The 72089-nt window shown below is 37.6% G+C and overlaps 3 protein-coding genes across 4 annotated transcripts in view; 2 read left to right on the top strand and 1 right to left on the bottom strand.

Annotated features, from left to right (window-relative positions):
- The window catches only part of LOC149407093 (kinesin-like protein KIN-14P), a 7073-nt gene extending 1190 nt beyond the window's left edge, over positions 1-5883 (top strand). Inside the window, exons 4-18 of the mRNA XM_089618654.1 lie at positions 122-199; positions 306-398; positions 506-544; positions 637-987; positions 1400-1481; positions 1563-1658; positions 1746-1925; positions 2018-2124; positions 2224-2402; positions 2474-2638; positions 3151-3404; positions 3512-3675; positions 4261-4679; positions 5612-5718; positions 5813-5883. Of these exons, the coding sequence (XP_089474780.1) occupies positions 122-199; positions 306-398; positions 506-544; positions 637-987; positions 1400-1481; positions 1563-1658; positions 1746-1925; positions 2018-2124; positions 2224-2402; positions 2474-2638; positions 3151-3404; positions 3512-3675; positions 4261-4679; positions 5612-5718; positions 5813-5883 (2385 nt within the window). The remainder of the gene's footprint in view (positions 1-121; positions 200-305; positions 399-505; positions 545-636; positions 988-1399; positions 1482-1562; positions 1659-1745; positions 1926-2017; positions 2125-2223; positions 2403-2473; positions 2639-3150; positions 3405-3511; positions 3676-4260; positions 4680-5611; positions 5719-5812) is intronic.
- A 37314-nt stretch (positions 5884-43197) lies between these two features.
- LOC149407092 (uncharacterized) lies at positions 43198-57666 on the bottom strand. Its single transcript, XM_089618631.1, has 4 exons — positions 56620-57666; positions 45410-46573; positions 44468-45292; positions 43198-44136 (listed from the first exon to the last, which is right to left on the bottom strand). Exons 1-4 carry the CDS (start codon positions 57664-57666, stop codon positions 43198-43200), a joined length of 3975 nt encoding a protein of 1324 aa, XP_089474757.1.
- Positions 57667-59024: 1358 nt separating this feature from the next.
- LOC149407091 (trifunctional UDP-glucose 4,6-dehydratase/UDP-4-keto-6-deoxy-D-glucose 3,5-epimerase/UDP-4-keto-L-rhamnose-reductase RHM1-like) lies at positions 59025-62607 on the top strand. Of its 2 annotated transcripts, none has more exons than XM_089611017.1 (3): positions 59025-59164; positions 60261-61809; positions 61898-62607. In XM_089611017.1, the coding sequence occupies exons 2-3, from the start codon at positions 60283-60285 to the stop codon at positions 62345-62347; spliced, it is 1977 nt and encodes a 658-aa protein (XP_089467143.1). In that variant the 5' UTR covers positions 59025-59164; positions 60261-60282; the 3' UTR covers positions 62348-62607. The 2 variants fall into 2 exon arrangements, with proteins under 2 accessions (XP_089467143.1, XP_089467136.1); XM_089611010.1 differs by having other exon boundaries at positions 59025-59168; positions 60263-61809.
- The last annotated feature ends 9482 nt before the right edge of the window (positions 62608-72089 follow it).

Genomic DNA, 72089 nt, shown 5'->3' with positions numbered 1-72089 from the left:
TGCTAAGAAGAAAAAGTTTCAAACTAGCCCCTGATAAATCCCTCAGTCTGAGTCCCATCTGACTATGCACTAAATATTTAAATAAGACTTTGTATTCATGAATTTTTTAATTCTTCGACAGCGCGTGGCTTGTTTGTTGAGAAAAGTGGTTCAAGAGATCGAAAGGCGTATATCGACTCAAGCAGAGCACTTGAGAACTGTAAAATTGCTTCAACAAATTATTATTTTGCTCATGTTTGTGGTCATTGTCAATGTTGGTTTTGTTGGTTTTAATTTTGATATGTACATTTTTTTTTTTGGTGTAGCAAAATAATCTTTTCAAGGCTCGCGAAGAAAAATATCAATCTAGGCTTCTAGTTCTTGAAGAACTTGCGTCCGGGACCAGTGAAGAAAATGAGGTACAAGTAATAAAAAATTAGCTTGAAATAAGAAAGAATAAAATCTTATAATCAGAACATTTAAGCTATAATTTTTACTAAGAGAAAGATTTGTACGGTCTTTGCAGGTTATTCTTGCGAATCAGCTTAAGATCATGAGAATGAAGGTACACATTGGGAAACACAACATGTAGGTACTACTTCTTTTTTCAATAATTTATTTTTTGTATTATTTGTTTGTGTCACACAGAATGAGAAGAGTAATAATAATAGTGATAAAGAAAAGAAAGGAGGGACAATCGAGGAGGACGAAAGTTTCGAGAAGTTGATGAAGGAGAAGGAACAGGTTGATCTTGAAATATCGTCGGTCAAGCAAGAATTAGATGTGACCAAAAGGAATTATGAGCTTCGTTGCTCGGGATACGAAAAAGAGGCAAATGAAGCCAAGAGCGAATTCGAAGAAAATTTGCGAAAACTCGGGGGACTTTTAGACGATTCCAAGCATAAGATAAGGGAGTTAGAGGAAAATTCAGAGATTAAATGTCAGAATTGGATCAAGAAAGAAAATATTGTCGGTAGTTTCATGGACTCCCAATTGGACGCCCTTCGGGTACTAAACTCTAGCTAGATATATATATATATATATATATATATATATATATATATATATATATATATATATATAACGTGGAGGACCCATAATTTAAAAAAGGGGTTCAAGTAAAAGCTACATCTGAGTCTGCCACTATATATATATAATATACATATACACGCACGTTGGTGTCCAATTATTGCCCTTCTTAACTTTTAAATTATAATTTTAACCTCTAAATTTTTATCAATTGTTTATATTTTTTTCCCAAAATTATATGAGTTTTTCTAATTTGCCCCACTAGAATAATATCTTTTCCACTTTTCCCCCTAGAATAATATTTTTACAAATTTTCCCCCTCCGAATGTAAAATCTGGCGACTACATATACATAAATCTTATTCTTTGAATTCTTGATATTTTTCTTGTAGGAGTTGAGGTTATCTTCTGAGTCAGTCAAACAAGAAGTCGAAGAAGCAAAAACGAGCTATGCCACGGAATTAAACAGCTTAGGTATTGATTAGTAGTTGATATTTATTTGTTCTTTCAAATTTACATTAATTACATATATTGTAATACATTTGAGTGCTTCAGGGCCAAAACTAAAACCGCTAGTCGATGCGGCTCAAAACTACCATTTGCTTCTTCTTGAGAATCGGAAGATGTTCAACGAACTTCAAGATCTCAAGGGTGACACAACTTAAAATTATTTTGGTCGTTTTCACGTCTCCATCATCTTTACTTGTGACATATCATTTTTCATTTTCATTTTTCAAGGAAACATTAGAGTATATTGTCGAATAAGGCCGTTCATATCGGGACAAAAGGAAAAGAAGACGATTGTAGAGAGCATCAACGAGAATGGCGAGTTAGTCACCGCAAACCCCTCTAAGCCCGGAAAAGAAGGCCAAAAGTTATTCAAATTCAACAAAATATTCGGTCCACTTTCAACACAAGGTTTCTTCTCATACATTTTTGTTTGTGTCATTTCGCTTTGAGCTTTTCTTTTTTCAAGTGGCAAAGATAAAACCTATGAACTTTTTTGACAGCCGACGTATTCTCCGATGTACAACCATTCATACGATCCGCTCTCGACGGGTATAACGTCTGTATATTTGCGTATGGCCAAACTGGCTCAGGAAAAACCTACACAATGGTATATATACATAAAAATACCTTTTACATCTTTTGCATACTCTCAAGATGTTCTTATTACTAATAAATTCTCGATGAAATCTCGCTCGATATGTCTCAGACCGGTCCGGATTCATCCTCCAAGGAAAATTGGGGAGTGAACTACAGAGCCTTGAACGATCTCTTTAGAATATCTCAGGACAGAAGAAGCTCCATATCGTACGAGATCGGGGTTCAGATGGTCGAAATATACAACGAGCAAGTTAGAGACTTGCTGTCCAACGACAATTCTCAGAAGAAATATCCTTTTATATAATCTATTTTTTTATTAAACTCGGAAGAAAAGTTTGTTGCCTTGATTTTTTTAGCACCCTAGCGATTTTGACGAACTATCCACCCAACGGATTGGCCGTACCGGATGCTACAATGCACGCCGTTAGATCGACCAGAGATGTGATTGATTTGATGGACGTTGGGCTGAAGAACAGAGCCGTTGGAGCCACTGCCCTAAACGAACGAAGCAGTCGCTCTCACAGGTTCGCCTTGTTTACACAATAGCATGTGATTTAACAATGCAACTTTGATTAAGATAAAAAAAACATTAGAGCACAATTTGATATTCTTATAGATAAATCATTTTCCCTCCCTCTTTATTCATATAAAGAGTTGATTTCATAATTCCAATAAATGAGAAACACAAATATTAAAATTGATATAATTTCTGAAGACATTTGATGATTGTACTTCAATGACAAGCAAAATGTATTACAGCATAACTACAGTGTTTAATCAAGGGTCAACTAAATATCCGGACACTTTAGATCTCTTAATTAAAAAACAATTCTTAAGACATGGTGTGAGTTGGACTATGCATCCTTAATATTTGAATAATTGAGTTATGACATGCTCTTCCAGAATCATGTAAAATGACTAATATATATATATATATATATATATATATATATATATATATATATATATATATATATATATATATATCCCTCTCAAACAATATTATGAAAAATCTAACAGATTTCTGCTTGTGTAGTTGCGTCACGATTCATGTCCGGGGACAGGACCTGAAGAACGGTACGACATTGCACGGAAACCTTCACTTAGTGGATCTCGCGGGAAGCGAAAGAGTTGACCGCTCAGAAGTGGTTGGAGACCGTCTCAAAGAAGCGCAGCACATAAACAAATCACTGTCTTCTCTCGGAGATGTCATCTTTTCGCTGTCTCAAAAGAGCTCTCATGTGCCTTACAGAAACAGCAAGCTAACTCAAGTTCTCCAAAGCTCTCTAGGTAATTTCTTTTCCCCGGGTCACATTCCTCGAGCGGTATAATATTCTCGACCACACGAATATTACACACACACGACATCCTCTAAATTTCATACGCATGCTTTTTAGGAGGACAAGCAAAAACGTTAATGTTTGTGCAGCTCAATCCCGATGCAACCTCTTATTCCGAGAGTTTAAGTACATTGAAGTTCGCCGAAAGGGTCTCTGGTGTTGAACTTGGTGCCGCGCGTATGAATAAGGAGGGCCGGGATGTCAAAGAATTGGTTGAACAGGTTTTTTGTATGAGAAATTTTATTTTTGGTATAATAAATAGATTATACAAATATTTAGCGATATAAACCACAAAACATAAGCATTTACATTTTAGCCAATGTTTTGTAAATTTTTCGTAAATAGCCATAAATATTTCGTAAATAACAATAAATATGACGTAATCAAAGTTATTTACAAATATATACTAAAAATTTACTCTGCGTAAATAGATTTATGAGGTTGTTTACCAAAAATTAACGATACGTTGGCTATTTCGAATTTTCTAACATTTAATATAGCTAGATAGCCACTATACCCTAGATTATATATATGAATATTATTAGGGTTCATTAACTAAATAGTCACATTTATAGTTTGACATTGGTAAATAGCTAACGGTTTGTAAATTTTAAGTAAATAGTCACTTTCATATATTTAAATACGTAAATTTTAGGTAATAACCACTTTCATTTATAAGGCCACGTCATTTTATGGCTATTTACCTAAAATTTATGAAACGTTGGTTATATAGCAATTCTAAACGTTTTAAGTGGCTATTTACCTAAATTTTTGATAATATTAATAGATTTATATTGGTCCTTCAGGTAGCTACTCTTAGAAACACCATTGCCAAGAAGGATGAAGAGATTGAGAGGCTACAATTGCTCAAAGAACTAAAAAACGTGTATCCAAGTCCTAGCGGCGACAAGGGCGGTTCAGGCTCATCATCACCGATGTTTAGTTCTCCTTCTCCAAGTAGAGAATCTTTAGCAGAAGCTCCTCAGAAAACTCAAAACTATTCAACGGCGAAAGACAAGCCTCGCGCTAAAGAGAAAGAGATCAAAAACCCAAGCGAGTCAGACCAAAACACTCGGGCAGGTGATCATGAGATATTAGGGTTTGGAGAAAATAACAATGCAGATTATGAGGAGAGGTTGAGTGACATTTCTGATGGTGATCTTTCTGTCGGAACAGAGTCAACCGACCCTTCCATCGAAAAGTCAGGAGCTCCCAAGTCTAATAGGTAATGCTTCAACATTCAGTTATCCCATCCTGTTTTACACTATATCACAATATTATATTAATGTGTGCTATACATTATAATATAGTAATCAAACCTGTTGTGTTTTACTTGACACAAATCTCTCATGTGTTTTATATTCTACAACAAAAATCCTCAGGTTTTATGTTTGTGATTTATATTCACATTGAAGAAAAAAGATAAAAATAAAAAATAAAAGGAACAGCCATTTAAACCTAGTTTTTTTTGTTGATTTTTACACAAAATATTTGAAATAGCCTAGTGATAGTGAACATGATATTTTTAAGGGAAAATATCAAGAGTATCTCTCGTGTTTAATCGAAATGCGAGATTTATCCCTTCGATTTTTAGAAATATCAGACATATCACTTCTGTTTAATAAAAATGACATATACCTCCCCTAAAAAAATGTTATATTACAAATATCACCTTTTTTCGTTTATTTTTTACAAAAAAATAATTTGAACTCCCCAAAATACCCTTAATAGAATAAATATTTATTTACTACTTTATTAAAAAAAAATCAAAATCTTTCTTTATAAAAAAAATCTTTAACTTTTTATAAAAAAAAATTTAATTTAATTTTTTTTATACAGAATAGAAAATAAAAAAATTATTTCATTAAGGGTATTTTGGGAGTTTGAATTTTTTTTTTGTAAAAAATAAACGAAAATGGTGATATTTATAATATATCATATTTGTAAAGGAGATATATGTCTGATATTTCTGGAAACCGTGCATTTCGATTAAACACATGGAATACTGCTAAAATAATTGTTTTTTTCCTAAAAAAAAGGGTTAATATACGTAACTACTTTCTACACATAAGGAATATTAACATTTAACAAAACTCAATATTTACACTCATTTATGGAACCATGTGAATTTAACCCCATCATTAATCACACATACAGGATTGAAAGAGCATCTAGAGTTTCCTCATTTGCTGCTCGAAAAACCGAGAAAACCCCATCGACCTTGTCATCAACATCGAAAGGCTCTTTCAAGGTTTCATCATCAAGTACGTAGTAAAAAGACTTCAAATTATATCCATATATATTTCTGTTGATTCTTCTGATCTAATAATCCAACAATTTTTACCCAATGTTTTTCAGGCATTAAAAGAGCTGCTGCTATTAATAACTTTATTACGTCGGCAAAACCTATGAGCAAAAGATGGCAGTAATATTGAAGAGTATATATTTTCTTCAAAGAAAAAAGTTAAAATAGGCAACAGATATATACAATAGTTTTTTTTTTTTTTTTTTTATTCACTTTGGTTATTTCACCAATCTAATTGTTATTTCAATCACCTCCCACTTCATTTGCCCAATTTTTGTGTTAATTTCACGGGGGATATATTAGGGCTGGTCCGCCCCCTAAGCTTTATTTCATATTAGCTCTCCCTAATAAATGCTTCCAGATCCGCTCATGAATATATATATATATATATATATATATATATATATATATATATATATATATATATATATATATATATATATGCGCGCGCTATTGTTTGAATGAATTTTATTACAGCCTTTGACTTACAATATTAACAACTCATTAGCAAAATTCTTACTAACAACTTATGACAAGCTGGCATCTTATTGTTCTATAAATACGATAATGGTGGGTTTGTCTTTGAGCAACAAGAATCTGCTAATAACCAACAGACCCATATTTGTTTCATGTTGGGTTTTATGTCCACAAGTTGATGTGTGATAGTAATAATGAGTAATTAATATAGTATGAATGTTGATAAACTGTATGCTAATAAGTAAGAAAACTCAATTTGCTTATATAGATTATTCGTATGTCAATCCGTGATTGTTTCTTATATAGTTAAACTCAAATGTTGAGACTTCTCTATAGAAAAGAGTAGTAGATCGAACCGGTTAATGTGGACATCCTGGACATGACTCTGCTCTTGATCTTGATTATGTTGCAAACATATTGAACAAGACTATATGATAAGATAAGAATATACAAAGACTGTTTTATCAAGGTAAATGTGATTTATTTTGGTTGATGGGATTTTTTTGGCGTTAAAGCTAACTTGTCTCATTGACTTAGCTATTATGCCAAGCTTTTGAAATTGATAGAGATCTTGCACCCTTCAAGAAATTTTCTCATCTTGTTCTCACCAAATTGTTGAGAAAAAAAAATAGAATAACAAGCAACTAGAAATTTCTTCTTGATAAATCCGAGAAACACTATTGAGATACATAGTGTATACGTAGTTCGCTTGTGATTTTGTGTTAAGTCCTCCATCTCAATCTCAAGAGATTTTCGTGAGGATAGGTTTGAGATCTCATGGTCTATGGTTGGGGAAAACAGTTCCGAATAAATATAATAATGAAATGACTAAACGTGTACTTAGAAGGTCGTTCAAATATATCGGTTTTTCCTAAAAAAAACTATATCGGTTTGAACAACTATCTGCTGGTATAAAAAAAATTAAGTAAGCAATCAAATAACCAAAAAAAACATAAAGCAATAAAAGAAACACGAAATTAGTAATCTTGTTCGGTGATAAAACACCTACTCAGTGAGATTGATACGTCTGGTTATAAAAAGCGATTCAATATCTCAATAGTCAAAGGTACATGCATGACTTAGGTTTTCAGACTCCCTCTCAAACGTCTAGCTTCTTTGACTTCTCTAATGGATGACAATCTAAGCTCCCATTAGATCAGTGAACCGTTCTCTCTTTCATGCGACTCTTCATCCCAAAGATCGCATGATCCTCTCCTGAAGATCTTCTCAGCGTATCAACACAAAACACACACTCACAAAATTCCGTACAAATAAAGTACAGTAGCAACAAGTTCCTTGAACCAGTTGTCGATGAAGATCTCTTAGCAGAGAGACTGGTTTTAGGATAAGGTCGACGTGAATTTGACCAAACAATGTTAATCGACCTAATGAAACCCTAGGCGAGTTTTATTAGAGTCAATAAAACAAATTATGCAAATCAAAACGATCTGCAAACCAAATCCGATCTTATCTCCATGATTTTTGGAACTAAAAACAAAATATTTTTAGTTCAGTTCGCGCTGGAGAGAAGTGACTTTAAGTGACCCGGTTCTTGAACAACTTCTAGCAGCTTGTCTTGAACAAAAATGACAGAATTTGTTTTGCCAAACTAAATCATGCCATAGAGAAACAAACAATCACCCCTTGGCATTTTTGGCAAAGCAAACAGACACTACGCAAAGCGTGTCGGGCAAACAGACAGTATGCAGAGTGCTTCGAGCAAACAAAGTAAGCTATAACAGTTCTAACCAGTTCATGCATAAGTAAACTATCACAACCCCAAAAGAATAGCTAACAACCAAAATACTCTCCCTTTTTGCCAAAAAAAGACAAGGCAGAGAAATATAACATTCTAGGTTGACAGTAAAAATGCTGAAAATAGTGAAGAGAAAATAAAAAAGAAAAATTACATAATTCTTCACGCAACGGCTTGATCACAGTCTTTTTCTTCTTCTTCTTCTTCAGCTGGGACTTCTTCAACCGGGTATATTAAGTCACGTAGGAGTAATGATATATGCATTATGGAAGTAGTAATCATTTTGATCTCAGAAGCCTTGAAATTAATATCTGCTTCAAGCTGCCTAATGATCCTATCTTTCATGGCAGCAGCGAGAGAAGATGATGTACTTGCACGAAGGGAAAGATGGTGAAGCATCTTCCTGAACAACTGGAGCAGTCTGTTCCCCCTCAGTGTCATTCCTATATTTTCTTGTGAACAACTTCGGATCTGCAATGAAACGCAAAGACACTCCAAAAAATGCATCATGACCTATTTTTAAATTTGGACACTGCTTAAGACCAGCTCATAAATGAGGGAAGGAAACTCAATGAGGTCATCCACTTTCTCAGATGTGGCATGAGCAGTAATCTGATCAAAGATAATAAGCCCAACATCCACCTTGCTCTTATTGCCAACAACAAACCAGAGTTGACCCGTGCTTTTGCTAACTGTACCCCTGTGTAGAGTGGGGAACCATTTTTCGATGGCAATTTCATATAGCAGAGAGTACTTGGTTGTCAAGTCAGTAGATGACATGTACTAATCAATCCAACAAGTTCTCTCTCTTCCAATGAGGCACATGAAAACTTTGTTCAGATGAGGTTCTTTTGGAACAACATCTTGCACAACTGAACTGTGATTCTCATTAATCACATTAGGGGTAATTGACAAATCCTTCCCTCTGATTCTAAACACTCCAAAGTTTAGGCTTGATGGCTCCCCAAAATCCTCAGTCAATTTACTATGTGTTTATCGCACAATCTGAATATCAAATTTCTTTATCGAGGTAACAGTGGAGAAAAGGTTTACCTCATTAACAACCACAATATCAGGAACTATGTGTTTCTCTTCATCAAGTAGCTTCTCATGGATCACTAACTTTTCACCTCCACATCCCATTTCTTGGCCTGAGCCTGACAAACGTCCATACACCTTTCTTCTAAATTCCAAGTGTTGATGATGATAAAGAGTATTTATTATCTTGTGGGCTAGTGATTTTTTATAATAAAAAGTATTTATTATCTTGTGGGCCGGTGATTTTTGACAAACATTTGAGTGGGATCCACTCAATGGAATTGAGTAATTCTTGCGTATTACTATTCTTTGTGGAAAATATTATAATATTGGTTATACGTTTGCCAAATCAGATATATTATGAATTAGAAATTGATGCTCAAAGTATGCTTAAAGAAGCCCATTAATTATGTGTGAATAAAGTGAAATGCAAGAGTCCCACATGGAGTGGGAATGGACAGATGATTGTGCTTATATAGCTAATTTGTGCAAAAGGGTTTGGGTTCCCAAGGGTGACCCAGTTTTGTAGAGGAGCAATGGCAAATGACATGGAAAAGATTTTATCTTATTACGCTATCTTAAGCTAATCAATTTAATAGTTATTTAACAAGATCTAGTTTTGTTTAATTAATTTAACCATGAGAGGTATATGTAAAGCAACCAGTTTAAAGAGGCGAGTTATTGAAAACTTACGGGTTTCTCTTTAAGCTTTCTGAATCGGGATCTCCTCGAGCTCCTCGTCTTCTTCTCGTCTCATCTCAGCCTCCTAGCGTTGTCTTCTACGATCAGACCTCCGGGATATCTCTGAAACTCTCGAGATCTCCTTCGTTTCGCATTCGATGACACCTTAGTCTTCCGAAACGTAATCTTCGGACGAATAAAAATAATATGTGGGTTTATTTATCTCACTAGATCTGAAACTATAGTGTTTCAGATCTCACTCTTATTTTCTAATAATGGAATAACAAAATCCCGAGGGAGAGAAGAGAGAAAATAATTCGACCACACCAAGCTAGGTTGGACGAATTTTGCAACTCCAAAAACTTGATTTTCGCCTTCTCATGAACCCCAATTTATGGTAGTAGAATGAGATATTCCTGGAACCTTCCAGAATTTATTATTCTCCTTTATTGCGTTCACACTATGTGCTCACATTAATGGGTTAATCTCAGCCATATTGGATCTCATCTTATGAAACTTTTTTTCTCATCCATCAGATCAATATCTAGGATATTTTATTTTATGTTTAAGTAGAGAATATTTATTCATGAGAGAATAAAGGAGAATATAGTATTTTCTTTTAAATATCTTCTCTCTAAATATTCATGAGTGACAATAAATGACAATAACTTATTTCCTTTAATATAATTGTCTCTCCTTTTTTTAAACAACTAAAGAGAAAATATTGATAATTACCAATATATAAAAATCGTTCATGAAGGCACACGGCCAACATGAAAAAAATGCAAATCCTAGTGCATGGCACTAGGAAATTCGACTTTCATCAATTGCAAGGCTCAATCACTTAAAACCCAATTAATTATATATTTACTTGGTCCAACAATAAATAAATAACTAATTAATTGATTATTTACTTGATCTAACAATAAATAAACAATTCTACTATAAATAACTTATTAATTCAGCAAATACCTGTTTTCTGAATTTAATGTTGTCAATACCCATTATAGCTGTGAGATTGTAATAATTACATTCATTATTACTAGAGAGTAGTTATTTGTCTTTAGAGCATCTCCAATGCAAGCAACTAAAGTTGTTTTACACATCATAAAAAATAATATTATTTATTTATTTTTATCCACATAAACATTTGTGGTATCTTACATAAAAATACTCCAATGGTGGTAGCAACAAAAGTTGTTAAAAGTGGGTCCCACTCTATTCAAGACATTGGTGTGTTTAGCATTTTATTATTTTTTATATTAAAAAATAGTTGGCATTGGTGCCAGAATTGGCTACTTTGCCATAATCATTACAACTCATAATATTAATATGCAAAAATAAAAATGACATGGTATTGCCAAATAAGCAATAAAACAACTTTAGTTGCTTGCATTGGAGATGGTCTTATCAAAGCCGAATCGGTGACTATGGATCTAGTAATAGAAGCTTAACAAATCCGATGAAAAAGACGATAAAGTCATTTTTCTTTTTTTCCATCGATTCGTCTAATCTTGGTCAAATACTCCATCATGTAAGCCAAGATTGAACCCTCCTTTATACTAGAATTATATTTATTCATCATGACGAGTGTCCATTGATCTAGTCAGTTCGTGATCAAGATCCTCCAGGTTCAACCTGTATCGATAAAGATCAATTATTCTGTTATACCTTTCTCGATACATATATACCATAAGCACCGTTGTTTCTCCAGCCAAAGATTCTTCCAAATGTTACTTACTTCAAAAGTGCTAGCAATCTATCAGTTTTAGAATCAACCCTTAGGTGAGTGTATATTAACCTTCTTTCAGGAAGCCTGGATTTCGTATTTGTCAACCACTTTCTTCTCAGATCACATTCCGAATTCCCAAGACATAAGTTTCATCAACGTCTCAGTAGCCCTTAATGAATGAGTCAAAGAACTTGAAGGTATGAACTAGAAGTCCATGATCACTTCAGGATTTAGATCAAGTCTCATTGTGACCATCATAAGCGACCCCGGTTAGTGCGTCGTAACAGTACTTAAACGACACATCTATAACCAAAGTCTGTACGGATCATACACTTACCAAAAGTGTAGAATGCTCCCATGAAGTGAACAACCTTTGTTGTGATTTTTGCGCGCGCTAGTGCACGAGTCGCCCAAGTAATATAGTGAAATAAGTTCGAGTGTCGATCCCACAAGGAAAAAGCTTAATTAGCAAACAAATCAACTAGCATGAATTGAACTTAAAGAGGAGATGGAAAGAGGTCACAAATTATTGACAAGTTCTAACGCAAATAAATAGCAAAGCACTTAAGTAACAGTTGTAGGCAGAAAAAAAGGCTAAGGACCAAGGCTTCACGGGTTTATTCAACAGTTTGGATACATGAGTTTCACGCACAATCAATAATCAACTCACTATTCTTTGCTAATCGTACTCACAAAATAATATTGTTAAATATCTCTTGAGCATCTAACAACCTATGTCAAAATTAGGAAAATCTTCTCTCGATCTCAATCTCTAACAACAACTTGCATTAATATCAAGAGTATTCAAACAATTCTAAGGCAACCTAACTATCTCTAGCCTAGGCATGCATCATAGTAATTCAAACCAAAACACCAACAACCTAATCTTTCTCAAGCATCAAGTTGAAGTACAATATCATGAAGAAGGTAGCTAATCTCGATCAAACATTAAAACGGATTTGAATTAAGCAAAGTAGTAGAGAATGAAAATTGAACTTCAATATCGCAAATCATATCCATAACCGAATCCTAAACCCACTACGCCATAGTCCTTAATGGAATAAGTTCATGGTATAGCGAGAAAAAAAAAAGAGAATAAGAGAATATGGAGAATAAGAAACCATAATTAAAAACACAATTGTAAATTAAAATATGGGAGTTTAAGAGTAAAGGAGAAGAAGAAAACTGTAATTGGCCCGAATTGATGAAGAACGGCTCTCCTCTTTTTCTCTATCTCTCCCAAACACTAAGTGAAAACAATAAAAAAGAACTAAGATCCCTAAACAAGAGATTGAGAGGTGTATTTATAGGCCTAGGTCGAAATCCTTGGGTTTCTCTTAATTTTCGGAGCAGACTAGGTAATTAAAATTGATCCAACGACTCAGATCGACTCCAAATCTGCGTTTCCTCTTTTTTTGTCTCAGCGGACCTCGCAGCGCGTGGTACAAGGGTCGCACCGCTAGGCTGACATCTTCAGGACTTCGTGTTCCACGCCTCATGCTAGGAGATCGATTTCGGTGATTTTCGGAACCTCATGGCGTGAGGTCCTTGGGTCGCGCTGCGCACTTTTTCTTCCCGCACGCACCGTTTTTGTAACGACCATAACTCCTAGCTCCGATGTCTGATTCTTGTAAATAAATATGTGTTGGAAAGATAAGAGCGAGCTCTATCCAATCATGGAATTGGATTATCCAAAATCTTTAGCTCAAACTCTCAGAATTGTTCACAAGAGGACGCTGTATTTCTTCTTTGCTCTAACTTGTCGAAAAGTCTTCGAATCTTCTCAAAATTGCTCTGTTACTTCACGTGATGCTCTAATAACCTCATTTACACCTCATTGGCCTCTAAAACCTATAAGTCTATAAAAAACACACAAAAAACAAACCACAAATACTCGAGAACAAGCTCGGATTTAGTCGGGAAAATATGAATTTTTCGCGTGATTAAAGCACCTATCAACCTTCACTCGTGTTCCACATATATGATTTTAGATATAGCTTTCCAAGTGTGTATCAATCATCGACCATGTTTTAGCTCGCCGCCCGAACTTAGGTGCCCAACACGTTACTCAATTTAATACGGAGGCTATGGAAAATAGTTGTTATTGTTCTGATTTCAGTTTTCAACCCATTAATCATATGATGCAAATAAAGTAAACTTCTTATTGAATTCAGTAATTATTCATGTTTATTTATTATCTTCATGTGGACAATATTCATAACACCACTAAGCTCGACGGAGGCTTCCACTGGGAACAGACCTGCAGGTCTTGTTCACTCGATGGCGGCTATGGCCATGAATGGACCAGCGGGTCATGTTCCAAATGTGGGCGAGGCTCGATGGCCTCTCATAATGATGTCGGTCGAGAAGACGAGGAAGTTCAATGGCTTGAAATTCAAGAGATGGCAACAAAAGATGCTATTCTATTTAACCACCATTGGTCTTGCGCGGTTTTTGACCGACGATCTTCCAACTCTCCAAGAGGACGAGACCGATCCGAAAGTGAGAATGGTGTTTCTTGCTTGGAAAGATTCTGACTATTTGTGTCGAAATTATGTGATGAGTTGTCTAACAGACTTCTTATACAACGTGTATAGTTCCAATGCGTCTTCTAAATATCTTTGGGAATTACTGTTGGAATTGATCTAGGGTTTAAGAAAAAGTTTAACGCTTCGTTAAGCGGCGGAATTTTAAAAATTTTCTTTTTCAAGTAAAACGGTTTTTACTAACCTAGACAAAGAGCAAGCACATGTAAATAAAAACTATCATGAGCATAGAAGTTTACTAACCTTTCTTGAAGCTTGAACTTTGAGAAGCTTTTGGAAAGTTGCAACGCTCGTCTCCCTCGCAGCACGTCTCTCTTTCTTTCCTCGGCACCTCGAGCAACCACGATAGTTTCTATCACTAAATCATTCGAAATAAAAGGAATTAGTGAGTGGACACTTTTAAACACTACGACTTAAGAACGAGTCTTGAAGTCGCAGAGCTAAACTCTAGGTCAAATGAGGACCTAGGTGCCAAAACATCAAAACGAAATTGACTAGAGAGAGAGAGAAGATGGGCGGCCACAAGTTCTAGAGAGAGAGGCTCTCAATCTCTAACTTATGTGGAATGAATGAAATGAGAGGAATGAGGTGGGGTATTTATAGGAGTACGGTTGGCCTTGGAAAGAAGTAGTTTCCTCTTATTTTCCAAGCCTTTATGAGCAATCTTTTATTACCCATTCCCATCCAAATATGCGCCCATCTCATTCAAATCCCCAAGGGATTAGTTTCCTCTTTTGTTTCCCTTCTTGGTTGCCTTGGCCGATTCCCTTTGTTTCCTCATAGAGGAAATTTGTTTCCTCTTTTTCTTTTGGCAAGTATCTTGATACATTTATGCACAAAATATTCTCTTTCTCTTGGGTATTTGGGCGCCCATTTCTCATCTAGAAGGAGCTTCTAGAAGCTTCTTCATTTGTTCATGACAACATGAGAAAGGCCCATTAAGAATTTTCAATAAAATTCTTATGAAATGAAATTAATCCACAAGCCCAATAAGACTAATATTGGCCAAGTGAAACATGTCATTAAATGACCTTGTCAAAAAATTTATTGACATTCATTTCATCCTATGTCTCAAAAGACAAAAATACCCTTTTGACTATTTTCGTTCTTGTTTTGACTTAGCTTCCAGTTTAACTATTCCTAATCCATGTGATTCGTGACAGTGACCTCATGGATCCAAATGAACAAAGCTTGAGCTAAATACTTGGACTCAAAAGTTCACAAACCTTTTCCAAGTTTAGCTTAATGTCAACTGACTCCACTAAAGAGTTGACACTGAAAATCTCTCGGTTCAAATGAATTTATTTTCTACTCAAGAATTCAACCTAATTGTAATGAGTGGATCCACAGAATATTATCAGTGTCTACCCTTCATGAATATCATCAGCTAGTCGGGATTTACAAAATTACCATTTTACCCTTCTAGATGTTATTTCCTCAACTCTTTTGTCGCTTGTGAATAAGTTAGAAACAATGTATTGACGAGGAGCTAACAAGTCACATTGTTTCATCCAAAAGAGTCAAGACTCAATTTGGACACTGGCCAGTTCATTTATTCACACTCCAAGGAACAAAGCATGAGGTGATATACATTGCATTTCAGCAATCTTGTACATGAATTCCATATCTATGAGAACTTTACAAAGTTACTCATGACATTCTCACAACTTAGTACTTCACCAATAGGCCTTGTTCGGAATCACATAGTGAGTCCGAACTCTGACTTTCTCAAATGAGAATACGTAAGGTGTGAAATGGCATGTCTCATTTCAGGATTAAGGTAAGCACGATGCAATTCATACGTAGTGACTTCGAGACATAAGAGGTTAAATGGTTTGTTCTTATCTTGTCTCTAGAAGTGCACTGGTCAATTCAGTACCTTCGGAAGATACCTAGAAGAACTATAGAGTCTCCAACTCTCAATGTCTCATAACCAGACATCATAGATTCTCCTAACAATCATACTGAGGTCAATAGTCCTTTGACCCTTAGATTGCGAATATATCGTTTTAAGCAAACTACGAAGAGTTTTCATGCAAATCTACATTTGTCTCTTCTTAAGTTGTTTAGTTTGTTTATGGACTAAAGACTAATGTTTTATCATAAAGCTTCAAACATACACGGAAGAATGAATGAACGTTTCAACTTTTTATTAATGAATAAGCAATTACAAGCAAGAGTATTCATGAGACTTTATTACATCAAATGTACAATACAAGGATTACAACTCTTCTTGTGGGCACCATTGACAACAATTACATGATCGAAAATACAGTACCGAGGACGCGGGCTAAAAAAATTACATCGTTGGCCGCTTCTTCGAGTTCAAAATGGTGGACAATAACACGGTCGTGAGTCAAGTGCAAGAGTTGCATCCGTCATCGAGAAGCTACCTCCAGTTTTGAAGGATTTCAAGAAATACCATACGCATAAGCGTAAGAAGATGGGTCTTGAAGACTTTGTGGTTCGCCTTCGCATCGAGGAAGATAGCTGTGACTCCGATAAGGGGTTCAATACCACTTTCGAGAGAGCGAACTTCGTCGAGCATGGTAAAGGCTCAAAAGGAAAGACGCCAACAAACTTGGGCCGAAAGGGGCTGCCTTCAAGAAGAAGAACCAACAAAATTTTGTTGGTAAATGCTTCAACTGCGAAGATTTCCAAAAGCCGCAGAAGAAGAAGAAGAAAAAGGCCAATGTCATGGAGTTCAATTGAGGTGACCAATTCCTCGCCGTCGTGGTCTCCAAAGTGAACTTGGTAGTTTCAAACCCCAAGGAGTAGTGGTTAGACACTGGAGCTACCCACTACATTTGCTCCGAGAAGGATGCTCTTTACTCGCTCGACTTACGTCTGACTGGAACCTCCGATGTCAAGGGGATAGGCCATGTCCTCAAAATGACCTCGAGAAAAGATATAAAGCTCATGAATGTTCTCTATGTGCCCGACATTAGGAAGAATCTTATTTTTGGAACTCTACTTTGTAACCATGGGGTTAATATTCCCAAAAGATCATTCTTAGTAAGAATGGGATGTATGTGGGTAATGGGTATGTGAAAAATAATATGTGGAAGATGAATGTAATCGCCATTATTGGCAAATAAATTATCAATGAGAATGCTTCTTCTACTTATATGCTTAAGTCATATAATTTATGGCATGGTAGGCTTGGTCATGTGAATTATGACACTCTGCGTAAATTAATTAACTTGGATTGTATACCCAAATTTAATATTGACTCTAAACACAAATGTGAAATATGCATTGAAGCCAAATTAACGAGAACATCATTTCATAGTGTTGAAATAAAAAGTGAATCTCTTGAATTCATCCATACCAATTTATGCGATTTGAAATTCATGCCTAAGATATTTTGTGACATTCATTGATGATAGTACAAAATATTGTTATGTTTATTTTCTTAAGAGCTCGAAAAAATTTTCACGTACAAATTGGAAGTTGAGAATCAACTTGATAAAAAAGATTAAAATAGTGCGAAGTGATCGTGGAGATGAATATGTGGAGCAATTTGGTGCTTTTTGTGCACAACATTGAATTATTCACGAAGTCACTCCACCATATTCTCCTCAATCGAACGGCGTTTCCGAACAAAGAATTGCACTCTCAAAGAAATGATGAATGCGATGTGCTAATATGTTTTAAACAAGATACCTCGAAAGAAAGAGGAAAAATACATGTTATTTGTGTATGGCATAGTTTATTTGGCAAAACAAATTGTAACAAAGTTGTTCAAGCCGGCGCGTCTACAAGTTGTTCAAGCAAATTGTGGGGGAAGACCCCAGTCATATTCCTATGATAAAATGGTGACACCTGTACGAGGCTAAGCATTGTGCTTTTAATGATTCTTTGAAATTGGATCTTTGAGATTCCGAACGAGTAATGCGGGATTACTCTTTGGTGTAAGAATCACTTATGTGAGAGAGAAGTGGGGCATCTTCGAAAGAGAATTAATGAGGCTTAGTTCTTTAGAAACTCTTACACAACCAGACGCATGTTCAGGGCCGAAATGAACATAACCATGAGAACTAAACATGTGGCAGGAAGATATCAACGGGATCTATGTTTATCATTTATATAAAGTCAAAGACATCGCGTCTACTGAATAGTCGGTACATATTTCCATGAGAGAAAGTTCAAGGACTTTGTCTACCTATCCTATACTGGTATTGACCGTAGAACCGATCATCACATTGAGTCGTGTCGTATCTTTTTTGTTGTCGTCATGCAATTCCATTCATGTGGAGGATTGTTGGAATAATGTGGAGAATTTTGATAATAAAGAGTATTTATTATCTTGTAGGCCGGTGATTTTTGGAAAAGATTTGATTGGGATCCACTCAACGGAATTGAGTAATTCTTGCGTATTAATGTTCCTTGCAGAAGAGGTATAATATTGGTAAAGTTTGCCAAATCGGAGCTATTATGAATGAGAAATTGATGCTTAAAGTATGCTTCAAAAAACACATTAATTGTGTTTGAATGAAGTGAATGCAAGAGTCCCATATGGAGTGGAAATTGATAAATGATTGAGCTTATATAGCTATTTAGTGCAAAAGAGTTTGGGTTCCCAATGATGACCCAATTTTGTAGAGTGGCAAGGGCTTAGGGAAACCCAAGTCTACCACACGCGCGCGTCGTTGCCGTTGTTTGGTCAATCGTGTCGTGCTGTGCCGAGCCGCCGTCCAGTCGATCCTTATCTTTTTCTTGCAAAGTTCACTTCTTAAAATTTTAGCTTCTCAAATAACTCTTTTTTTATGTTGGGAATTAATTTATAACTGTGCATTAAAGACAACAGTTTGTAGCATATGAATTAAAACGTTACCAGGCCATAAAGGCTACGTTTTTATTTCCTGAGTCAATGTAAACGGAATTGTAACATTCCGTGATAAGAATAACGTTGGCATTAGTGAGCTTTAATGCGTCTAAAGCCATAATGGCTGGACGTTTTTGAGAGGCTGAAATGTTGTAACCATTCTGAGACCTTGACCAATAAATAGAGACCTCTAGCTCTCATTCAAAAACACTTCTCAAAAACTGAATTCTCTCTTCTTTCCCTTCATCTAGAAATTGTTTTGTTTTCTTTGAAGTCGGTGGTTGGTCCTGTTCAGATTTAGTTCGTCGGAGAATTTCTGTTGGTGTAAAGCTCTTCTCTTTTTGCCGTTGTATCCTGGGAGGTAAATAGATCGTCGTTTTTTGAGCACCCGTGAGAGAACAATATTATTTTAAGTAAACCGTCGAACGGTCCTCGGCGTTCTGTCTTTATTTCCATCATAGTCTTTTTACTACCTTCTTGTTGTTGTTGTTGTTGTTGTTGTTTATTTATTTTAATTTCCAGCCACATTAATTAGTATTTTATTTTATTATTTTTTTTTACAAAGTTTGTCTATTTTTTCCCGTAAAATATTATTTACGTAATATTTCTAACAAGGGTTTGGTAGATTGGGCTCCAGATTTTGATCATTTCTGTATTGTTTAATGATTCTGTGAAGTTGTTTTTGAGTTCTAAGTAATTTTTTCTTCGAGTTGTGTATTGTTAATAATCAGTATTAATTATTGATAAATTTCAAGATTTCTAGTTTTGTTTTCTAGATCATGTTCAGCTACTAACCGTAATAATTATTAATAAATTTTTAGGTTTCGAGGATTAAATATGCAGCAATTGTGTTTTCTAAATTGCATATAGTTAATAAGCGTTAATAATTATTAATATATTGTGTTTTCGAATTGATATCCAGTTGTTTTGATAGTTGAAAATTAGGATGTAGTTATTATTAATTTAACGTAATTATATCTTCAAAGCTGATTTGAAAATTTGAATGCTTCCTCCATTTCTCTCGTCATTCTATCATGTTTATTTTTGTTTATGTTATTTCAAAAATAATATGATGTTAGATCCTTTCCAAAACTTTTAGGGCTCGATGAGATTCAATGTGGGCTTTAATAAGACGACATATTTTGAAGTAACTAGAATACGAGGAAGAAAGGGTGTGCGTTTGAGAGAGAAGCTTTTCTTAAAAAGAAAAAAAAAAAAAAAGGTATTTCTATAAACAAAACAGATAAGTGTTATTAATATTATATATTGTATGTGTATCACTTAATTTCAGGGAATTTTGGGATTCAATTATTTTCATTTTTAAATCTCGGTCGATTAGACTGATTTTGTTTCTTTTAATTGTCTGGTATTTTTTTAATTTAGATATGATGAAATGTGGGTTATACTAGTGAGAATGCAATTTTGAGAATATTATGGGGTTTTATACGCTGTTTCTTTCGATAGATATTAGATTACAAAACTAACCAATATTTGAGTTAGAATGTAAATTCTAGAGAAATTTCCTCATTTGCCACAAATTTCATAACATTTTCGCACTTTTCACCAAAATATTAATTTGACCCAAAATGCCACCATTTATGTCAACAATGTTGACATTTATTTTTACCCTTCACTATTAGATGTCAATATAAATGTCAACGTTGTTCACATAGATGGTGGCATTTTGGGTCAAATTAGTCTTTTGGTAGAAAGTTGGAAAATGTTATAAAATTGATGACAAATGAGACAATTTCTCTAAATTCTATGTTTTCAATCCTAATAATACATCTGCCCATAAAATAAGAACTATATTTGAATATATAGTATGAGTATTCATAGAAATTGCTTAATTTGGAACCATCTCCATTTTGAAATCAATATATGATATTTATTGTCAAGTTGCAAAACCAGATCTAGCTACGTATATAATATATGAAGACTAAATTGTGACCACCTAGAATTAATCCACACGGTTTTTTTTTTCTATGAACAAATGAAAAGGAAAAGAGAAAGCTCCTCTCTTTATAAGCTATCTACAGCTTAATAAATAATGACTAGATATAATTTAATACGAACCATTTGTTCGGCATTTACATGATCTGGTGAAAACACCATATGCATGCATGTATTAAGCCATATGCACATTCATTTTACACTTTATTATTATTATTTTTAAGTCATGAACATGCAAATTTTACTTAGAAAATAAGATAAGTTAAAAAAAAAAAAAAAAAAAAAAAAAAAAAAAAAAACAAGTGTGTTTTGTTTTCGATTTAGAACCATTTCTTAATCGCATTCATAATTCCTTAATTAGTCAAATAGTCGTACTGCGCTAAATATAATAATATCTATATGTTGAATATTCTCGATTAGTTGGTGTTAATGAATATTCTACTAAATCTAATGGTTACATAGTTTTCCGAGTGGGTGTTATTATTATTATTATTATTATTAATTATTATTATTATTATTATTATTATTATTATTATTATTATTAGTTCTGTAAGGAAAATTTATAATTAGTCTAATTCAATTTAAATGTATGAAAAAATAAAAATCCGAAATATATGTACAAGTTTACTTAAATACCCTTGACACATATTTTCAAATAAAACATTCTAATTGAGCTCGGTCTATTTAATTTTAATTAGTAACAGTCAACTGTAATTTGTATTATTTAATTTTTTTTAAATGCCACGCGATCAGCTTAGTTGACCAAAGCTGACCGCAGTCAATGTGATCAACTACGGTCAAATAGGCCAAGATCTCAACAGTTTTTCAAAAAAAAAATTAATAATAACAAATGCGGTTAAAAATGTCGTTTTTTCAAATCGTGATTTGTTTCGAAAAAAATTCAAACTCCATAATCTTTAGTTCTTTCAGTATAAAACACTTCGAAATATGTAATAAAACTTAATATAACAAAGCTTATATGAATTTATCCGTTAGGAGACATCGGAACAATGATAAACAACGTGACACCGAATGTTGTCAATGTCAAGGAGACGACTAGAGATAGTTGACGTCGAATAAAACTAAGCATGAATTTTTTTAACACAATTCTGCTTATTAATAAGTAGGTATGTTGAAGTTAATATTGATTAAATGCTGATATAATTTTAAAATTATTTATGAAGGTTCTTTATAAGGGTATTTATTGTCGGTGGAGATTGAACATACGATCTCCATTTTAAAGATGGTGTGGAATTAAGACTAGAACAAACTAACTACCATAAATTATTTATAAAGGTTAGTTACACTAATCATGTGATTAATTGAACGCTTATACAAATATATTAAGGAAACTGTTAAATTCACATATATCTCGTTGTAAGATACTGTATGAAGATCTGTCTTGTCTTGCTAGCTGTAAAAGAGATCATATTTGTTTCAAATATTTGTTAGAAAATGTAGTTTACGTAAATATTATAAGGGAAAATATCAATAGTATCCCTTGTGTTTAATCGAAATGCGATATTTATCCCCTTCATTTTTAGAAATATCAGACATATCCCTCCAGTTTAATATAAATGACATATACATCCCCTACAAAAATGTTATATTACAAATATCACCATTTTTCGTTTATTTTTTACAAAAAAATAATTTGAAATCCCCTAAATACCCTTAATGAAATAATTTTTAATCTTCTATTCTATATACAAAAAAATTAAATTAAAAAATTTCTTTATAAAAAGTTAAGATTTTTTTTTATAAAGAGAGATTTTGATTTTTTTTAATAAAATAGTAAATAAATATTTATTCTATTAAGGGTATTTTGAGGAGTTCAAATTATTTTTTTGTAAAAAAATAAACGAAAAGGGTGATATTTGTAATATAACATTTTTTTAGGGAAGGTATATGTCATTTATATTAAACTGAAGGGATATATATGATATTTCTAGAAATAAAGGGGATAAATCTCGCATTTCGATTAAACACGAGGGATACTCTAGATATTTTCCCATATTATAATATTGACTATTTTTTTTTCAAGTAACTGACATTTGGGTTATTATTTTAAATGCCCCTTGAAAATACAAATCTTTTTATTTAAAGTACTACTTAAAATATCTGTTTCTTTTCATTATAGTCATTAAACTTTTTAGTTATAACAATTTAATCCACAATAACTTTATTCATTGGCATTTGTCTCCACGAACCCTTAATAAGTTAGCAGTTTATTACATTTTTCAACTTTCGGCTATTTTTTATATACAATGAAAATATAGTTTAAATTATACGCGCTATCAAGCTCCTAGACTCTTTATAAGGATTGTGGGTTACTCTTCTAATTACCAAACTTAGTTTTAGATGGAACCCCACACCTTTAAGATAATATCAGAGCCAAACCCATTATCGATGTTGGGCCACCCGTTTCTACAAACTTCACGCACCAGTTGTTCAATCCTGGGCATGAGGGGGGTGTATCAGGAAGTCCCACATCGACTGAGGATGTATCCTTTGTGCTCCTTATAAAGGTCATGGGTTACTCCTCTTATTGCCAATTGGTTTTAAGATGGAACCCCATGATACTTTAACGGGGCCCATTCTCGGTTGTGGGCTACCTGATCGGGCCTATATCAAGGATAGTCCCACATCGACTGGATATTACGATCCTGGGCTCTTTATAAGCCTTGTGGGTTACTCCTCTAATTACCAAGCTTGGTTTTAGATGGAACCCCACACCTTTAAGATGGTATCAGAGCGGGGCCCATTCTCGGTTGTGGGCTACCTGATCGGGCCTATATCAAGGATAGTCCCACATCGACTGGGTATTACGATTCTGGGCTCTTTATAAGGCAATCAAGCTTGGTAATTAGAAGAGTAACCCACAATCCTTATAAAGAGTCCAGGATCGTAATACCCAATCGATGTGGGACTATCCTTGATACACCCCCTCACGCGCACAGACACAGGCACACATTGGCACATGCACTAGAAGCGTGAAGTATAGGCCCGATCAGGTAGCCCACAACCGAGAATGGGCCCCGCTCTGATACCATCTTAAAGGTGTGGGGTTCCATCTAAAACCAAGCTTGGTTTTAGATGGAACCCCACACCTCTGATACCACCTTAAAGGTGTGGGGTTCCATCTAAAACCAAGCTTGGTAATTAGATGAGTAACCCACAAGCCTTATAAAGAGCCCAGAATCGTAATACCCAGTCGATGTGGGACTATCCTTGATACACACCCTCACGCGCACAGGCACGGGCACACATTGGCACAGGCACTGGAAGCGTGAAGTATAGGCCCGATCAGGTAGCCCACAACCGAGAATGGGTCCTGCTCTGATACCATCTTAAAGGTGTGGGGTTCCATCTAAAACTGCACCTTTAAGATGGTATCAGAGCAGGACCTATTCTCGGTTGTGGGCTACCTGATCGGGCCTATACTTCTCGCTTCCAGTGCCTGTGCCAATGTGTGCCCGTGCCTGTGCGCGTGAGGGTGTGTATTAAAGGTGTGGGGTTCCATCTAAAACCAAGCTTGGTAATTAGATGAGTAACCCACAAGCCTTATAAAGAGCCCAGAATCGTAATACCCAGTCGATGTGGGACTATCCTTGATACACACCCTCACGCGCACAGGCACGGGCACACATTGGCACAGGCACTGGAAGCGTGAAGTATAGGCCCGATCAGGTAGCCCACAACCGAGAATGGGTCCTGCTCTGATACCATCTTAAAGGTGTGGGGTTCCATCTAAAACTGCACCTTTAAGATGGTATCAGAGCAGGACCCATTCTCGGTTGTGGGCTACCTGATCGGGCCTATACTTCTCGCTTCCAGTGTCTGTGCCAATGTGTGCCCGTGCCTGTGCGCGTGAGGGTGTGTATCAAGGATAGTCCCACATCGACTGGGTATTACGATTCTGGGCTCTTTATAAGACTTGTGGGTTACTCCTCTAATTACCAAGCTTGGTTTTAGATGGAATCACACACCTATCTTTTTCGTCAAAATAAAAATTATAAATAACAAATTGTATAAATAAATAATAAAAGATATAATACCAACTTGAATAAATTAAACTAAAAATTCATTTTGAATAATCAGGGTTTTAATATTACTAGGGTTACCTTACGCAAAAAATACGTAACTGTTTGAAAGCAGATCATATACGGCAAAAACTAGGGTTTAAATTTTTAGTGCCACCGTCTCTCCTGGACCATGAGACTCCGGTGGTTTTAACGATCAAAGGACTCTCAACTCCGGTGCTCAGCGTCGCCATCATCTCCACCACTACGAACCTATCTTCGTCGTGCGTAGGGATGACATTTTTACCCGAAACCCGTTAGCCCGCCCGTTACCCGGTCTTAACGGGTCGGGTAATACCCGTTCAAAATGAGTTAACGGGCTAACGGGTATTACCCGTTAGTATTTTAGCGGGTACGGGTCGGGTAGCGAAAATGTTAAACCCGCCCCGTTAACCCGCTAACCCGCCCGTTAATTATTTTTATGGAAAAAAAACTAGATATTTTTTTTTAAGAAAACATCAGATTACATCATAATGAGTAGGTTGTTGTTTTGATTCTTATTTAAAATTATTTTTTTTTATTTTTTTTAAACGGGTTAACGGGTTAGCGGGTGCTCAATTTTGGCACCCGTCACCCGGCGGGTATACCCGTTACCCGCCCCGTTGGGAAAACCGGGTTAACGGGTACGGGTTAACGGGTATTTTAATAGGCGGGTACGGGTACCGGTATTGGTGTACCCGCTAAAACCCGTACCCGTTGCCATTCCTATTTTTATTGTTTTCGTGCGCACCAACATCGGTGGACTGCGTCTCTAATGGAAGGTTCTATTTTTATTGTTTTCATGAATTTGGTTTTTGTATCACCGGATCTTAGATCAGTGTGGGTTTAAATTCCATTCCTTACATCTGAACTTTGGATCTAAGATATGATTTGATTTGTAAAGTGTGGATCTCGGTCGCGCAAGTTCTCCTAGAAGCAATCAGCGACAAATGATGGTACGTGTTAGCTGAAAAGATTGATAACTCACTAATTTTGTTTGTATCAAAATTTTCGTTGAGATTAATTTTTGTAATTCAGGCCTTTTTTATTTTTATCAATATATTCGTGTGCTGCGTCTTTATCACAAAAAATAAAATAAAAAATAAAAAAACTTCTTTAATCATATCATTTTGCCCTCTACTAGGTAGTCTGGTATTATATGTTTACTAAACTTCAAATGCCTAATAACTCGTTGACTTTCACTACGAAACTTACCATATAATTCGTTTTTCCTTCAAAAGTACTGCTTGTTTGTATATTAATATGCTGATAAACTACATCGATTAATTCAGTCAGTTTTTTAACTTAATACGAGGTGATTCATATCAACATAAAATTTTATGCGCTAATAACATTTATTGAATACAAATCAAAAGTCAGACACATTACTTCCACGAATTTGTTGAGTGTGATTGAATTTAGGTGAATTACTTCGAATCTACAACTTCTACTCTACTATGATATTAGTTTAGGAAACCTTTAAATGTTGGGTAAAAACTAAGTGTGCTATTGCTAATTTTTTAATATATTAATTATAACGTATGATCTGTAAATCAGATTGTTACAGACAGACCATGATAGTATGTTGGTTTTTGCGCTGCAGCAAATTGTAAAGTCAGAAGTTTTTTTTTTTTTTTTTTTTGATAAAATAAAGTCAGAAGTTAAATGTTACAGAATATTGTTTCAATAAAATTTTGATAGTAAATAAAACGTGTGGAGATTAAATTAATAGATCAGTAACTCAATGTCCACTTTTCTTTAAAAAAAAGAAAAATCAAAATTTTATATTATTAAGAAAATAGCTCATCAGACTCGTAATAAATAAATTAATTAAAGAATAAATTAAATTAACGTGAATAGTAAATTAAATTTTCTCTTTAGTTAATTAAATTAACGTAAATAGTAAATTAAATTTACTCTTTAGTTAATTAAATTAACGTAAATAGTAAATTAAATTTACTCTTTAGTTAATTAAATTAACGTAAATAGTAAATTAAATTTACTCAATAGTTAATTAATTTAATGCGTGTATAGTGAGCTATTTTTTTTAATAAAAATTTCCTAAATAATATGCAATTAATTGAAGAAAAGGGCAAACACTTAAAACATAAAATTTCCAACTGATGACACATCATGCCACGTTATCATATTGGTTGTTTACCAAAAACTTACCAAATGTTGGCTAGTTAGTAACGTCTAGTTTATGTTGGCTAGTTAGCCAAATTTTTGTATAATATTTATAAGATTAGTATTGACATAAGAAATTAATAGAGAGGTTAGATACAATTGATATGAATTAATATTGAAAAGTATAAAAATATAATATTCTTTTTGTTGTGGGTTGGAGATAAAAACACTGTTTGATTTAATAGTTACACCAATTTATTGTAAAAGTTACATCAAATTGGTGCTATGGGTTGGAGATGGTCTAAGGGCATTTCCAACCCTATCTCTAAATTTGGTGTTGAAATCACACTATTTTTTTATGTGTTTTTATTATCAATTTTTTTCCAACTCCAACATAACACCGAATTTCACACAAAAAACAATATTCTCCATTATTATATTATTAAAAAGAAATAACCTCTTTATTAATAAATACTTCAATAAATTATTATAATTCTTACTTTTTTTTATTCAATGGAGAACAAGCTCAATATTTTACTCGGTATTTAGAATTATGTTATTGTTTTTAGTTTTTATGTTTATTTGGTGTGTTTAATTTTAACTTTGTATTTTATGTTTAAATTTTAAATATTTTTATGGGTCAATTAGGTCATAACCCAATAGCCTACCATCCTTTAAAAAATAGTCAAAATTTCATTTTATTAAGAAAATAGCTTACCGGACCAAAGTTAATTAAATTAATTATTCAGTTAATTTAATTAACTTCGGCCTACTGAACTATTTTCTTAATAAAATAAAACTGTGGTTATAATCTTAAAAGAAACTAGGGAATTGGTTAGTTGCAATAAATTTTTTCTATTTTAATTGTGTTTTTTTAATGTGTTTTTTTAGTCAATTGATAAATTTGGTGTTTTATGAAAATTTATATGATTAATATATAGGGCTATTTTGCTAACTAACCAAATCAACCTATTAATATTAAGAGAATAGCCAAAGTTTCATTTAATTAAAGGAATAGCCCAACTAATCTAAACTACCTAAATTACCCTTTCACACAACTCTCTCTCTCTCTCTCTAGCTGTACACACAGTACACACAGACACGCTCTCTCTCTCTCTCTCTCTCTCTCTCTCTCTCTCTCTCTCTCCTCAACCATTGCCAAAGTCGCGCCTCCAGATCCGGCGAGCTTGTCATCTTCGGCGCGTCGAGCCCGGGGTCTTCCAGATCCGGCGAGCCTGTCCTCTTCGGCGCGTCGAGCCCGGGGTCTTCCAGATCCGGCGAGCCCGTTCTCTTCGGCGTGCCGAGCTCGGGATCTTTCAGATTCGGCGAGCCCGTTCTCTTTGGCGTGCCGAGCTCGGGATCTTCCAGATCCGGCGTCGGTCTCGCGCGGTGGGGTTCCTTGCGACTCTCAAGCTTCGCCACCATTTTCTTCTGGTTTTTCCGGCGAGCACGTGGTCTGCGTTGAAATTTCCAGGAACGAACCCTAGAACCCCCAAATTCGCGGTAAGTTAATTGAATTAACCTACTGGAGTGAGTTAGGTTAATTAATTAACTGATTCGTGAATGATTTGAAATTCACAAAAAATTTACAAAAATCATAACTTAAGTCAATTGATATTCAAAGCATTCAATTAATTAACCTAATTCCGAATTCAATCATTTAGTAAATTAACTTTACTCACAAAAAAATAAGAACCTAAACTAATATTCAACCAATAAGTTAATTAATTAACTTAACTCACTCCGGTAGGTTAATTAAATTAACCTATTCGCGAATTTACCAAGGGCGTTATGGTCTGAGCCGAAAATATGGGCTATTTGCTTAATAAAATGAAACTTGTGCTATTCCCCCAATAAAAATGACAAACTTGGCTAGTTACAACAAATTTCACTAATATATATATATATATATATATATATATATATATATATATATATATATATATATAAGTGATAATTAAATAAAAAGTACAAAATAATATTTAAAAAGGAAAAAAATATAAGGGTATACAGATTTGTAGCAAAAAATAAGTTATAAAATTGGAATGTAGCCAACGTTTAGAAAAATAGCCAATGACAATTATATTTGACTTAAATATTCTCATTAATATGTTATAATTAACAAAAAAAAATGTGAATAATTTAAAAAAATCGAAAATTAATGACAATGGATCTATTTTTGAAGCTCTCCTCGCCACAAATCCGTTGAATTTAGAATCATTCAATTTCGAATTCATATGAGAAATATATGTATTTTTTAAATCACAATGATTATTCAAGTGTCATTTCATTTGTTTGACTATTTTTTTTTTAAATTTCCAAACGTAGATTATATACAAACGTTAAGTTTATAATGGTTTTAGTTAATTACAAATTTCAAAATATAATGCCGAGTGTACAATATCATGCATATTTGGCGTGGTATTGTATGGTTGGACAGTTTTTTACACGATTATTGGCGTTATGCAGTGGGATTGACTTTTAACTTTTGACTTATGGTTGCTAAAAATGAAATCAATTTTCTTCTGCCTACCTAACATTTTAGGGTTGGCGTATATTTATATAATTTAAATAAACTTTTCGTACCCCCAACAGCTCAACTCGGTGACAAGAGGGGTGATTTCTGCGTGGTGGAGGGTTGATTTAATCCCCGTGAAAAATAAAAATAAAGTTTTTCATGTTGAAATTTCTTCCTTGCTCAAATATTGTGGATTAATAATAATTAAAAAAATAACCTCTCATTTGGATATAATGTAATCTAAACATCTTCTATTATATAAACATGGGTAGTTTCAACTATAAGATTTTATTATGTTTACTTAAGTTTTCAAAGAACACACTAATAATTGATTTGATTTAAGTTGTGGTGATGGTCGTAAGTTATTGTGTTTTTTAAATGCGCGAAGCATTCTAATATTTTAATATCTGATAGTTCATTGCTCAAATGTTAAAGATAAAAAGTATTTGAAAAAAAAAAAATTGACCTCTCATTAGGATATATTGTAAATTAAAAATGTTATATACAAGTGCAAGAGAAAAACTGCCTTCTAATAAACTAATATAACAATCTTGATTTTCTCTCTCCACAGAACCCTTTTCTCTCTCGAAAAAAACCCTAAGTTCTTTATCTCCGCCGCCTCCCTCGGGATTCGGACGCCGGTCTCTCGACTCCGACCCGGGGGGGAAGGCGAGGTCGCGATTCTTCGCGAGTCTGGTTTCTCCGGTGACGTGCTTCTTCGGATTTGTGCGACTACCAAGTCGAGCTCTGTTTGCTCTTCTCCTCCGCTTCGTCGGTCGGCGCTGCTCCCGTCTCCATACCTTGCCCAGGTCCGAGATGACTTGGATCTTGGAAGGGTTTGTGGTCCTGACAGTGGCAGAGCCCCGATTCTCAGATCCGTTCGTCGGTGTCGGTGTCGTGTCCGGCGGGAAGGTAGGCTCTGTTTTGCCTTCCGGAGATGTCGTCCTGTCCGGCGCCGGCCCCGTCGTCCCGGTGTTTCGATTCCTGCTCGGCGAGGATGCCTCCATTGCGGATCTTGAGGGGTGGGACTTCTTTGAGGGCTTTTTCTTTGGGCATGATGAAGACGCGTTTAGTTTAGATTTAAGTTTTTCTTTGCATCTTTTGGGGTCATTGCTCCAACTTTTTTATTTTTCTGCTTGGTTTCTTTTGGTTTGTTTTGGACTCAGATTAGCCGTAGTCTCTTATCCCGTAGTGGATTTCCTATTAGGTTTTGATCTATGCAGGTTGAAGAGCCATCTTATTCGTGGCCATCGGATCGAGGTTGGTTGGATTTCTCCATCGCCAATCTTTGGGTTTTTGAACGAGCCTCTCGTGTGCTCTATTGGTGCTTGTAATTCTTCCTGTTGTCGGAAGTTTGCACATAACGTACTTTTACCGGAACTTAGTATTAGATTCACTTGACTTAGGTCTTGGTGACTCATGTCCTGAGGTGTCTTTCTCCTGTATTGATGAGTTTTTTTACCCAATTTTAATGGCAAATCCGTTCTATTAAAAAAAAAATGTTATATACAATATAAACTTAGCCGGTTTAAATTGTAAAATTTTACTTCGTATGCTTTAATTTTCAAATAACACTTTGATTTAACTTGTTGGTGATGGCCGCAAGTTGTTTTTTTTTTTTTTTTTTTTTTTTTTTTTTTTTTTTTTTTTTTTTTTAATTTCACAAAGCATTGTGTTAGAACTTAGAATAAGAGTAAAACATCCACTAGTACAAGCAAAGAGCATCTTGGTACAAGATATAACACAGACTTAAAGAAAAATTTCATATTATAAACCTCATAACTAATAAAATGTTAAGCCTCGATTTATCATTTGAAAAATATTTAAAATTGGACTTTGTCACTTTTTTGGACAAAAATACCTCTAAGAGTATTTAAACCATGCTTGTCATCAGAAACCATTATAAATCGTGGGAAAAAATAATTTATTTAAGTCATCGGAAACCATCGAAAAAATTATTTGAAAATTAAGGCTTAAATAATTGTAGGGGTATTTTTGTCTTAAAATGAGTCAAAATCTAGTTTCATATATTTTCTAAATAACAAGTCTATTCTTCATATTTTATTAAATATTAGGTCTATAATATGAATTTTTAACACCTATATCAGAAATAATCTAAGACTTATAACACAATACTTAGTACAAGTGTTCGCTTATGATCTTGTTTATATTTCCAACGTACTTTTGTTCATTAAATAAGAAATTAATTATTTTTCAGACTCCTCAAAATGTGCTAACCATTCCTAGAGTTTAAGGGTTGGTGTATAACGTACATATTTATTTAATTTAAATCAACCTATCCTACCCTCAATGGTTCAACTTGGTAGCATGAGAAGGGATTTCTTGAAAGGGGGAGGGGTCAAAATATAAAATATGTTTTTCATGTTCAATAGTTTCGTTACTCAAATATTGTGTAATGCCATATTCAATGTATAAACTAAATCAATGATCATTTGGAGATAAAACATTTTTTTTATTTAACATAAACTGTATTATAGAGCAAGTGAGAAAAATTGTTTTACATAGTTTTTGAAACAACACACACAGTCTCTTTATATAAGTTGTTGGTGATGGTTGCAGTGACGGATCCAGAAATCTTATTCAGTGGGGCACAAATAAAATAAATGTATAATAAATTTATAATTTTTTAAATAATTTATGTACACAATCAACAAAAATCATTTTTGAAACTAATAAATAATATAACAACTTATGTTAATATGAAAAAAAAGTATTTTGACATCCAATGTGAAGAATAAATGAAAAATTATCATATTTGATTTGAATTCTTTTGTATACGTGTATATAAGATATACAAGAGGATTGTGTATAAAAATAAATTCTTAAATTTGTTTAAAATTAATAATTCTTATTAAATTTATATTTTATAAAATAGATTAAAAATATAAACTTCAAAAATACTTCATATGATTATAAAATATATTAAAATAGTTAATAATATTTTATATATGCATCGATCATCAAAGAACCAATGAATTAAATTTTTTTTTCTTCTCAATAAAGTATATATTTGATGCATAGAATGAAGAAAAAATAATTATAGTTAATTATATTTAAAAAAAATTGTATTCGAGTTTAGAACGGTAAGAAATACATAGAATAGACTATTTTGTTTTTAAGTAAAATGATCAAGTCAATAAATAAATAAAGTTATTCGAGTTTGAAATTTATAGAAAATTATGAGTACACAATTCATTATCATCGAAAGTTAACGAGGAAAGAAAGTTAAAGACAACATAATTAAAACAATAAGAGAACCGATGAAGAAAAAAACTAACTAAAAGGAAAAAAAGCAAAAGTTGAGAGTCGATCTCCTGACGTAGAATAAAAAGCATACTGCTCTTACCATCACACCAATGTTGCACTCTGTTATAGGCCGAGAAACGCAAATATATATTTGTAAACACATTTAATTATATATTAATTATTTTGCTAATTCTACATTAAATTTGTTTCCCTATTTTTTGAGTGGGGCACGTGCCCCACTGGCCCCTAGATCCGTGGCTGGATGGCTGTGAGTTGTTTTAAAATTACACGGAGCGTTCAATTAAAATAAGGGTAAAACATTAACTGATACAAGTAAATAACCTCTCAGCATAAAACACTTTATAAACCTAGGCGAGAGATACAAGCAATTAAAATTTGTGTGCATGCTTAGGAAAAGACAAAATGCACGTTATTGCACTCATTTAACCATTTAGCCCTATCAAAATATTACGATGGTTGATTGAGGGATTCAAACAATTTAGTTCATTAACCGTAGATAATATCGAGAAAATAAGAATGACACAACAATAACATAAATTACTAAAATTAAAGTAAAAAAATAAAACAAAGACTGATGTCGACACTATTATAGCATCTTTGTATAAGGAGTGTGAGATATAGAGACTCGGTGATCATAAGAGATTTGTTTCCTCGGAAGCTTTCGCCCACACAAACCGAACCAATCATCGACGAGACGACGCTGGAGACGGTAAAACATGCAAAATCACGGTAAAAAGATTCTCACATCGTATCTGACTAATAAATTAATTTATACTTTCTCTCTCTTCCTAACTTTAGGTTTTCCATATCATTTATTGATTTGGCCTTTAGATCTAGTATTTTGCAATCATGTTGTTTTTGTAGTTTTGTATTGGATTAGATACAGATTAGCAATTTTCCACTATTTCGACTCGGGTTTCCTGTTAGATTTTCATCTATACAGGCTGAAAAATCATATTCTTCATGGTTGGATATCTCCATCAATCATTATCGGTATTTTCGAAAGATCCCAAAATGAGTGCTCAAATTTAATGTGCTATATATATTTCTTTTTGTTGGAAGTATGCACAAGATGAGTCTCCATGTTGTGTCTAAGATGTTATAACTTGTATCAATGGATGTTTTACCTGTTCAAATGAAAAACTTGTGCAGTTCTAAAAAATCATCCATAACAAAATTATTGTATTTATTGGGTCATAATTACACAGCTCAATAATCGTATTTAATAATTATATAAATTGAATTTTAGTGATATATAACCCAAAGATTAAAATGTTGATATGAAGATTCTGAGTTTACTAATAAACCGACTACTAACTAATATAACGATTGGCATTCTATTATAACTTCAATACCAACTACCGATTATACCAATTAAATTTAATTAGTGTACCACTTTCTGACAAGTATAACGATCAATATCTTATACAAAAATATAATTTGAAAAACCTCAAAACTTACGTATATAATACATATATAATTTTGAAACTCTCTCTCTCTCTCTCTCTCTCTCACACACGCACACACACACACACACAAATATATTAGGGCAGTAGCCCATTAGTCCATCCTCCTTTTTAAAAATATCTCAAATTTCAATTTATTAAAAAAAAATAGTCCACCAGCCCATAGTAAATTAAATTAACAAAAGAGTTCATTTAATCAATGTTGTAGTTAATTTAATTACTATGAGCCACCCCCCCCCCCCCCCCCCCCCCCCCCCCCCATAAACTCTTACGCATGTAATCGCAACTCCATTGACGTCTCGAAAGAAGAGCAACCCACTTCACAGCAAGAACCCGAGCCTCAACTACAAGAAGATGAATCGGAAGAAGGTAAAGAATCTTCACTCGACGAACGATGACCATCGCCAAAGAAGACGATGGCTCATGCCCAAACCCTAGCTTTATTCCTGGTGAAATTACTTAACGTGATGTTAGATGGTTGTTCAACTAAGTTGTTATGACTACTTGTTGAACAATTGGTTGATTTTATCTAGATAACTAAGATTATCGATCAATCAAACATATAAACGAAAGCAATAAGATACACAAGATTGGTAACCATATTCGGTGAAAACCACCTATTCAGGGGGACTAATACGTCCGAGTGAAAAGCAATCCGCTATCAATCGTCAAAGGTACATGAATATTAAGTTTGACTAAGCTCTCATTCGCAAACACCTTCGTCTTTGACACATTCTGCATTCTTTGCAACCTAAGCTCCTCTTAGGTTTGAAACTCCCTCTCACTTTCACCCAATCTTCTCCCGAAGATTCACAACATGTCAATATGCAAAACACATTCTCACACTTAGTGCGACGTACAAAATCCATGCGTTACTAAGAGTTTGTTGTCGATGAAGATCTCCAAACTAGTGAGACAAACTTAGAGCTATGGCAACGTGAATTACCAAAACAAACAAAAATAGTCGCTCAAATAAACCCTAGGTGGATTTTATATGATCGAATTTCCTTAATATCTCGCGAACAACTCATAAGTCGGACTTTTTGAATCCGATCTTATATATCATGAAAATCGAAAACTAAACAAAGTGTTTAGTTACCTTTTTTCGCGCAAGAGGAAAGACATAAGTACCTTGCATCAAGTTGCTTTAACAACTTCTTGATGCTTCAACTTGAACAACACAATACAATTTATTTTTCCAAACATAACTATGTCACAAAAGACCCAACACCGGGGAATGACTGGAAGTTGAGCATAAGTCTGGGAGTTCTCTGTTGAGCCCTGCGACTTCTCTGACGTGTTTTTCCGACGGGGATTGAGTAATCTCTGGCGTGGTTGCCATTGAATAATTAATTGGGAAAAATTGATGTCTTAATTCGAACCCCAAAATAAAATGTGCTTTAGAAATTCTTAATTCAAATTGAAAGCGAAATCACTGATTCAGACTCTAGGCTTGACGTTCGCGAGGAATTTCACTCCTTTTAACACGCTACTGCCGACCGCAGAAGCCGAAGTTATATGTGGCGGAGGCGAGGGACCTCTAATCAGCTTCAACACGCTGGAACTTCACGGCGAAGATCCTTTTGTGAGTGTATTGTATGTGGCTCGGTAGTGATTTGTGCTTTGTCTTCTTTCGATTCCTTGACGACGTTTGATTCGGGATTTGTTTCTCAGTGATTGGGTTCAGTCGGTTTGAAGACCCTTCAGAGCATGGACGACGCGCAAGAGTGTTCGCTCCTCTGGCTCGAAGACATCAAGCGAAGAAGAAAGTCTGTGAGCGGCGGCGGAGAACGGCGATCGGAGAGAAAGTCTTAGAAAGATTGGGTTTTTTTTTTAATTGTTAATTAAGTTTTATTTTATTTTTACAAAGGTATTTAAGTAAAATAGTAAAATTAATTGGGCCACATGATCAAAACGTGACCAAACATTGCATGAACGTGAATAAAAGTTAACAAAATGATCACATATTCACCAATGAATGTTTTTAAGGTCTCAGAGGCTATTTTTCAATTTTTTGGGGGGCATGTCATTACACGTGTCAAAGATGAAGGGGGAAAGAGTGTAAATAATCATTTTTTAATAAAATAAAACTTGAAATAAAATCTTTAGAGGAGCTAGTGGAAGTGGAATGGCTAGTTGCAACAAACTCTTGTATACTTTATGGGCTTTACCATAGATTAAGTATAAGGCTCGCTAGCTAGGGCTAACGTTAATGAGTCACATAAACTTCTAGAGCATCGAAATGCCGTCCTTTTTTCTTAAACACACAAATGTTTCTTCGATATTAAAAAATATAGAATATGGTCGGCGATAAAAAAAAAAAACAAGTCTCCCATTTTAACTTCGATATCCACGGAGACTCACCACGTCGAAAGTGACACTAAGATCGTCTCCAAAGACGGTGGAAACCTATCGCCGCTCCAATCCGAAAATTGATGGCTCTGAAGATGATGCAAAACTTGAAAAAAAAATGGCATATATGATATTATATTGATTTTTTTTTACCGAGCTTTGCTGAATTTGGGTATACCAACAATATATTGTAATAAATCAGATTATTGTGTGTGGTACCTACTTTGATATTGTAATAATTTCACAACATTTCCAAAATATAGGCCGTGGGTTCATTCTCTTTCGGCAGCAAATGTCCTTGAAAAAAAAAATCCGCTTATTGTTGTTGATGTCGAAATCTGGTCCTCAACAATCACGATACTATATATATTATATAGAATATATCGTCTTATTTATGTGACGTGGATCTCAAGGATTCGTCGTAATTATAATTGAATTTCAGAGGAATCACGATGAATGACAAAGGTAATAATAGAAAATAAACTGGGAAAATAACTTCTTTCTTTATTGATCACAATCGAGTACAGAACAACAGAATATATTTCGGGAATACAGAATATTGAAAATATAAAAAGAGTGTCGAAAAATAATGTGCCTCGTGCAATCTGCTTTTTCCTTTATTTATAGGTGAGATCGTTGCTCTTCTTCCGTCGATCTGGTGGACACGTGGTCGGTCTGGAGCGTTCTGCGATGCTGCACGCGGAGTGGTTTGTCCTGTTCCTTCGAAGGTTCAATATGAAGACCGCTTCTTCCGGACTCGCGAGGTGGTCAGCTAGGAGACCGCTTCTTCTGGACTTGCGAGGTGGTCAGCTAGGAGACCGCTTCTTCTGAGCTGACGGGGTGGTCAGCTCGGATACCGCTTCTTCTGGACTTGCGAGGTGGTCAACTCGGAGACCGCTTCTTCCGAGCTGACGGGGTGGTCAGCTCGGGCTGGTTCTGAGGTATAATCCTAATCCAAGCGGGCTGGGCTTGGTTAGATTTTATTCATCAATCGGGACCCAGGATATAAATCGGGCCTTTGAGAGATGGCCCAATTTACAAGGTTACGTTCTGGTATCCACAATAAGTCCCCCAAAGCATATTTAATTTATGCGAATATTAAGTATGCTTTAAATTTCTAAGCCCGAAAATGTTTAGTATTATTATTTATATATATATATATATATATATATATATATATATTGAACTGAAATTTGAACTTGCGTGTCTACGTGTCGTAGTCATAGCGTTCATAATGGTAGGTGTCAAACTGAACTTCACCTTTCCAGGCCGAGTCAGTTAGGATTCCTACTTGAGTGGAATTTGAAACGACACTGACACCTCATTGCTATTAATAAATAGGGCTTTTCGCATTCTAATCGATTCGTTCGTTTTTAATCCCTCGAAGGTCCAAAATCAAGTATCTTTCGTTTCGTTTCTCTCTTTCTATTTTCTCTTGTTTTCGTTAGAGCTTATCTCTCTAGGCATTTACCCTACTGGTTTTTCCTCGGCTTTCGTCCGAGTTACTCAAGAGTTTTCATAGATGTCTATCCAAAGCACTCCAGAAAAGCTTGATGAGACTTCTAAGGACCTCAGAGGTCCTACCACGGTTTCTGAGGATGAACTCGTCGGATTTTTCGACGAATATGATATTCCTCATAACGTGGCCTTAGCCCTCCCTGGTCCCAAGTTTACAGCTTCGGACACCTCTGCAGGCTATTGTTGCGTATACGAAATATTTTTCAGGGATTGCGGGCTTAGATTTCCTGTGGACCCTTTGCTTTTAGAATATCTGGAAGCCCTAAAAATATCCATTCCCCAAATGTGCCCTAATTTCCTTAGGAAAATCTCTGGGTGGATTACCTTAGCCAAGGAGAACGAGATCGAGCTCACGGTGGCCGACCTGGTTCGCTTAGGTCATATCAAACGTAACTCCAGACTTACCCCGGTTACATTTTATCTTACTAATGCTGCGGGTCGAGGTGTTTTAGAGGGGTTACCTGAGAAAGATACCCACTGGAGTCGGAGAATATTTTTCTTCGAGATAAATGAGCATTCGGTTGGCTCGTTTCATCAAAGGTTACGCCTTGAGTGGGCTTCTACTCCGGGTATAGAATTAGGATTTGTCACTTGCTATTGGCCTCCTTATGATATATCAAGAATTAATTCCTGTGATTTTTTTTTTTACAGCGAAAATCACGGCGCCCAAGGTCGACGCCGAGTTCCTAGAAAAGCTCGAGGTGTTGCGAACTGGAAGTGCGGATTGGAAACACTTCAATTCAGATCGTTTCGTCGAGTCGGGTTATTGGATCCATCCTGAGATTGATCGAGGTGTTCCTGGTAAGTACAACCTATAACTTGATCGAACTCGCAGAAAGTGTTGTATCGAAATGTTCGTTTCATAAAATTTTTTAACTATAGGCGGGGATAGCGAGCAAGGTGACATGGATGCCGAAGTTTACTATGTGGCCGAGAAGAAAAGACTTCGTCAAGTCAAGAAGAATGCACAGAAGGGTGAGGTACCCCAAACCACCGATGGTTCGGCCGCTCTAGAGCGAACGATGGACAAGGAGGATACTCGTGGGGCGAGCTCGCCTGATCCACCTGATGGCGTTGGAGTTGAGGGACGCGTTGAGAGGAGTCCTCAACCTGTCCGGGCTGATTCCGAGGTGGCGTTGCGGTCGCATGTGAGTGCTGTGAAGAGGAAAGCCGGGGTGGTTAAGCCGACTCCCGAAGTCGAGGTCGTGGCCAAGAAGGGCAAAGGAAAGAAGCCTTCGAAGGAGGGTGTTTTCATCTCGGCCGCCGAGGTGGAGAAAGAGGAGAAACGGGCTGCCAAAAAAAAGAAGAGGGAAAAGGTCGGTTATGCGGGAAGTGGTGGCGAGGCGACTGCCGAATTGCCGGGATCGGTTGTTCCAACTGAATCCGCCAAGAGTGACGGGGTGGTGGATACTGAAGGGAGCTCGCCCCCAAAGAGTGCTGCTCCAAAGGAGAAGGGCGCGATGATTGGTCCCAGCGAGCTGACTTCTTCGGGTCCCACATCCCCTGACCAGGTGCCTAGATCCGACTCAAAGCTGAACAAAGTGGTGATTCACTTTGAGCGTAACCACCCCATCTACGAGGATGGCAGTTCGTCAGCCTTCTTGATGAGGGAGATCAGGTACCCCACTGCGCCTTTGGGCAAAGTGAGGGCTCTGAGGGGAGCCAACATTTATAGGGGGATGTCTATGGCGGCCATGAAGGTATCATCTTTTCTTGAGTTGTTTGTATATTATCCCCATTTTTTTTTTACCGTTGTTGATTTCGTCTGGTGTTTGTCTTAATAAAGTATCAAGCCGAGATCAACAAGGGGGTTTATGCTTATGAGCACAAAATTCGAGTGGCGGAGAAAAGGAGTCGCGAACTGGAACGGTCTTTGGAGGCTTCGAGGGGGCGTAATGCCGAGGTGAAACCTTTGGAAAAAGAGATGACCGGGCTCAAGGGCGAGCTGGCGTAGAAGGAGGACGAGCTGAAGCATGCTCGACTTGATCAAAAGATGCTCCGCGACCTTGGAATCGAGGCCCAGGCAGCTCGTTCAGAGTTGTTAGAAAAGGAGCGGTAGCTTAGCGTTGCTGAATCAGAGATCGAGGAGTACCGCGATCGGGTCACTTCGCTGGAGTCGAGCAACAAGGATTTGAGTGCCTTTGCCAATCGAGTTGCTGCTGACTTCAAGCGGGCTAATGCTCTTATCGCTCAGATGCAGAAGAGTGCCAAGATGATCAAGGTTCAGGCTACTCGATCGGGCCGGAAGGCAGCCTCTGTGAAGTACCAGAGCATTATCTCCAAATACCAGGCTCACCTCGCAGCTCGTGAGAAGAAGGCTGTGATTGTGCGGAAGCTTGATCAGTGCCGTGCTGCGGCCGGGGTGCTGGAGGACGTGGTGGCTGGCGAGCTCGACGATGCCACCGAGGTTCTTCAGGAGGCGAAGGACGATATTGCCAAGTTCACCGCGGATTTTTCCGCCGAGCTTCTCCCCGACCTCGCAGGTGCGGAAGATGTGATTTTCACTCCGTACTCGGAGCAGGTTTCTCCCGAAGGCGGCCCTGAGGATGTCTCGGTTGCGATGGACATCGATCAGTATGGCTCGAATGCTGGTCTGACTATGGCGGGAATTCCTGAGGGGGCCGAGGTCGTCCAAGATGTTCCTGAGTCCGGAGCCTAAGGGGGGTTTCTCAGTAAATTTCAGTTGTTCTGTTTTATTTTGAATAATTATGGGCCCTTTTGTTTTTGGGCAAGACTTCTGCGTTTTTTTTCTTTGTAATAATTATTTGCTCTGATGATTTCGGCCGTGGGGTCGCTTTCACCGAGCTCGTACTTTTGTTTGACTCCGGGGTCGGAGTTTTAATTTGACTTTTATGCATTTATGATTTCTCAAATTTTTGCTAAGCCTTTTTATTTCGACTGCTCTTATGTAGGATAGTCTGGATCCATTTGTTATACATGAGGAATTCTTCCCCATACGTATGTATTAATTAAGTTCGTTGAAGGCGAGCTTTCAGTTCGCTCAATATTCTGCCGAGCTGATTGATCAGTCTGCTGCTTAGCCATTTACAAGATTTTGCTAAACCTTTTGGCAACATTTGGCAGATGATCTATTGTATCAACTCGACCAATTCTTATTTGTTTTTCTCGGTGAGTTTTTTTGCTGGTTATGGGTTGCGTGGGAACTGCTAAGCGTTTTTCTTATGATCGTGTCATAGGGTAGATTACGAACTGGATAATCAATCCTATGCCGAGAATGGTTCAGGTTCGCTCGTCAAAGAAACTGTTTTGGTTCACAGTCGTTTCCCCTTTTTTTTTTGTGATACGTTGTGAAAATTCGCGTCCCGATTGTGCTTTATGTGTATCTGAATCTCCGAGGTGCGATGCCTTTATCTCTGCCCGCTGCTCGATGTTCATCGGACTGAGATGTATTCTGATCATATTCTCGATTTGTGACGTATTATTTTGTATATCGGTTTTCAAGAGCGTGTGAATGATCCTTTAATGAGGTATTCAGACGCTTTGATGGCCTCGATGCCTATGAGAGGTGTTTGCGTTTTATTTTTATCCCATCTTAATTTTCAGTATTTCAAAGGGATCCCATCTTAGTGTTACCCAATCATACTGAGAGCCTCGATGCTGTGAGGATGTCAAGGGTCCGTCCTTGATCCTGTGAAGGTTGATGACTCGGTCGGTGGTGAAGGGGCACCAAGCGGAGTCAAGAGTCCGTTACTCATTGTTTGTCGCGTTACAAACCTCGTGTTTAAAATTTTGGATGGGGCTGAGCCTTGGAATCAAGGTTCCCTACGTACCCAATGAATGGGATCAAGCCGTAACGTAGTTCGATTGGGGGTTCTACGTGGTTTAGACGTAGTATTTTTTTAGGTTTACGATGTTCCAAGACCTTAGAACGGGTGTTCCATTCAGAGTTTCTAATTTGTAAACTCCTGGGTGAACCATTTTTGTAATGCGATAGGGTCCTTCCCAATTTGCTCCCAATTTTCCAGCGTTAGGTTCTGCTGTGTTCTGGAATGTTTTCCTAAGAACGAGATCCCCTACTATGAAGTGGCGGAAGCGTAGGTTTTTGTTGTAGTGCCTGGCGATGCTCTGTTGGTATTGCAACATTCTGACCATAGCTCGATCTCTTTTTTCCTCGATGAAGTCGAGGGAATCGGAGAGTGCCAAGTTGTTGGCATCTTCATTCTCGCGTGCACACATCGTCCTTATGGTTTGGATTTCGTGTTCTACATGAATGACTGATTCGACACCGTGCACTAGAGAGAACGGGGTTTCTCCAGTAGGGCGCTGAGGACTGGATCGATAGGCCCAAAGGGCTCCCGGAAGCTCGTCAGCCCATCGGCCTTTCTTAGCGTCAAGTCTTTTTTTTAAAGAGTTTACGATAGTTTTATTGGCGGCCTCGGCATGGCCATTGCCTTGTGGATATCTAGGTGTAGACATTCTCAGCTCTATTCCGTGGTCTGAGCAGAATTGTCTAAACCTTTTTTATATGAATTGGGAACCATTGTCGGTAACGATCTCTTGTGGGGCCCCATGTCGACATATGATGTTCTTCCATACGAAGGTTTGAACGTCGATATCTTTGACTAGGGGTAGGGCTTTGGCCTCCATCCACTTAGAGAAATAGTAGGTGAGGACTAATAAAAACTTTAATCCCCCGGGGGCGGTAGGCATTGGTCCGACGATGTCCATTGACCATTTCATGAATGGGTATGGGGACGAGATTGAAGATAGCGCCTCGGCGGGTTGCTTTATGTTCGGGGCGTGCCTTTGGCACTTGTCACAACGTCGGGAGTTTTTTTTTGCAATCTTCCATCATCGTTGGCCAATAGTATCCTTGCCTTTTGATTTTTATGGCCAAGGCTCTTCCCCCGGCGTGGTTCCCACAATCCCCTTCGTGGATTTCGGAGATAATGCGGGCTGATTCGCTCTTGGAGATACACCTCAGATATGGTCCAGCGAAGCTCCTTTTAAAAAGAACATCGTTGATGATGCAAAACCTAGCGCAAATCTGTTTTAATTTTCGCCTTTTTGACTTGTCATCGGGCGCGTTTCCCTCTTTGATGTATTTCAAGATGTCGTCCCTCCAATCCCCCACTTCTATTTCATTATTGTGTTAATGCTAATGGCGATAGAAGGTTGTTTAATTGATTCGACCGGAATGATTCTAGTAAGTCCGGGGTTCGACGTCGAGGCCAGAGCTGCTAAGGCGTCGGCGGACGTATTATCTCCTCTCGGGATCCTTGTGAGTTTGAAGGCTTCGAAGTTCTTTGCGAGGTCCCGTACTATCTTCACGTAAGCTTCCACACGTTCATCTCTCGTTTCGAATTCTCCACTAAACTGGTTAGCAACGAGTTGAGAGTCGCAATATGCGCTTACTTTTTTTGCCCCGCAGGCTTTAGCTAGTTGCATACCTGCGATCAGAGCCTCGTACTCAGCTTCGTTGTTTGATGCGACGAAGTCGAGTCGGAATGATTGTTCAATTACTTCGCCATGGGGTGACACCAGATGTATCCCCACGCCGGAGCCTTGTTTTGATGAAGCACCATCTACGTTCAAAGTCCAAACACCATCGTCGGGGTTGGTCTCGGTCGCATTTCTTGGCAATTCCACAAGGAAATCGGCAAGAACTTGTGATTTCCCACACGTCCTTGCTCGGAATTCGATGTCGTACTCGCTTAACTCCACTGCCCATTTAGTCAATCTTCTGGATTGATTTGGACTGTGGAGGAAGGTTCGCAGCGGCTGTGTTGTCATTACGACAATCGTATGTGATTGGAAATACGGCCTTAATTTCCTGGCTGAAGTGACGATGGCTAGTGCAAGCTTTTCCATAGCAGGGTACCTTGTCTCGACGTCGACAAGAGACTTGCTGATGTAAAATACTGGTTTCTGGTTTCCTCGATCCTCTCGAACCAGAACGCCGCTTATGGCAGCATGCGACACAGCCACGTAGAGATAGAGTGGTTCTCCAATTGCGAGTTTTGCGAGAAGCCACGTAGAGATAGAGTGGTTCTCCAATTGCGGGTTTTGCGAGAACTGGGGGTTTGGCCAAGTATTCTTTTAGCTCACGGAATGCTTTCTCACATTCGTCGTTCCATTTTGACTCCTTGTTTGATTTCAGGAGCTGGTAAAAGGGTAAACATTTATCCGTCGACCGGGAAATGAAACGATTAAGGGCAGCTATACGGCCTGTGAGCTTTTGCACCTCTCTCTTACTTCGGGGAGACGGCATTTCGCGCAATGCGCGGATTTGGTCAGGATTCGCCTCGATTCCTCGTCGCGTGACCAAATATCCTAGGAATTTTCCGGAAGATACTCCAAACGAGCATTTCTCGGGGTTCAGTTTCATTTGATATTTATTTAATACCTCGAAACATTCTTCCAAATGTTCGACGTGATCATCCTCTCGGAGTGATTTAACTAACATATCGTCGATGTATACCTCCATATTCTTGCCAATTTTCTCGGAGAACATTTCGTTTACGAGTCGTTGATATGTGGCCCCGGCATTTTTTAGGCCAAAGGGCATTACTTTGTAGCAATAAGTCCCTCTGTCTGTAATGAACGCCGTTTTTTCCTGATCGTCTGGATGCATAAGGATTTGGTTGTATCCTGAGAACGCGTCCATGAAGGAGAGCATTTTGTGCCCAGCTGTGGCTTCGACCAACTGATCGATGTGTGGTAAAGGGAAGCTGTCCTTGGGACAAGCTTTATTGAGGTCAATGAAATCGATGCATACTCTCCACTTACCGTTTTTCTTTTTTACTACTACGGTGTTGGCTAACCAATCCGGGTATTTTACCTCTCGGATTGACCCGGCTTTTAGTAGTCGCTCCACTTCGTCGTTGATCACCTTGGACCTGTCGGGGCCGAGTTTTCGACGTTTTTGTTTGATGGGTTTGAAGCTAGGGTCAACGTTGAGTTGGTGAGACACAACGTCGATGCTTATGCCTGGCATGTCTTCGGTGGACCATGCGAATGTATTTTTATTTCTTTTTAGGAAGGTTATTATATCTCTTCTTACTTTTCCTTTGAGCTCGGATCCGATCCCAACACGGTGATCTGGGTTAAATCCGTCGAGCTGTACCTGGGTTGTTAACTCGGGACGAGGGAAATCTTGTTCTTCCAAACGTTCCTCCCCTCCCTTTGTGTCTTGCAGGGTGGAAATAGTGGTTCCGACAGTCGTTAATTGCTATGGGACACCGTTCAACAATTCTGTCTTTATTTTGTGGTTACTCATGTAACACATTCGAGACGCTTCTTGGCTTCCACGGATTTCCGCGACCCCATTTGGAGTGGGAAAGCGAACACATTGGTGGTATGTGGACGGGACGGCTTTCATACTGTGAATCCATGGCCTCCCAAGTATTATATTGAATGGTGATGGACAGTCGAGAACCACGAACTCGACGAGCTTATTAATTCCGGCTGCTTGGACAGGGAGTTTGATTACTCCCATAGAGGGCGTTACCAGGCCGTTAAAGCCGGTCAGCTCTGTCGGTTCTCTTTCGATGTCGGTTTTGTCGATGTTCATCCTATTCAGAGTATTTCTGAAGATCGCGTCCACTGAGCTTCCTCCATCAATCAGGATCCGAGACACAATGCAGTTTGATACATCTAGTTTGACAACCAGGGCATCGTCATGCAGAGCGACTAGCCCTCTTACCTCACTTTCCTTGAAGGAGATTAACACTTCGTCTTCACCTTCCGTGGGAAGACTAGTAGGGGTGTTCTTTAGCTGACGCTGGTGAGCCTTTATGGAGTTGATTGATTCCCTACAAAACTTTGAACCTCCGATAATACAATCGATTCTAGGTTTTGTTTGTGATTCGGGTTGAGTATCCTGCTCATCACTTCTTCCCCTTTTACGGGGAGAAGGGTTTCCTCGGGGTTGTGAGTTGAAAGTCTTTTTCTTTGGAGGGGGTCCCAAGTCAATTCCTTTCAGCTCCCCTTTAGTGAATTTTTCCGCCAAGACCTTTCTCATTGTTTCACAATTGAGCGTACTATGGCCGTTGCTTTTGTGGAATTCGCAATAAGCATTAGGGTCTCTAGTCCATTTCTTATTAGTGCTTTCGCTGCGATTCCCATCGTTCACATTAAACGCGAAGCCTGGTGGGGCCTCTACTTTCTTTGGGATTGTATTCCCTTTCATGTTGGGTCCTACCCCCTGCGAGTTCCCGGGGATTAGATTTCCCGGTGTACTCTTCTTGATACCATGCTTCTTAGCCAGGAAACTCCTTTCTTCTTCGGCTCTCGCGAAGTATGATGCGCGATGAATCGCATCTTCAATGGTAGGCGGCCTGTTGACTATCATCTCTTCTCGGAAACGAGAATCATGCCACATTCCGTTTTTCAGAGCGGTCAAAGCCGAATCATTATCGATGTTCGGGACTTTTGCCATGATGCTTTTGAAGCGAGTCATGTAGCCTTTGAGGGACTCAGAACTGGTTTGTTGGGTATTCCACAGGTCTGCCTGTTGGAATCGATCTAGGGTTTAAGAAAATAATTAACGCTTCGGTAAGCGGCAGAATTTTAAAAATTTTCTTTTACAAGTAAAACAGTTTTTACTAACCTAGACAAGTGCAAGTACATGTAATTAAAAACTATTATGAGTATAGAAGTTTACTAACCTTTCTTGAAGCTTGAACTTTGTAGGAGCTTTTGGAAAGTTTGCAACGCTCGTCTCCTCGCAGCACGTCTCTCTTTCTTTCCTCGGCACCTCGAGCAACCACGATAGTTTCTATCACTAAATCACTCGAAATAAAAGGAATCAGTGAGTGGGCACTTTTAAACACTACGACTTAAGAACGAGTCTTGAAGTCGCAGAGCTAAACACTAGGTCGAGTGAGGACCTAGGTGCCAAAATAAGAAAAATCGAAAATAAACTAGAGAGAGAGAGAAGAGGGGCGGCAACCACAAGTTCTAGAGAGAGAAGCTCTCAATCTCTAACTTATGTGGAATGAGAAAAATGAGAAGAATGAGGCTCCTATTTATAGGAGAGGTCTTACCTTCAATAAGGTAGTTTCCTCTTCTATATAATATCACATATTCATGAGCCAATTTCCTCTTTTCCTCTATGACATACTCGGCCAAGGTAGGCTTCATTAAGCCTTGGATTTGTTTCTTATTTTGTTCCATGCCTTGCCTTTTATCTCATGTGGCTGAAGTTCCTTATGCATCCTTAAGCAAATTTGTTTCCTCTTTTTCTTTTGGCAAGTATCTAAATACATTTATGCACAAAATAAACTCTCTTATTTCTCTATAGGGTAGGCGCCCAACATGTCTCTAGAAGGAGCTTCTAGAAGCTTCTTCATTTATTCATGAGAACATGAAAAAGGCCCATTAAGAATTTTCAATAAAACTCTTATGAAATGAAATCAACTCACAAGGCCCAATGATCAAGTCATGGCCGAATGACATTAATTCATCAAATGAACTTGTCAAAAAAATTTATTGACATTCATTTCATCCTATGTCTCAAAAGACAAAAATACCCTTTTGACAATTTTCGTTCTTGTTTTGACTTAGCTTCCAGTTTAACTATTCCTATCGATGTGATTCGTGACAGTGACCTCATGGACCCAAATGAACAAAGCTTGAGCTAAACACTTGGACTCAAAAGTTCACAAACCTTTTCCAAGTTTAGCTTAATGCCAACTGACTCCACTAAAGAGTTGACACTGGAAATCTCTCGGTTCAAATGAATTTGTTTTCTACTCAAGAATTCGACCTAATTATGATGAGCGGATCCACTGAATATTATCTATGTTTACCCTTCATGAATGTCATCAGCTAGTCGGGATTTACTAAATTACCATTTTACCCTTCTAGCTGTTATTTCCTCAACTCCTTTGTCGCTTGTGAATAAGTTAGAAACAATGTATTGACGAGGAGCTAACAAGTCACATTGTTTCATCCAAAAGAGTCAGGACTCAATTTGGACACTGGCCAGTTCATTTATTCACACTCCAAGGAACAAAGCATGAGGTGACATACATTACATTTCAGCAATCTTGTACATGAATTCCATATCTATGAGAACTTCACAAAGTTACTCATGACATTCTCACAACTTAGTACTTCACCAATAGGCCCTGTTCGGAATCACATAGTGAGTCCGAACTCTGACTTTCTCAAATGAGAATACTAAGGTGTGAAATGACATGTCTCATTTCAGAGTCCGAACTCTGACTTTCTCAAATGAGAATACTAAGGTGTGAAATGACATGTCTCATTTCAGGATTAAGGTAAGCATGATGCAATTCATACATAGTGACTTCGAGACATAAGAGGTTAAATGGTTTGTTCTTATCTTGTCTCTAGAAGTGCACTGGTCAATTCAGTACCTTCGGAAGATACCTAGAAGAACTATAGAGTCTCCAACTCTCAATGCCTCATAACCAGACATCATAGATTCTTCTAACAATCGTACTGAGGTCAATAGTCCTTTGACCCTAAGATTGCGAATATATCGTTTTAAGCAAACTACGAAGAGTTTGTTCATGCAAATCTACATTTGTCTCTTCGTAAGTTGTTAGGTTTTTTATGGACTAAAAGACTATGGTTTTATCATAAAGCTTCAGACAAGGAAGATTGAATGAACGTTTCAACTTTTTATTAATGAATAAGCAATTACAAGCAAGAGTCTTCGTAAGACTATATGACATCAAATGTACATAAATAGACACTACTACTCTTCTTGTGGGCACCATTGACAACAAACTCCCACTTGACTCAAAGAAGATGTGAGTAGTCCTACATGCCTAATCCCTCTCGAAGTTGGTCGAAGACCATGTTCGCTAGGGTCTTGGTGAATAGATATGCCAGAGATCTACTTCACCTCCACGTCTCCGCGCTGCGCGATCTCTCGAATCAAATGGTATTTCCTCTCAATATGCTTAGAGCGCTTATGGCTTCGAGGTTCCTTTGAGTTAGCGACAGCCCCACTATTATCATAATAAAGGGTCATGGGCTCGTCGACGTTTGGAACAACTTCCAAATACTTAAGGAATTTTGTAAGCCATACACCTTCTTTGGATGCTTCACAAGCAGCCACATATTCTGCTTCCATTGTGGAGTCAGCAATGCAAGATTGCTTAATACTCCTCCACACAACAGCTCCACCATTAAGGATGAACACAGATCCCAAAGTGGATTTCCTGGAATCCTTATCCGCTTGAAAATCGGAGTCGGTATATCCCGTCATAGTTAGGTCAGTACCTGAGTATGTAAGCATCAAGTTCCTAGTTCTTCGAAGATACTTAAGAACATGCTTAACAGCAATCCAGTGCTCGGGTCTAGGGTTGGATTGGAAACGGCTAACTACGCCAACGGCGAAACAGATGTCAGGTCTAGTGCAAAGCATGGCATACATGAGGCTTCCTACGGCAGAGGCGTAAGGAATTTTCTTCATGTCTTCAATTTCTTGTGCAATCTTGGGAGACTGGTCCTTAGAGAATGAAACTCCATGCCTAAAGGGTGTTTGGCCCTTCTTGGAGTCTTGCATCGAGAAGCGATCCATTACCTTATCAATATAAGATGCTTGAGAGAGCGACAGGGTCCGGTTTTTCCTATCTCGAAAGATTTGGATCCCCAGAATGTACGCGGCTTCTCCTAGATCCTTCATATCGAATTGCTTTGCCAGCCAGACCTTAACCTCAGATAACTTACCCACGTCATTACCAATGAGTAGTATATCATCGACATATAGTACCAGAAACACAACTTTACCTTCGTGTATTAACTTGTAAACACAAGGCTCATCTATTGACTGTTCAAAGCCAAAGCTTTTTACAGTTTCATCGAATCTAATATTCCATGACCTAGATGCTTGCTTTAATCCATAAATGGACTTAAGCAACTCACAAACCTTGGTATCTTGACCTTCTTCCACGAAACCGTCTGGTTGAGCCATGTAAATGCGCTCGTCAAGATTGCCATTCAGAAAGGCTGTCTTGACATCCATTTGCCAGATCTCATAGTCGAGAGCTGCAGCTATGGATAGGAGTATGCGGATGGATTTAAGCATCGCGACTGGCGAGAAGGTTTCTTCATAGTCAATCCCTTCTTGTTGGGTATAACCCTTCGCCACAAGTCGTGCTTTAAACGTCTCGACGTTCCCATCAGGACCCCTTTTCTTCTTGTATATCCACTTACACCCTACGGGTTTAATCCCTTTAGGAAGGTCTACAAGTTTCCAGACATTGTTGACATACATCGAGTGCATTTCAACTTTCATGGCGTCAAGCCAAAGGTTTGATTCAGAACAAGCCATCGCTTGGCTATAGGAAACGGGATCATCCATGTCAGAGACGGCTACAAGAGAGTCTCCATAAGACATGTACCTGTCAGGCTTTTGAGTAGCCCTCCCACTACGTCTAAGTACTACTTGACGAGATTCTGATGAGTTAGGTTGTGTTTTAGTTGGGGTAAGAACAGTTCTTACAGATGAGGTAGAAGCTTCCTCACCCAACTTTTCTTCAAGCACAATTTTGCTTCTAGGTTTTGCATCCTTCATAAAGTCCTCCTCAAGGAAACGAGCATTCGTGCTAACGAAAGTCTTATCATCCTCGGGACTATAGAAAGTAAAACTTTTGGTTTCCTTTGGATATCCCACAAACAGGCCCAATTCTGACCTACTAGCCAACTTGCTAGTCTTTTGCCTCAGCACGTGTGCAGGGCAATCCCAGATTCGGATGCGGCCAAGATTCACTTTACGGCCAGTCCATCGTTCATAAGGAGTACCAGGAACCGTTTTGGACGGAACTTGCTTCAGAATATAGGCGGCTGTTTCAAGGGCATATCCCCAAAAGGAAAGAGGGAGTGATGAGTAACTCATCATTGATCTAACCATCTCCATAAGAGTTCGGTTTCTTCTCTTTGACACTCCGTTTTGTTGAGGCGTGCCAGGTGCGGTAAGCTGAGAAGCGATACCTTCTTCTTTAAGAAAGTCATCGAACTCTCCAGACATATACTCACCACCTTGATCAAATCGAAGGGTTTTGATCACTTTGCCAGTTTGCTTTTCCACTAAAACCCTAAAGACCTTAAATACGTTAAAGGTCTCGGATTTGTGTTTGAGCAAATAGACAAACCCATATTGTGAGTAATAATCGGTGAAGGTAACGAAGTATTCGTATCCTCCACGTGCCTGTTGGTTGAGCGGACCACATACATCAGAATGTACTAGTTCCAGCAACTCAGTGGCTCTTCGACCCTTATCAGAGAAAGGTTGCTTTGTCATTTTTCCTTCTATGCAGGATTCACGAGTAGGTAGTGAACCTATTGCAGAGTCTTGGAGTGGACCGTCCCTCACAAGTCTCTTAATCCTATCTAGACTGATATGACCAAGTCTCAAGTGCCAGAGGTATGTTGATTTTGTTAGATCGGAGGATTCAGAAAGTTTGATCCTCTTTGACTCCCTAATTAGATCGTTATCTATTTCGGTGTCTAAAAGAGAAGGTTGAGTGGGATAGATGTAAAAAAGAGCATTCTTCATACATGCATCAGTGACAAAAGAATTATCAGGAAACGAAATACGAATTCCATTCTTAATGAACTTTAAACAATAATCTTGCTCACGAAGACGAGCAACGGATATTAAGTTCTTCCCAAAGGTAGGAACAAAATAAACATTATTCAAGTTTAAAGTGTGGTCTTCAAAAGACGGCGTCACGAATCCCACAGCCTTTGCAGACACCAGGCTCCCATCACCCCATTTGAAACAGAACTCTCCTTTCTCTAAGCTTTTGGTTTTCTTGAAACCATTTAAGGAACAACAAATATGGTTAGTAGCAGCGGAGTCAAGAATCCACGTTGATACATTATCAGCTACTAAGCATGCTTCGGTAACAAGTACAGTACTATGTTCCTTTGCTTTGAGATTGGCAGGACAGTTCTTTTTATCGGCCTTGTGAAGTCTCTTCTTAGTTCCAGAGGCGGAGGCTTTTTGCTCAGTAGCATGTGCCTCTCCTTGATTCCTCTTTCTCTTAGTGAGACCTACAGCAGTGTGAAGTTCCTTCATAAGCTTGGTAACAGTGTACTCTAGCTTGTTTATGGAGTAGTTCATCTTGGAGGTATCAAGAGATGCGGGGAGAGTTTCTAAGATCATATCTATGATATTCTTCCCATCAATCTCAGATCCTAGGATTTCCATTTTATTCAGAAAACTAATGATCAGTATCATGAAGTCTCCAACAGGAGTCCTAGCCTACATATGACAGTTCATAAACTGTCGGACTGCTTGTAGCCTTGTTTGACGCCTTTGCCTTCCAAATATCTCAAGGAGATTGTAGAGCATTTCGGCGGCAGTCTCGATGTCGCGATGTTGCTCTTTCAGCATATTGTTCATAGATGCCAAGATATAGCACCTCACAATCTCATCGGATCGAAGCCAGGCCGCTAAGGCGTCATTGTCCTCTTGAGTCGAATCATCATTCGCCAGAGGAGGACACGGGGTGGTGAGTACCCATTTGTGCTTGGTAACGGTAACTATTATGTAGAGGTTATGTTTCGAGTCTACATAGTCTTTGTTTACGAGTTTGTTCGAGGAAAGGATAAACGAGAGAAGGTTGAGAGACATATTGCCTATATAAGTTGAAACAAATTTATGATTAGTCTTTGGTTTAGGATTTAAGTTTTATTAAGACTTTTATAAAATCCAAAGGTGTTATAAACCAAACGATAATTTACTCCCTCAAGAGAAGGCCGCAAAAAATCTCCTTTTATAAGTAAATGACACATCATTAATGCTAAGCCAAGATGTCAATACATCAATTTTGACTAGCCACCTTTTAAATTGGTATGATCACTCACATCCTTTCGCAGAGCCTCAATGGAGGATTACTAGGGATTGAGCCTAAGTGTGCAACCAACCACTTAGTCCAAAAGGTCAACTTTGAAAAACAATCCCCCAAGGGAAGGCCTTGCCATCATCGTCTCACTCTCGGACGTAGCTCATTGAGCAATGATCGAAGCAATAACGCCTTGGAGTACTCCCATTTAAGTGAGGGTCGCAAGAGCGGCTCTTAGTCCCACGTTAATTGCTTCTTTCATTAGTGTTGGGGATCGTGGGTTACAAACAACAAGTATAACCCTCCCACTTAGTTTTTGGAGTTGGTTCATCGACTCTTATAAGTTCGGAAACAAATTTCCTAGTTAGAGAGCGACAGAGCGGACAACTAGAAGAGAATCCTAGATCGACATGTTCAGAGTAGTATTAGTGCATAAAGGCACAAGGTACATACTCGATCTTTTCCTATTTTCTATTTCGGGAAAGTGCATGAGAGAAGTGTGAACTTCAACCCACTCGAACACTTGAAAGTTTGAGATTACACATCTTTTTATTTTTCGGCTTGTCTACAAAGAGACCTCCCACTCAAATTTTCAAGAGCATATAGATTTTGAACATATGTGATATAGATATAGTTTTGAAAACATTTTGAAAACTTATTTGATTTGGATGACAAAATATTTTTCAAGTTTGAAAGTGAAAACGGTTTTTCAAAATTCAAACTAGTTTTGTAAAAACTCAATTTCAATTAAACTTTCAAAAATCAAAACATTTTAATCTTACACATCATGTTTATAATCATATGAAAAACATTTTTGCTCAAGAAAATTTTCTCATTAGAGTTCTATAACTCATGGTAGTGGGGTCTGAAAATCCGGATTTAAAAAAAAACTGGACTTTCGGAACAGCCGCGCACCTCGGAGTAAAATCGCCATATCTGGCGGCTCCAATGTCCTTTTGAGCCGAAACTGGTGGCATTGGACAGAGGACAAACAGAGCTTTAATTTGATTCAAGAATCACTAAATTTAGATTTCTGAGCAGAGAGATATGCCACTTTTAATGCGGGTTTACTCCAGCTCGAAAAAAAGAAATAATTAAAGCTTGGTCCTTTTTAGGTGCGAAAAAGAATCGAGTGTAACGGAACGTTTTATGAATGTTGTTAAAGCTTTTATTTGTGTTTTATTAGCAAGGTAATAACATGGTATAAAATAAATAACAAAATGTATAAAACGATTCAAGTAAAAATAAGAAACTAACAAGACAAGAAAACTAGTCACAAAATTTTACTCGAAATTTCTCAAACCTTTAAAACACGTTTTTCAATATAAAAAATTAAAAACTTTTAGAACTGATTCTAATGTGTTTTAAAAACATCACAAACTCATAGAAAAACAACATGATTTTTAATTTAAAGGCAAGAGCAATAAATTAAAAAAAATCTAAGATAACAATTCTAACTTGTCACAAAATTAGTAAACTTTCGAAAACGATTTTCAAGCTCATATTTTTAAATACATGTACATGCTAATCTTTGACCATGGCTCTGATACCATTTGTTGGAATCGATCTAGGGTTTAAGAAAATAATTAACGCTTCGGTAAGCGGCGGAATTTTAAAAATTTTCTTTTACAAGTAAAACAGTTTTTACTAACCTAGACAAGTACAAGTACATGTAATTAAAAACTATTATGAGTATAGAAGTTTACTAACCTTTCTTGAAGCTTGAACTTTGTAGGAGCTTTTGGAAAGTTTGCAACGCTCGTCTCCTCGCAGCACGTCTCTCTTTCTTTCCTCGGCACCTCGAGCAACCACGATAGTTTCTATCACTAAATCACTCGAAATAAAAGGAATCAGTGAGTGGGAACTTTTAAACACTACGACTTAAGAACGAGTCTTGAAGTCGCAGAGCTAAACACTAGGTCGAGTGAGGACCTAGGTGCCAAAATAAGAAAAATCGAAAATAAACTAGAGAGAGAGAGAAGAGGGGCGGCAACCACAAGTTCTAGAGAGAGAAGCTCTCAATCTCTAACTTATGTGGAATGAGAAAAATGAGAAGAATGAGGCTCCTATTTATAGGAGAGGTCTTACCTTCAATAAGGTAGTTTCCTCTTCTATAGAATATCACATATTCATGAGCCAATTTCCTCTTTTCCTCTATGACATACTCGGCCAAGGTAGGCTTCGTTAAGCCTTGGATTTGTTTCCTATTTTGTTCCATGCCTTGCCTTTTATCTCATGTGGCCGAAGTTCCTTATGCATCCTTATGCAAATTTGTTTCCTCTTTTTCTTTTGGCAAGTATCTAAATACATTTATGCACAAAATAAACTCTCCTATTTCTCTATAGGGTAGGCGCCCAACATGTCTCTAGAAGGAGCTTCTAGAAGCTTCTTCATTTATTCATGAGAACATGAAAAAAGCCCATTAAGAATTTTCAATAAAACTCTTATGAAATGAAATCAACTCACAAGGCCCAATGATCAAGTCATGGCCGAGTGACATTAATTTATCAAATGAACTTGTCAAAAAAATTTATTGACATTCATTTCATCCTATGTCTCAAAAGACAAAAATACCCTTTTGACAATTTTCGTTCTTGTTTTGACTTAACTTCCAGTTTAACTATTCCTATCGATGTGATTCGTGACAGTGACCTCATGGACCCAAATGAACAAAGCTTGAGCTAAACACTTGGACTCAAAAGTTCACAAACATTTTCCAAGTTTAGCTTAATGCCAACTGACTCCACTAAAGAGTTGACACTGAAAATCTCTCGGTTCAAATGAATTTATTTTCTACTCAAGAATTCGACCTAATTATGATGAGCGGATCCACTGAATATTATCTATGTTTACCCTTCATGAATGTCATCAGCTAGTCGAGATTTACTAAATTACCATTTTACCTTTCTAGCTGTTATTTCCTCAACTCCTTTGTCGCTTGTGAATAAGTTAGAAACAATGTATTGACGAGGAGCTAACAAGTCACATTGTTTCATCCAAAAGAGTCAGGACTCAATTTGGACACTGGCCAGTTCATTTATTCACACTCTAAGGAACAAAGCATGAGGTGACATACATTGCATTTCAGCAATCTTGTACATGAATTCCATATCTATGAGAACTTCACAAAGTTACTCATGACATTCTCACAACTTAGTACTTCACCAATAGGCCATATTCGGAATCACATAGTGAGTCCGAACTCTGACTTTCTCAAATGAGAATACTAAGGTGTGAAATGACATGTCTCATTTCAGGATTAAGGTAAGCATGATGCGATTCATACATAGTGACTTCGAGACATAAGAGGTTAAATGGTTTGTTTTTATCTTGTCTCTAGAAGTGCACTGGTCAATTCAATACCTTCGGAAGATACCTAGAAGAACTATAGAGTCTCCAACTCTCAATGCCTCATAACCAGACATCATAGATTCTTCTAACAATCGTACTGAGGTCAATAGTCCTTTGACCCTAAGATTGCGAATATATCGTTTTAAGCAAACTACGAAGAGTTTGTTCATGCAAATCTACATTTGTCTCTTCGTAAGTTGTTAGGTTTGTTTATGGACTAAAAGACTAGGGTTTTATCATAAAGCTTCAGACAAGGAAGATTGAATGAACGTTTCAACTTTTTATTAATGAATAAGCAATTACAAGCAAGAGTCTTCGTAAGACTATATGACATCAAATGTACATAAATAGACACTACTACTCTTCTTGTGGGCACCATTGACAACACTGCCATGGTGGCCTCGTCTTCAACGAGCATAGAGTAATGCTTAAGGAATTCGGTAGATAGTTTTTGAAAGCTGCTGATCGAGCCTTCCTCAAGCCTGGAGAACCAATCTAAGGCGGCCCCGGTTAGGTTCTCGGCAAATAATTGACAATATCCCGCCTCGAGTTCGTGTTCATAAAGATGAGCTCGACCCATGGCAATTCGGAAGGCTGTCATGTGAGATTTGGGATTGGTCGTACCGGAGTACTTAGGGAGTCGGACCTTTCCCGCATCTCCAATCTTGATCCTACTAATCTCTTTTGAAAAGGGAGTTCGTCCTGTTTCAGCTACTAGACGGTCAATTTCAGGGGCCGAGCTAGTGGCAGAATGCATCTTGGAGTGAATAGCGCGGAATTTGTCATCTACCATTTTGCGAAACAACTCCATTTCGGTCAGCTCGGGCCTGGCGGTCACGAGTTCGGATCCTTCTGGGGTCACAAAAGTGACGGCAGCAGCAGTACTAGTGATAGGCTGGTTTTGCGCTGGAGCTTTGTTTGAGCTCGCAGGAGGATCAATTGACGCGGGCAGTCTGGCTGATGGGATTTCCCTCTCATCAGCACCATGCGGACGAGGTGCGGGCTGAAGTGGCGATCCTCCCGGGGGAGGAGGAATCCTGCTGGAGCTCGGCAAGGATCCCGGGGTGATCACCCCGGGACAAGAATACATCCCTGGTTGAAACACTGGGTATGAAGATCCTATCCCTGACGGGGTGACCGGGATCCTAGAGACATCCAAACTAGTCACCGTCGGGAGAGCTCGATCCCCTATCTCCAGGCCGACAGGTCGAACTGACGAGTTCGCGATTTCAGCTGCAGCTTTATCGGCTGCGTACGCGGCTCTGAGCGCGGCCTGTTCGGCAGCCAGCGATTCCAAGGCAGCCCGGGTAGATTGCTGGAATTCTCTATTCTCGGTCGACCCAGCGACCAGAGTTTCCAAAAGAGATTTGATCTCGGAGGTAACCTCTCGATTCATCTCATTTTGTTCATTTTCGTTAGCCATACTTCGTGATTTGAGCTTAACTCAATTCTTCGAGGTTAGAATTCTTGATTTCGAGTAGTTCCCACAGACGGCGCCAAATTGTTGATGTCGAAATCTGGTCCTCAACAATCACGATACTATATATATATTATCTAGAATATATCGTCTTATTTATGTGACGTGGATCTCAAGGATTCGTCGTAATTAGAATTGAATTTCAGAGGAATCACGATGAATGACAAAGGTAATAATAGAAAATAAACTGGGAAAATAACTTCTTTCTTTATTGATCACAATCGAGTACAGAACAACAGAATATATTTCGGGAATACAGAATATTGAAAATATAAAAAGAGTGTCGAAAAATAATGTGCCTCGTGAAATCTGCTTTTTCCTTTATTTATAGGTGAGATCGTTGCTCTTCTTCCGTCGATCTGGTGGACACGTGGTCGGTCTGGAGCGTTCTGCGATGCTTCACGCGGAGTAGTTTGTCCTGTTCCTTCGAAGGTTCAATATGAAGACCGCTTCTTCCGGACTCGCGAGATGGTCAGCTAGGAGACCGCTTCTTCTGGACTTGCGAGGTGGTCAGCTAGGAGACCGCTTCTTCTGGACTTGCGAGGTGGTCAGCTAGGAGACTGCTTCTTCCGAGCTGACGGGGTGGTCAGCTCGGATACCGCTTCTTCTGGACTTGCGAGGTGGTCAGCTCGGAGACCGCTTCTTCCGAGCTGACGGGGTGGTCAGCTCGTGCTGGTTCTGAGGTATAATCCTAATCCAAGCGGGCTGGGCTTGGTTAGATTTTATTCATCAATCGGGACCCAGGATATAAATCGGGCCTTTGAGAGATGGCCCAATTTACAAGGTTACGTTCTGGTATCCACAATTGTGCGATTGTAGCTCTCTCTTTTTTTTTTTATTATTATTATTATATTGCCGAAATTTACCCAACCAATTAAGAACTTACGTTACACACATATCCGTAGCAATTCTCTCGGCGTAATGAATGTTATCTCATGAAATTCGTTGCGACCCATCTATGTACCTCTCACACTTTATTATCCCAATATTTTGATATTTCCGTTGATTTGTTCTGTGTTTTATGTTTATATTTATTTTGTGGGGTCTGCTTCAAAGTCACTCACAGTCAAAAGTCACACACATCCCCACAATCTTAACGTGGCGAATCGTAAAGTGTCCATTTCTGAATTTCACAATTCTAGGATATCGAATGAATAGAAATTGACAATTCCCCTGATATAACACGAAATAAAAATGAGGAATAGGATATTAATAATTGTATTTTTTTAATTATTATTATTCAAATAGCGAGCAGCGAGGGCATATTTATAAATACCGTTCCACAACGACTCTCCTTCATCACTCTCTCTTTCTCTCTCTGCATTTCAGTAGTCTCTGTGATCCAAAAATAGAAACTTCATTTTCTCTTCGAAAATATTCACGGAATTTGAGCTCAGATTCCACAATTTCTCGACCTTATTTGAGACCCAACCTCTCTCTCTCTGTAAGTTTTTGTTTGTTTCTTTCTATTTTACACTAAGTTAAATCATTCCGATTTCAGTTTAGTGCGTGTAATGCGATCATGTTTCGTTGTTGAGGTTTTTTAGAGTAGAAATGTGTGGGTCTGTGTTTCAGGTTCATCAATATTTTCTTTCTTGTTCGTGGGAACAATGAATGCCAAAAAGAGAAAGAAAAAAAAACATAAAATTAAATTAAAATCTTCACTTTATTTCCTTTTTTGCGCTGCTTTGAGATCTGGCGTCACTTTTATTTTTGGCTTTAAACAGATCCGTTTCCTGGGCCTTGTTCGTTGCATTTATTTCGTTATGTCTTTTAATTACGAATCTTCATTGTAATGTGTTTGTTTGTTTTCTTCTTCGCCATGAATGCTCAAATGAATAAACAACTTTGATCTGTGTAAAATTCACAAGTAGTTTTCCAACTCGTTTGACAATGTGTCTCTCTCCCAAAAGAACATATGCGAATGGCTTGACACACATTAAAATTTTAAATAATTCGTTGATATCCCTTGAGATATCTGACATTACTTCCAATCACTCTATCAGGTCTACACAGATAAGCTTTCTTTTCCTTGAAACTATCCTTAGAAAAAGAAAATTTAACTTGCCAAGATTAGAGTATTAGTAGTGTCTCAAAACAGATGAGTATTTTTCTGTATTTTTTGCACCTGCCTCTGTATGATGAACTTTCTTTTTCTTGAATTTTCAAAAATCAAGAAACTGGCCTTAGATGATTAGACATAATTAGTAAAGAATGAATAGGGTTTCAAAAGGATGATAAAAAAAACAAAACAAAACAAAAAAGCCTTTTTTTCCATTTCTCCGGATCAATAGTGAACAATAATTGTACCCTTTTTTTTTATCATCCTCTGTAGCCTTGTGTAATAAGCCTTTCTTCTCTTGTATTTTTGAAAGTCAAGAACACATCCTTAGAAGAAAAAAAAGAAAAAGAAAAGAACATTTAGGCAAAATTGGATAGTAAAGATGATAAAAACTAAAACAAAACAAAGTCTTTTTTTTCACTGGATCAATAGTGAACAAACAACTGTTGAATTTTACCTGGCATTGTCTTACGTGTAGAGCAAAAGGCGTCGGGGAAAAAATGGGTGAGACTTACGAGCCGAAGAACATCTTGATAACGGGGGCGGCGGGTTTCATAGCCTCCCACGTGTGCAACCGGCTGATCCGGAACCACCCGAGCTACAACATCGTGGTCCTCGACAAGCTCGACTATTGTTCGAGCCTCAAGAATCTCATCCCGTCCCGTCCCTCACCGCGCTTCAAGTTCATCAAGGGTGACGTGGCGTCCCCGGACCTCGTCAACTTCGTCCTCTTGACGGAGTCCATCGACACAATCATGCACTTCGCGGCCCAGACCCACGTCGACAACTCCTTCGGCAACTCCTTCGAGTTCACCCGCAACAACATCTACGGGACCCACGTCCTCCTCGAGGCCTGCAAGCTCGCCGGAGACCAGGTCCGGCGCTTCATCCACGTCAGCACCGACGAGGTCTACGGCGAGACCGACGAGGACGCCGCGGTGGGGAACCACGAGGCGTCCCAGCTCTTGCCCACGAACCCTTACTCGGCCACCAAGGCCGGGGCCGAGATGCTCGTCATGGCCTACGGGAGGTCCTACGGCTTGCCCGTGATCACGACCCGCGGGAACAACGTGTACGGGCCAAACCAGTTCCCCGAGAAGCTGATCCCGAAGTTCGTCTTGCTGGCGATGAAGGGGAAGAGTCTCCCGATCCACGGGGACGGGTCGAACGTGCGGAGCTACCTGTACTGCGAGGACGTCGCCGAGGCGTTCGAGCTCATCCTCCACAGAGGAGAGGTCGGGCACGTTTACAACATCGGGACGAAGAAGGAGCGGAGGGTCATCGACGTCGCGAGGGAGATCTGCGCGATCTTCGGGGCCGACCCGGAGCAGAAGATCAAGTTCGTCGAGAACCGGCCGTTCAACGACCAGAGGTACTTCTTGGACGACCAGAAGCTGAAGAAACTCGGCTGGTCCGAGCGAACCTCGTGGGAGGAGGGTCTGAGAAAGACCATGGAGTGGTACGTGGCGAACCCCGATTGGTGGGGCGACGTCTCGGGCGCGTTGATCCCTCACCCGAGGATGCTCATGATGCCCGGGATCGACAGGCAGTTCGACGGTCCCAGCGACCCGGCAGTCCCGGAGGCTCTGAGGCCGTCGGATCGTAAACCGGCGATGAAGTTTCTGATCTACGGACGGACCGGGTGGATCGGGGGGCTTTTGGGGAAGATCTGTGAGAAGCAAGGGATCGCATACGAGTACGGGAAAGGACGGCTCGAGGAGAGGGATCAGATCGTGGAGGACGTTCGGAGAGTGAAGCCGAGCCACGTGTTCAACGCTGCCGGGGTCACGGGCCGGCCCAACGTCGACTGGTGCGAGGCCCACAAGCCCGAGACCATTCGAACGAATGTCGTCGGGACTCTCACGCTCGCCGACGTGTGCAGAGAGAGCGGCCTCCTCGTGATGAACTACGCGACCGGCTGTATCTTCGAGTACGACGAGGCTCACCCCGTCGGATCGGGCCTCGGGTACAGCGAGGAAGACACGCCCAATTTCACGGGCTCGTTTTACTCCAAGACCAAAGCCATGGTACGACACTTCTCTCCGTCTCTCCAAACGAAATAAATGGCGTTTTTTAAACCCGTGAATTGGTTTGTTTGTTTGTTTTTTGCCTTAGGTTGAGGAGCTTCTGAAAGAGTATGAGAATGTGTGCACGCTGAGGGTTCGGATGCCGATCTCGTCGGACCTGAAAAACCCTCGGAACTTCATAACGAAGATCGCCCGATACAACAAGGTGGTGAACATCCCGAACAGCATGACAGTGTTGGACGAGCTTCTTCCGATCTCGGTGGAGATGGCGAAGAGGAACCTCAGAGGGGTTTGGAACTTCACAAACCCGGGTGTGGTGAGCCACAACGAGATCCTTGAGATGTACAAGCAGTACGTTGACCCGGGGTTCGAGTGGGTCAACTTCACTGTGGAGGAACAGGCCAAGGTCATCGTGGCTCCGCGGAGCAACAACGAAATGGACGCCTCTAAGCTCAAGAAAGAGTTTCCCGAGCTTTTGTCCATCAAGGAATCGCTCGTCAAGTACGTCTTCGAGCCCTACTACAACAACAAAGCCTGATCTTGGTTCAAGGAAACTGTTTATGGGGACAACTGAGATTCATATTCATTACTCTGTTTTTTTATTATTATACACAAAAGAAGTTTCTGTATTCTTTCTTTTTATTTTCTTTCACATTTTCGTTTTGATAGAATCTGTCTGTTGTTGTGTTGTCATGTGATATAAGAAGCTTTGAGTGCTTCATAATACGTTTTGTTATGTTCATGTAAGTTTTGCCATACAATTACAAAGTTAATAATAAGAATTCAGTGTTTCATTTGTTGGAATTGAAATGTGTTGGTTTTGCTCTGTCGGGCCACATAAGCAATTGATCTCCAGTGACCTAAATATGCTCGTCAAGAGCTCGTTTCTTGTATTGTAAGGTACTGATCCTATCAACTAATAACAATGAGTATAAACCCACACACGCAGAATGGTTTATCCTGGTTCTGTCAATGTGGCCTTCGTCGAGTATTTGCCTGCCTTTTACACTATCAAAGATGAATCGATCGAGCTACACAGATGAACAAAGATCAACCACTCTCAAACGCTCAAACCCTATTCCCATACAATCTTCTCTGTGTGTTTCCTTGTACACAGTGGGGGCCCCAAGAATGAGAACAAAGGGAGGGAAAATTTGAAAAACAAATTTCAAGGAGGATATATTTAAATAAATCGTATAATTTTGGGCTAAAAATAAAAAAATAAGAATAAAGGTAAAAATCTCAATTTTAAAAAATTCAAGGAGCATTTGTCTCTGGTCCTCATGTGGCACTGCTTGTACACTCTTTCTAAGTATGATATCTAGTAGGGGTGGCAATTTGAGCCGTACACGAGACACGGCACGGTTACGACACGGTGTAAATGGGTTTGGGTCGACCTTAAATGGATCTGAGTCCATCCACGATTAACACGATTAAATAACGGGTAAACACGACACGAACACGACAACCCATTGGGACCCAATTAGACACGAATATTAAATGGGTTGTTAATGGGTAAACACGATCAAGACTCGCAATGATCCAATGGATTGTGTTTGAACTTCTCTTTTGTATTAAAAATATTATGTTGGTGGCTTAGTTGATTATATGGAGTATTTTTATTAATTACTTATTCTAACTAATTTGTTATTTAATTTGATTTAGAGAATTTCAATATTTTGAATAAACATGTCTAAGGGCCTAAACCGATTCACGTGTTCAAATGAGTTTAGCGGTCTAAATGAGTCTGTGGGTCTAAGTGGGTTCGTGAGTTACATGATCCATTAAGACACGATTAATAAATGGGTCTTAGTGGGTTGTGTCTGAGTTTGGCAAAAACATTGTGGGTCGGGTTTGGGTTTTGCTCCTAGACACGATTAATAAATGGGTCGGGTCTGGGTCTGTCAAAAAATACATGAAAACGAATAAGACACGGCACGAACACGACACGTAACACAAATTGCCACCCCTGATATCTAGTTAATACGCTCACACTGACGAGTGCCTTCTATTTATAATAATACGTTGAATATATACACTCTTGTATAACTTGTTACGTGTGTTATTGACTTCTTTTTTACTGTAAAACATGCTCCAAGATATCTTGATCATGTGTGCAGATTTGTATTTATGGCAAGATTCATTCAAGGAAGATTTTCTACATTGATTCTTCATGCATGTATGGGTAAAAAAAACCCTAGATTGACTTTCAGCGATATTGGCTACTATAAAAGCCAAGTGCTTCACTCTTAGTAGCCTTGACGCATTCATCAAATTTTTAAGGTTCTTAAACGTGCTTGACTGACGGACTGAGAAGGTATTTGTTTGATGCGTGTGGTATGATTCTTTAAACACATTCCCAGAGATCTGAGTGTTAGAGAGTTGTTGAGTTTTGTGATTTCGTGATTGAAGGTTTCACGAGCGTTGATATCGAAGGTATCCAAACATCGGGAGAGTGTTTGAAGAGTGGAATTTAGAGGGGTCTCAAATTCAGAGGGAGCCTGATTTGAAAATCACGGATAGTAATAGGAAAAGCTCATTGAGACCAGTTTTGTTCATATAAGTCCATTGTTGTACTATTGACTGCATAGTGAGATAGTGAGTTCCCTTTCCACTTGATTGAGAGCTCCCAAGAGTTGGTGACGTTACACCGAATTAAGTTACCAATTTTTGTGTCATTTATATATATTCGCATTGTCTTTCATTTATCCATTCTTGCATCGGAGCATATTGTCGCAACATATGATCTTAACTAAACAGAATTTCACTTGCAACTAAGGGCATCTTCAACTAAAATAGATTTAGATTGTCTCCAATCCAATTTTATTGTCCAGTCTAATCCATCTTAGAGTAAGTGAATATTCGAACTCTAAATATAGAGTTCCACTATTCACAAAACTCTATTACATAGTTGACCGTATATCATAAATATAGAATTTCGCTATTCACAAAACTTTACAATAGATCACTATTCACATTTTTTTCCTCCTAATTTGCATATAGTTAATAATCGATAATAAATAATTAAAATATTATTGCAAGTATTTTTTATCTTTATTATATAAAATGAAATTGAATAAGAAGATTGTTGCGTGTTTAAGGGGTTGTTATCTCGATTTTGTGGATTGAAATTATTTTTCTTTAATTTATTTTTATTCTAACAATATCAGCATGTAAAATGGGAGAGAAAGTGGACAATAAGGGTATTAGTGTCAAATTTGGGAATTTAATAAAAATATCCAAATATTTCCTAAATCGACTATATTAAAATTCTTATGTTTCAAATTGGCTGCTAGGGTGCTCTAATAAATATTAGTATATAGTCTAAATATTGATCTTCATACATTATTTTCACCTAAATTTGTATTTCGTTAAACATATAACTTATACATATACATTCTCTTATATTGATATTTCCCATTCTGAGAAAAAAAAATTATACTTTTAATTAATTCTCTTATATTGCTACTAATTCTATTTAATTTTGCGAGGAACATTGCTGGAATCTGTATCAGCTGTTTTCATATCATAGGATATATCCATCTTGAAAACTACTTGCAGTAAGGAAAATTTGTATTTGACTAACAACAAATATCATAGTTTTAATATTTAACAGTTTTTTGCAAAGGTTAATAAATGTCTGCAAATGTAAGTTTGTGGATTAAATAAACTTTCTCACACAAGTCGCATGCACATTATTTAGCGTTTGCATGATGAAACGACTCGAAACTTTTTTTTGTTTTAAATGTTGTAAATTAAGGTTCTCGAATGGACGAGAATTAATCGAAAATGGAAATAAATTTTGTTCGAAGATTAATGGATGGAAAAATTATGTAATTAACTTTCTAAGGTTTATTTCCATTATTTTGGGTTGGAATATCAACCTTTAATTCTCAAGGATCAATTTGCAACGACTAAAAAGAAAAGATTGGGTTGTGGAGGAAAGTATGAAAGGCAAAAAGATGAGGATTTAAAAGCGAAATTCGGAAACTTTCCTTCAACCCTTTATCCCCCCGAGACGACATTGAGAAGTTGACAGCTTATTTCCTACGTGGTCGCACGCGAAGGACAGCCGAGAGAGAAGGGTTTCGCCGAAGATTTCCTCCGAATGTAAAATCTAGACATATTTTGGATAATGAGGATTGTTATTTATATCTCGACTTGAAAGGCAAGGTTGAATTATGTTATTGGATCTGTTTTGGCATTTTGATTTTGAAGAACACAAGTTTGGTTTGGTGTAAATAGCAAACTGTTGGATTAGTAAAGATTGTGTGGGATATGAAAATCAGGCTTTAATTTTGGTTAGAATATGACAAGAGTTTCAATTTGAGTCTTAGTATTGTGACTCACTAGTATGGTTTATGATCCAAACTCGGTTTGATATATCGGAATAGGACGCTCGGCTTAGAAGTGGTTTGACATACTCACAAAATTAGTAAAGATCTCCTCGACGAGGCGATAGACTCTTAATCTCGAGGTAGGTTAAATATAACTCTTCTTTCCTGGTTTTATGGTTTGACCAAAGTTATATATTATTTTCGAAATAAAAATGTTTGCGAAAATTGTCACAACACCCAAAACCATTTTTAAAATGTGGCGGAACTTCAAATCGGGAGATCCGATTCTGAAATTGAAAAATATTTTAGTATTATACATATTACCGTATTTGCGAAAGAAAGCGTTTTGTATATCCTGGATAAGCCAGATTCACATACGCATATACAGTGCGGAGAGTGCACATTGCTCTGATCAGAGGTCTGCCACGGGTCAAGCTAGCAGAGCGGCTCAGGAAATAGTACACATTTAGATGTATCTAGAGACACATTTAAATTCATGTCATTTACATTCCTGCAATTTACATTTCTGCAAGTTATACTTGTATGTGTCTGGTGATTTACACGTGACAAGAATATTACTATTATAAAGTATGGTATTATTTTCGAAAATCTTTTTCTCAAACCATTACTATAGCACTTATTGGGGCTTAGGCTCACCCCTACTTTCTTTAAATTTTTCTTACAACTAGGAAACAGGAAGAAGGGTTACGACAACATCAGAGTTTTGTGTCGTCAAATGTTTTGAAGGCTTCGATCTACCTATCTTAGCAGGTGTTTATAAATAAGTTTTTGCTTTGTAAAAGTTTGTTTATGTTTTCGTTAATCTTTGGACTTATAAAAGTAAATAACTACGTATTCATTGTGGTATAGTTCTGTAATACTTATTACTATTTAGTTAAAGCCACTAATCACACCCCACTTTCTCGAGGCGTGACACATAATTCATCAAGAAAAAAAACAGAAAATGCCTGGAATTAACAGTGAAAATTAAGAATTTATGCTATAAAGAGAGCATAGTATTACTACCTTAAAAAGCATAGAAAACACATTGACCTATAATCGTGCATAGCATATATTTTGGATTCTTGACTTTCGCAATAAGCGCGGTGACAGTGTGACTGAATTCCTTCACAAAAGTGGGCAGTAAAATCGAGAGACATATATATTAGACCTCGTCGCCTATAACTTAATTACCGCATTTTCTAGAAAAAAAATATAATTACAAGTTTTTTAAAAAATCAAATTTTCCGCCAAAGTGTAAATTCTAGTTCCGTCACTAGACACGTGTTATTGAAGTTGTTGCCAGTGATACAAAATTTCAAAGATAATTATATTTTTTGTGGCAAAAAACGTCGCCAAAAATACCTTGATTAGTTATGACATTATAAAAATGGAATTCCGGGTTTATAGTCCAAAGTCACGTGAGAGGTATGTGCGTGGATGGATTGTACCGCATAATGTTGGCATGAAGAAGATACAATATTTGCATAAAATTATGAAATATTTAGCATACAAATATGAGAAATTTCATTTTATAGACCTAAAACTTAGCAAAATATATTGGATGAACCCTCTATGTTCAAAATACCTCAAGTTGGACTTTTGGCTCATTTTTTAACAAAAATGCTTCTCCACACAATTTTTCCATTTTTCTATCTCTCGAACTCCCTATTTTAAAACTTTTGAAGATCTCCAACAATGACTTTGAAGTTATTTGCGCAATTTTGCGACAGTTAGCGATGGCTAGTTACGTTTTGCGATGGATAATAATGATTTGCGATTGTTAGCAATGAAATTCATCATTTTCTTCAATGATATATATAGTCAAAAATGAAAAAAAAAATCATATTTTAAATGAGTTTTCCACGTGTTCTGTTGAAAGTCATCGGAGATCGTTGAAAATCATCGGAGATCTTCAAAAGTGTTAAAAAAGAGTTGGTGAGTTAGAAAAAGTGTGATTTTTTTTTTTTTTTTTTGAGAAATTGTGTAGAAGGGTGTTTTTGTTCGAAAATTGGCCAAAAGTTCAATTTGAGATATTGAACATAAATGGTCCAGCCAAAATATTTTGTTACTTTTTAGGTCTAGAAAATTAAATTTATCTATAATATTTGATTGCGGTGGAGTTTTTTTTTTTTTTTTTTATTAATTTTTGTTAGCTCCTCAACTGATAAATTCGTCAATCGTCAGAAATTAAAGCCAAGTAAAAGTAGGGTACATTTGAAAAAAAAAAATCAAGGGGGAAAATTTAAAAAATATCATATAAATTTGGGATAAAAATTTAAAAAATGTATAAAATAAAAATTAGGGTAAAATTTACAATTTTCAAAAGTTCAGATGAGGCATTTGCCCACCCTAAACTCCATGTAATTCCACCCTTGTAGGACAGCGTAGGAGTTTATCGAGTGAACGATTGACAAACTTCGATCGGTTTTTGTAATTGTTTGTAGTTTGTAGGCAGTAATAAAATCGAGCCGAGTGCTCACAAAGTACCACAAGCTATGCCAAAAATGGCTCAAGAAGTGGCAGTCTCGATTGGAGACGATGGATGTAAGAAGACCATGGAAGATGATACATCTCACGAAACAAGAGGCCGGTAACATTGACAATTTCGGTTGTCTTCCTCGCAAGGAATGAAATGGACGATCTTGGAAAAGTTGACTGCTAAAATGAACAATTGACACTTTCCACATTTACGAGAATTCGTTATTAACATTCATATATTCTTCGTTCACATTCTCACTTTAATTTGTTAAAAAATGTGAATCGTTTGAAGTATTGTTCCTAAAGCATGAAGTACATTTTTTATAATATACTTTTCATTGCTATTTAGACTTAATATAGCGTTCATATATTTTCCCTTTTTATTTTCTAAATCGCGTACTTAGGAGAATAATTAATAAATTTTTATATTTTTACAGAATTACTTATCTTTTATTTTTCAAATCATGCATCGATAATCACCGATAATAATTGTTAAAATTTTTGGGGTTTCTAAGTTTTTTTTTTAAAATTGTTATGGTTAATACTATTTATAATTATTACTATATTATGGATAGGGTCAATTAAACCAGTAGTCCAATAGTTCCTACTTAAAAAAAACAAGTTTTATTTTATTAAAATAAAAAGTTTACCAAGCCCACACTAAATTAATTAGCTAAAAAAATAAATTATATTAACCTAAAGAGTAGATTAAATTTATTGCGAGCATGATTGACTATTTTCTTAATAAAATGAAACTTTAGTTAGAATCTTAAAAAAAATCTAAGGGATTGGTTAATTGCAACAAATTCTTCTTTAAAAATAGTATTTTTATAATTGTCAATTGTTATTTGAGATTATTTTTAATATAAATGAATTTATAAACAGTAAATAAAAAAGTTAACCAGAGTACAAATTAAAACAAAACTGTTACAATACTCTTTTTCGTAAAAAAAATAAAAAATAAAAAAATCATAATTGACACAATACTTTTATTTTCTGAGTAGTTAAGAAAAAAAAAATAACAGTAATAATATCAATTAACAGTAATAAATATATCAACATTTGAGTTTTGATTGATTTTTTATAAGAGACAAACAATTAGTATTATTATTATTAATTTCCCTAAGAAAAAACACTACGGATGTAATTTCCACTTCAAAATTGAAACTGTTCAAGTTTATTGGCAAATGGGCTTGGCTCATCTGGCTAAAGCTTAAAGACTATTTTACCCACACGTTCGAGCGATATGCCGACAATGCCACGTGTACAAATACATAGACCCAAATTCCATGTTACTTGAGCTGAATATTGGGCCGACAAAAGTGGCAATTTTTTGGCCTACTTAAATAAAAACACAAACACACACCATCTTTACGTCACACAGCTGCATATTATGGCTCCTTATATTTAAGTGGAGATATAATAAATTACACCAGAAAAAAAGAAATTGTTATGCATAGTAATTGTTACTTTTTTTTTTAGACCATAAAGCTTCTGGAGGATTTAAATATCAGTGAAAAGTATTTACATATGATAAAAAAAAAAATTGTAGTTAGAAATTTCGGTAACCCTGATAAAATAAAATAAAAATTCTCTTAAAAAGAAAATAACAAATAAATTAGATAAAAGTGACCCGTTGCTTCAATTAATTCATTGTTGACTAAGTTGTAGTTTTCACGTCATGTGCTTGAGTCCCCACGTTCCATTCTCTCGGACCATATAAAATAATTATAACTTTTCATTTTCCTTTTTGACAAACTTGACCATGGAAAGAAACAATTGGTAACATAATCTTTTGAGAATTTTTTTTTTCTTTTGCCTTACAAAAACGACTTAACGATATACATTCCTAGTGCTTTCAAGTACGGATCAAAATAAAATATTAGAATAATCAAGCCAAAACTAAATAAATAAAAATTGTTGCATGTGTCTCTATTGTTCCAAAGGAAATGTATGAATTTGATTTCGGTAATATTGCATTTCACTTCTAGTTCTAAGCATGGGTGTAGCAAGCTCATGTCTAGCGACCTCAAAGCACCCCTGAATATTTGCTTTTCGAAAGAATTTTTTTAGCAACTATAAAAATAAAAAATGAATAGCCAATGAGCCTATTTAGTTAATGTAATTTGTGTTGGGATTTTGACCTTGTCGAACTCGTCACTTCGTCCAATCGAGCTCGTCACTTCGTCAGTCGAGCTCGTCACTTGATCAGTCGAGCTCGTCACTTCGTCAGATCGACCTGGAATGACTTTGTCACTTCGTCCAAACGTCTTTGGATTCAGTTCGTCAGTTCGCCCAACCGTGTTGGGTTAACTCTGTCAAAACCTCTCTCTCTCGAAACAGAAAACGAAAAATAAAAGAAGGAACACAAGATTTATAGTGGTTCACTTTCAAAGAGAAAGCTACGTCCACTTTGCCGCTGCAATACTATAAACCCAATTGGGAAAGTTTACAAGTACAAGTGTTTCTATTTTGGGTACAAAGGAATACAACACATAGCATCCTTTGTATATACTAAGGAATAGAGCAAAGTTACTATCCCTAACTGATGTGAGACTTTTTACAATTCCTTAGATTAGGCTCCACCACTAGTACTACTACCAACAATCTCCCACTTGGAGACTAATCTCATCACGCGTCTCCATCTTGCAGCGGCGACTCAACTCATCAGACGAGGAGTCCAACTGAGGTCGAGCACAACCTCAGTTTGTCATACGGCACAGACTTCGTAAACATGTCGGCGGGATTCTGACTCCCTGCGATCTTCTCAAGTACCAATATACCATCTTCCAAAGCCGACCTGATGAAGTGGTATCTCAGCTGTATATGCTTGGTCCTCGCATGATACACTGGGTTCTTCGCCAACTGAATGGCGCTTTGGCCGTCACTGTACAGCACACTCCCTTCATGGTCTTGATCCAGCTCACCCAGAAACGTCTGCAGCCATATCATCTCCTTCGTGGCCTCGGTGATGGCCACGTACTCCGCTTCGCAGCTCGACAAGGCAACGATCTTCTGCAACCTCGACACCCAACTGATAGCCGTCCCTCCGAACGTGTAGACGTAACCAGACGTACTCTTCCTGCTATCGACGTCGCCCCCATTGTCAGCATCGACGTAACCTTGAAGTCCCAGTTTGGACTTCCTGAATACCAAAGCCGAGGTCGAGCTGCCTTTCAGATATCGGAGGATCCACTTCACCGCCTCCCAGTGCTCTCTCCCCGGGTTACTCATGAACCTGCTCACAACTCTCACTGCATGAGCAATGTCCGGCCTCGTGCACACCATTGCTTACATCAAGCTTCCGATGGCCGAAGCATAAGGGATCTTGTCCATGTACGCCAGCTCGTCCTCTGTCACTGGCGACTGTTGCTTGGACAATTTGAAGTGGCTGGCCAGCGGCGAGCTGACCGACCTCGCATCTTCCATGTTGAAGCGTTGGAGCACCTTCTTCACGTAGTC

This window comes from Urtica dioica, chromosome 1, assembly GCF_054948205.1.
Source record: "Urtica dioica subsp. dioica isolate 48M chromosome 1, U.dioica_male_clone48M_v1_H2, whole genome shotgun sequence".
NCBI lineage: Eukaryota > Viridiplantae > Streptophyta > Magnoliopsida > Rosales > Urticaceae > Urtica > Urtica dioica.
This window is presented reverse-complemented; position numbering and strand designations above follow the sequence as displayed.

Coding starts and splice junctions, on each gene's coding strand:
- LOC149407092 (XM_089618631.1), bottom strand. CDS start 57,666: ATGGCTAACGAAAATGAACAAAATGAGATGAATCGAGAGGTTACCTCC. Junction 45,293..45,409: donor CGTCCACATACCACCAATGT/GTTCGCTTTCCC, acceptor GGTGTCCCATAG/CAATTAACGACTGTCGGAAC. Junction 44,137..44,467: donor ATTTGGAAGAATGTTTCGAG/GTATTAAATAAA, acceptor CCAAACCCCCAG/TTCTCGCAAAACCCGCAATT.
- LOC149407091 (XM_089611017.1), top strand. CDS start 60,283: ATGGGTGAGACTTACGAGCCGAAGAACATCTTGATAACGGGGGCGGCG. Junction 61,810..61,897: donor ACTCCAAGACCAAAGCCATG/GTACGACACTTC, acceptor TTTTTGCCTTAG/GTTGAGGAGCTTCTGAAAGA.